We start from the raw sequence: 57,083 nt of genomic DNA on the forward strand, positions 1-57,083 counted from the left end.
CATGGTTTTCAGAATTGTTACAGTTAACGTCTTTATGTAGAAAGATCTGTATTTTGTTTACCATCGTAAACACGGCTACAGAAATGCACGTGTTCAATGTAGAAAATTGTAACACGTAACATAACGTTGGCGTACATACTGTATGTTATTAATTTATTCTTCAATATTGCGGTTCTAATGTTGTATACCAGCAAATGCTTCTTAGATAGGATTACTTCTCTACTTCCCCTCTTCAAAACACTACACCAATAAAAGAAAAGGGCAAAATTTACTTAAGCGTCAAACCACGTTTTGTCTCCACGTAAAATATACAAACGAACCGTAGAGAACTCTTATGTAAAGCAAAATATTTAGTACTGTTTAATGAATGAAAGTAGTCCGTGTGATGTTGACCGCAGAGGCCTCTAGTGTCCAGGCCTAAAACGCCACGGACTTTCCTGTGCCGTGCGGCGCCCTGAAGCTGCGCCATTTTCGGGCACAGGTGCGGAATACCGTCGGGTCACCAGTACATCTAGGGGTGTTTACAAATACCCGCTGTCAAGAAGTTAATCCTGACTAAAAATTACGTTTCACGTGATAAAACCACAATTTAAGACTATGTTTTGATCGTTCGCCCCATTAGCAGTGCTGGATTGGCGCTACATTTCAAATCTTTCATTAGTCTCTTTCTGTTGTAGCAGGACAAGCTAACTTAGCTTAGCATGCTACAGCTAAAAGAGAAGCGTGTGTTAGCTGTTTGGCTACCGGTCGCTAACAGTCACGCTACTAGAATACACTAGAATATAATCAAGATTAGATTAATAATATAGTAACGTCGAAACCATATTTGGAGAGAATCTTCCCAATTAGCTTGATATTTATTTGTTTAGCCAGTTATCTCGCATGCTAAGCTAAACGAGCAGCCTTACTCAATTTGAGTTTGATTTTTATGGGACATTCTGCTTTGAATTTAGCTGGCTCGTCTAAAGCAACCAAAACAAACCGTTATACCAATGAACTCGTGGGTTTTGTTCTATTATCGGCGCTTGCGGTTGAATTTGGGCTGCTTTCGGTGTAATACTGTCTGATCATCACGCTGTTGTTGACTCCCGCACTGCGCTTCTGTGAATCCGCCGCTCAGTTTGTTTTCATTAGCCCTTAAAGCTGCCAAACACAACATCGCGAACCGTATACAAACATCTACCAATGAATACCCAGCCAGGATGGGTTTCTCAGCCAGGTCCATCTCGTCGTTCGCACAAGAGTAATCCCGTTGAAGGTGTTTTTCTGTGTTATTACCTGTCTGCCCTGCGCCGCTTTGGGTTCTTTCTGCTGATAGCCGCTGTCGCTCGGGAACTCCACGAAAACACACTTAGACTTTATTCTGACAGATGGGTTTCCAAGTTTACCCCTCCACGGTCGAAAGTGCCTTGGGTTTAGACGCTAGGCAGTGTTTTGTATTCCATGTGCCGGGAAACAGATGGGATAGCAGGCATATTTCAGCTGTAAATCCTACACCAGCCGGTCTCCGCCATGACGCGCTCGCGCACACAGAGAGAGCGAAACCCTGGGCCGTGACGTCACCGCTCTCCCGCGCAACGGCGCGAGCGCTGTGTGGATTAGGAGAAGAGCGTGGTCGTTGCCTCATAACTGTTTTCTTTCTAATAAAGTCCACTTTAGAACACCGCATACAATATATATCCCGTTAACTCAACCGTTTTCAACTGTTGATATTCCTAGTACCTCCACATTTTGTTGCAACGAAGACGGAACCTTTAAAACAGGCATTCTTTTCTTGTGAATGTGTTTCGAAGGTTTTAGCTCGACTTGTATTTTCATTTAAACAACCCCCATATCTTTCACAATTTTTAGCTCGAAAGATAGCCTATTTGTTATTAGTTTGATTTCACATACAAATCTAAGGATTTACTATTTTTAAATTTTTATGTTTGGCAATTTTTTTCATCCATAAACAAAAATAGCAATGCTGAATAGCAATATAAAATGTGTCAGGTTTTTGCAACTATGAAAAATTAATTAAGTTTACACAACTTTTCTTCATTGCTGTTTTATTTTAAATACTGTTACTACTATATTTCTTTCCCTTTATGAATGTCTTCCTGAAGATAATTGTGTATTTTCATCCTTTTTCTTTTTTTTTTTTTTTTTTTGATTAGGAGGGATCAGCTGTAGTTTTGCCATAAATTAGTTTTAAATTATGTATTATTTAAAGCAAACAAAGCTTTAATACAATAAGCCCAACTGATGGCAACGACGGAGTACGATATGTTAATTTCTTACTCTTAAAATCTTGCTCTGTATGCATTTGTTGATTTGGTTGGTTGTTTTTTAATTATTAAGTTATTTGATTACAGCAAATGTGTGTTATGTTTGTTGCATTTTCCAGTTCAGCAGTAAAAATGTAGCAGTTTTTCTGTATTTGTGTCTCTGTTACAAGTCTGTTACTACAGCCCATGTTTGTGATAAGACGGACGGTGCCTTACTCTTATGTAAAATATTTTTATTTTTTTTTTTTTTGCAACAGTTAAAATCTGTTGACATTTTAAATGGTGAAAAACAATTTAGCAGCACTATTTGTCATTTACTTAAAAACACTGTCATCTGTTTAGATGTAAAAAAGTGTGAATTATTACCATTTAAATCTACATATACCTAATGCTCAAAACATATTTTACATGTGTTTTACTATCTTTTATCACTTTATTGCATGCATGAGAAAAGTGTTTGTTAAACATGCGTCTTTAAGTTGTAAAATATTTTGTATACATTTGAAAGGATGAAATAATTTACTTTTGATAGTAAAATTTTATATCAGTTTACAGTGAGCAGACATAGTCAATGAACCTTAAATTAAGGTCAATTTTATTTATAATATTAATAATCCTTGAGCATAACTTTCAGCATTAAGGTCCGAACTGTCCAGGCTATAAATTATTTTACTGTTTAAGGTCCAAATCATTTCTAAAAGCCAAGTATTAAAATGTAAAGATCAATGTACTGTTTTTACTAATGTTACTAATAAAACAATCAAACTGTATGAAAAAAAAAATATCAAGTTTTGTTTAATCAGAAAAGTGCTCAACATTATTTTCCATGTGTTTGTCCTTTTGCTTTCAGTTTATTGAGTTTCAAATTTAGGAAAATATCAGGAAAATTGCTGATATTGCAAGACTAATATGAAGTTTGAGTAAAATCGTGAAAAAAGATGAAAAACAATCAGTGACTGTTGGGCCTCAGCACACTATTATTGTCAGAAGTGTTGCATATCTTGAAAAATGATGAGTGAAAACCAATTATGTCTAAGTTTTATTTCTCACATTCTACACATATGACTAATTATTTACTTACAAGAGGATTGACACTGAAAAAAATATGCATAAATAGTGGAAATAAGTATAATTTAACGAGTTACAATTATAAAATGCAAAACATGCATAATTGCATGAAATAACGTAGTACTGTTTATGTAGCATACAGTGGTATTTACATAGCTATTTAGAAGACATGCTCTTTTTATTGTTTTTTTTATTGTTATTTTGTTTTTTATTGTGAACTTCTTTGTGTTAATACAAAAAAAATATAATCCTAAAATAATCAAAACAGAAAAGCATAAAAGATAAAATGAACAATAAAATAAATAAGTACAAATCAGCAAAAAAGCCAAATGGAAACCATCCTGTTTAATAATACCATAACGAAGGATTGCAGAATAAACATTTTAACATTAATGGAGCTATACATTTTGTGGATGGAAAATCATTAGAGGGTTTTTTTTCTTTTTACAAATAAATAGATGATGTGGTGATCAAGAAACATGTTTTGCCAGTGACAAAAGGCACTGATAAAAATACTTCAGCTAAAGTAAAATGTTTTTAATAATATCAAAGATAACACTTGTTTAAAATGCACACACACACACACACACACACACACACACACACACATATACACATATATATATATATATATATATATATATATTTAATAAATACACTTGTGACCCGAGTTAAGACATGGTTTTAAGCATCTGCATCTAACCATGTTATGTCAACAAATGGAGAATTATCATTATTCATTATCAGGTCAGTTATTGTCCTTTAGCCCAGCAGCAGACCGCATACTTTCAGATAATTAAAGTAATTGTTTTGACATTTTACCTTTAGATAAATTGACACTTTTGCCCCCCTGCCTTGCTGAGGCCCTCTTGTGGCCTTTCCGAAAACACACTTAGCCAATTCTTTAATGAACGCATATTGGAGGGCATTCGCGCACGGTTTTAACAAGAACGCAGAAAAGCCCGTGTTTCAGATGCTTACTGCATTAACACAACACTGTTTCTCCAAAGCGACTTTAGATCGCATTTAAGATACGCAACATTCATTCATTCACTCACTCACTCGCCACTCATTTCCTGGCAACACGACGCAAGAAATACACAATGCAAAGAACAGTGTTTTATTAATATCAAATGAAACTCAAACTCCGACAAAAACAAAAGTTAAACTTTGACACTGCAGTGGGTAAAAGAAGCATTAAAAATGCCGAGAACGGAGGATAACCGAACAATATTACATGTGCATTCAAGTATTCTAAAATGAACTAAGACATGCCTTCTGAATGTACGTCTTACCGAAGGCACTGCAGCCAGTACTGGTTTCTAACGCATTTTTATTCATTAAGAGATTAAAATGAGGTCGTATCCTTCTAGGCAGGAGTTTTTAAACGACGACTATCATCATGATGAATAGAGTATACAACGGTTTCAGCGCGCGACAGGTCTTCAAGCTTTTACGTTTTACCCTTATTAGCTCTGAAATATCGCGGTATATCTCACGGCCAGAATTTAGCTATTTCACGACGATGTAAAAAAAAAATACAACAAAACAAAACCCGTCCCTAAAACTCGGTTAATGGCATAGATAGCCCAAACACGAGAAGTAGCAACTCCTTACAGCTTTTATTCCAAACTCGTTCGATTCAGGACAGCAAACCGGCTTGCTTTTTGCTCATTTGGACTTGACTGAACGTGCCTTTAGATGAAATGGCCGACGGTCGTCTGACCAGTGAGCCGATTCCTCGATGCTTGAGGACTGTTCGTTCATTTCTGAATACACTTGATCTCATTCGCTTCGGGTTTAAGCGTTGTATTCATCGCTGTGAAGATAAATAATAAATCACACCGTTTCAATAACGTTACTAGTTGTTCCTTTAAAAGTGGTCCGACGAATTTCTAACCACGTGAACGTGAAGACTGTGTAGTTAGGAAATGAAATTAAAAATCCAATATTAAAAACTTTGGAAATACTGTAATAAAACATCACCAACACTTCACAATTAATAAATATGTCAAACGAATGAACCTAAGGTGCTTTTTAGAGCATATGCCTATATGGTATTTTAATGTTTCAGTCACCTAATCATCGGCGGTTGAACATTAAAATAACACGGAAGTTCGACAAGATTAGATTAGATTAGATTAGAAACAAAATGATGAAGTCGGTTATAGTAAGGGTGAAATCTAACAATTCATTTTCAAAATTACGGGAGGAAGATATAGAAGGGAAAAAAAAGATGCACGAGGGGTTCAACTAAACAGTTATAAAAAGGAGTTTTGAAAAGCATGAAATATAAGAGGAACATCTACGAAGATCTCAAAGAGTCACGATGGCAAAGGGTTAGAACAAATATCTTCAATGATGATGGAACGCTGTCACATATTAAATAAAGACAAATAAAATCCCATAAACGGTCATTAGTGCTTATCGCGTAAAACCGTGAAAGATTGTCTGCTGTTCAAAAATGATTCATCAAGTTCCCCTGGACTTTGGTTTTTATAGCAGTGTTGTCAACTGTGTGCACTGTGAAGGGGGATGGACAAAGCAAACGCCACAACCTTTCATTAACGTAAAGATTTCATCCAGAAAATGCTTCAACGTAAATTTAAAACGACCCGGCGAGCCTCCTGTAAAACGTCGATTAGAGAAATGAAAAGGCCATTAATGGTTTCTCTACGCTAACGTTAGTTCGGGTTCTCGGAGATAAGCCTCTCCCGCAAAAAAAAGCCTATCGGGGTCTGCGTCAAACATCATCCGGATTGCGTAACAGTCGAGATCCTCACCTGACACGAGTTACTAAAGTTATAACACAAGCGCGTGATCGGATGTTAGGGGAGAACAGGAGATTAAATGCAGCGCAGCCGTTGAAGTGTTTTGCACACGCTCACCAACTCACAAATAACAGTAGGAATTCAGCTATTAAGCCACGCCATTTATTGCTAATCCTGAAAAACCTCACGGTGAACGAATCCCCTGTAACGTACACTTTCACAATGACTTGTTGTGTGGATAAAGGTATAGCAATCACGTCATTATTTACTCACCCTCAGGTTCTCGCAAACTGAAAAAGAAGAATTTTGAACGTTTCTCGATGCAGTCTTTTTCATACGGTCAGTTTCCAATAAGTTCATAAAGTGAATTCAATTACTGGTGCTTTTACTCTTAAATCTGCTTTTAATCTCAGGATCAAAGTTAAGAGATGCTTAAGTCTCGACGGACTGAAAATAAAGTTACATTTTAGATGATCATCCGCAACAATTTTTAGCCAGTTCCTGCTAAGTTCCATGGCTTCCGCAAGCTTTAGACCAGATTTATGCCAAAGCAAACCTTCTTTTGGCACACCTAATGGCAGGATAAAGTAAAGATACCCAGAAAAGGCATGGACTAAATTAGTTTGGTGGCTGACCTTACCGCATATGCATTCGTAGGAGTTTCCCCTTTCGGACGCAATATTTATAAGTATTTTAATAAACAGACTGCAGTTGTCGATTCACAAGAGAGCACGTCTTGAGCCATTTGCCCTTGGCGTGGCTGTAAGGTTTGCTCCTCTGAGCTGCTCTTGACGGACTGCATTGCTCATTGTGAAAATTAGTCGTGGCTGTGTTTTTTAACGTGCGCTTTGTCAGCAGATCAACCACAGAAACTTCCGCTCCCGTCTGTGCTTTTACGGGATGACAACCATCTAGCGGTAATTCGCCCTGTTTAGTAAATCAAGAGCTGCGAAACGTTTCTCCAAAATTCAAAAAGTCAGGAACAAACACGAGGGTGAGTGACGAATGACAGAATTTGTCTTTTTGAACAAACTACTACTTAAGTTTCCTCTAACTGGACCTCATGGCGCTTTGTCACACCTTGAGATCAGTGGTCTATGGATGCCTAAAGCCCAAAGTGTACTTTACTTTTGTATGTGTGCATGTACAGCGTGAGGCGCAGCTTTTTCAAAGTGTACTCCATTTGATAGTGCGCCATCTTTCCTTGTGGAACAACTGATTAGTGCAAAACTTAATCAGTGCGTATGCACGACTTGCACCTGCAAAGAAAAATATGGCGGTTGGCATACAGTACGGGGGGTACTATTCTGGTGAAGTATACTTTGGGCTTTAGCTATGGTGACCATATGTGCCATTTTTCTTGAATACGTCCAGGGTAGGATTTCTATATTGCCTACAATATTTAGGTTTTGGCTTTGTTTGCATGTGCAGACCAATTAGTACAAGACATTAAACGACCATAAATGCTTTCGAACCACTAGAGGTACTTTATTGTCAAAACTGATCGGTCTGAGCAGCAATCCCTTTAAGTCAAACTCACGTAATATCGGCGTATTTGCATCACTTTGATTGTTCTCTGTAGATTTCATCTTTTTGCGCACGTCACGATTGGTCCAGTACATGCAATGCTTCCGTGGTATTGGTCAAACTACTTTTTGATCATTACCTTCAGCAAGTACGAACAATGCCAATAAAAAAAATCTGGGCCAGGACCGTCCAGGAAAAATGGCACGTACGGTCACCCTGTATTAGTAGCGAACTGCCTATAATCGGAGTGGTAAAAACCGAGGCCCTACATCACAGACAGACGACTGTGGGCAGGTGGACATTTCTGAGAACTCATGTCTTGTTGCGGGTGAACATGCGCTCGCCCCTCAGATTGAGATGCTGTAGCTGGTACTGCAGCACTTCAGTGTCCGCCGGCTCCCTGAGGCTCATCTTGTCCAGGTTGAGGTAGTCCAGGGATTTGGAGTACACTCGTTTGCCCTTCAACAGGCAGAGGGGCAGGGGCCCGTGTAAGGCCTTGCTGGGCTCCCCGCTCACCATCGACTTCAAGCAGCCGTCACCGGAGCTGGGCATGCGCCTCCTCCGGCGTCCGTTGATGGCTGGGATGTCGTACGGTTGGTAGTAACGGCTTTTGGCTTTGTAAATCCGCGAGGCTCGGTGCAGGCTTAAATCCACAGGCTTTTTGATAGGGCTGGGCAAGGCCTCTGTGTTGCTGTTGTCAGGGCTGGACCATTTCTGGGCTAATTTGAGAAGCTCCTCACCGGTGGTGAAGCCCACGAGATAGTTGGAGTTCATGTGGAGGATCTGGTATCCTGAGACAGTACTTTTAATGGGGGAGCAGGGAGTGCTGGAGCACCGGGGTTTATCGGCTTCTGGCTTCAGGGTGGCTTTGACCTCAGCAGCAGGCAGAACGGATATGGGCGCCCTGGACACTCCACTGGCATCCATTTCCATCTTTAATGACATGACCTGGCTGAAACACACAAACAAAATGTTACAGCCTATATTTTATCATCATTTACTTTCTTAATCCTTGTCAAATCTGCTTTTCACAATGCAGATTGTTTTAAAGCAGCTTCATGCATTATGCTCTCTATGTCTATTATGTCTTTGCACTTTACCGTACATAGCAAGGCTATTGTATTATTATGGCTGGATAATATGACGATTTAAATCAGTGCAAATGATCCTTCAGGTTATGTGACCCTGTACCACAAAACAAGTCTTAAGTCGCATGGGTCTACTTGTAGCAATAGACAAAATCTCGCCCATTGTATGGGTGAAAATTATCTTTTAGGCTAAAAATCATTATGATATTAGGTAAAGACCATGTTTCATGCAGATACTTTGTAACTTTCCTACAGTAAATATATTACAACTAAATATTTGATTAGTATCATGCCTTGCTAAGAACTTCATTTGGACAACTTTAAAGGTGATTTTTAGATTTTTATTTTTTTTTGGCTCAGCTATATCTCAAATATTATCTATATCTCCCAAATATAGCCCTATGCTAACAAACCATTTAACAATGGATTAAAAAGATTATTTATTCAGCTTTCTGATGATTATTCTGATGCCTGGCACATGCTAAATCGTCACAGCAAAATTTGAGGATGGAAAAACAGGAATCATCTAGTAAATTATCCAGGAATTTTAACATGATTATTAAATTATATAACTATTATGCTTTTGCAACTGTGTATACATCACATTCCATGAAATTGTTTTTGTTTTGTTTGTAAATTATTATGACAATGTTTATTTTATCTTCTTTTTTGTATTACAATATGATGTATATTTTATCTCCTTCTATCTTTATCTTCTTCTTGGATTTTAACAGCGGCTGGTAATAATAGGTGCTTTTCCACCACCTACAAAAAGCCACATATACATAGTTTATTTTTATTGGTTAATGGTTATTACGGTATTCAAATCTGGTTACACAAAACTTTATCTGGAATTAAATGAAATATTATTGAATGAATAGTATTTAGATTTAACTAGTATCAGAACAATAAATTGGTAAATAATTAAAGATTATTAAATATACTTTGAAGCAGAACTATTTTAAAACCCGCTGTATTTTAATAAATAAAATTTAAACACATTATATATATATATATTATTGTGCCCCCAGATATTTAATGCAATCCTAAATCAAACAAAATCAAGCATATGTGCTTATCCTTGGTAAAAAAAAAAAAAAAAGCTGTCAAAATGCTGAACAACAAAATACACAAAAACTGTGTATAATTCCTTAATTGCAGTTATTTAATCATTTCTGGGGTAATTTTGTCAATTAGAAGCAGTTGCATCTGTCCTCCTGTAGAACACGCAGATGTAAAATCTATAGACGGCTGAGAAAGGCTTAGGAGGCTCAGCTCAACTTCAGTGAGAATGGACCTTAAAATCAAAACACTGAAAGATCATTCCAAATGCTGACTCATTTTGACAGATAAAATAACAAAAAAAAAAAAAAACATTCAGGAGGTATAAAACGGAACTCAAATCTGGCATTTGGATTACGCTGACTATGATGCTGTGCCAGTGACGTGAGAAAGATGTCTAACAAAATTCTAGCAACCATTAAGATCCTACAAATCGAAGGAGAATTTCAGTGTCCAAAGACAGGTGGAAGGAAGAATAAATCGGTTCATTTCTCACATTATCAGGTTATTATATTATTTTATCCAGTTTTTATAATCAATTTTAATAATCTTTGTGCATATTATGCAAACTGAGTATAAATTTAACTGTATCAGCCGTTATTGCTTGGTTTTTTATTGTCTTTTAAAGGGTTACTCCATCCCAAAATTGACTGTCCCATTGACTGCCAAGTAAAAACCACTATCAACGTCCAGAAAATATGAAAAACATCGTTCGGATTTTTCATCTGCCACCAGTGGTTCAACCCTAACATTATGAAGAAATGGGAATTTTTTTTTGTTTGGAATGATTCAACAAATTTGGCACCGTAGCTTTGCCGTAGCACCTTTTTGGAGAGCGCTGCTGCAGGAAAATTGCATACGCTCTTCTGTGTCAGCAACACAAGGATATGTCATCTACGTACATTTTATTTGAATGAAACAGTGCATCTCATTCTTTGTACTCTTAATACACATCACTGTATTCAAAATACCAAAAAACGCTTTGTAAGGCATGTACAAAACATTTCTTTTTGCGTTGTAGTGCTGATTAAATAATAATAACAATAATTAACTATTATTGTTATATGATTTTATTAATTCTTTGAATATTGCCATTTTGTATTGAGCATTTTGTACTGCATTTAAAGCACAACGCAACACTTTTATTCATATTAAAGTGGGCTTATGAGGAACAAATTAATTGATCATATACTGTTCTTGATATTCTAATCTACACGAGTGCTTAGACTGCTAAAGGTTCTTAGCAACGATGCCATAGAATTTTTGGTTCCGCAAAGAACCATCTCTTTTTATAATCTGAAGAACCTTCTTGTGAAACAGAACGGTTCTTCAGGAGTCCTTTATAGAACCATTTAGACGAAAAGGTTCTTCTACGGCATTGTGAAGCACCTTTATTTTTAAGAGCGTAGAAAACATTAGGATTTGTGTGTGCTTTCAAGTCTATTTTCACTTGACATGAAAGAATGAACAAACCAACTAACAAATGACCCAATAAACTTAAGATCATTATTTTACACACTTATCGATCATCAGCGTATTAACACATGAACCACATCATATTTTGCACATTTCAAAAGAAGTGTGGTAGTTAAGGGCTATAATTACACGATTGCATTGCCAGGATCAGCGCATTAGAATAAAACAAGAACCATCTGTGTTCTGTCAGACTGTTTGGAGCGCCATTTGTACAAATATTTTAGATAGATGGATAGATAGACAGAACTATACATGTAAATGTATTCTGGCTTCAATTATTTCTCACTGCATTCCTAAATTTTGGTTTAAAAACTAATAGGTATACATGCATTATTCACTCATTAATCAAAACGTCCCACACTGATCTCATACAGCACGGTTGTGGTTTGCACAGTGTAGTTGCTGGATGTAACCGACCACTATTCATATGGAAATGTGTTTCATCCCAGACAAGGATATGAGGGATAAACCCTGCGAAACCAGGCCAGTGCTTTACTGTAAACGAACCAAAGATCACTGTAGCGTTTGAGCAGAAATCAAACGCGCATTTCAGCACTTTATAAATTGTGAATGACGCAAAAGCATGATTAACATTGATAATAAACGATCGTTTTTAGGGTTTAGTGAGAGCTAGGCGAGGAACCTGCCAGTTCCATCCTGATGATGATGATGATGATGATGCTCGACATTAGGGACTGAAATACTGTGCCGAGAAACCGTATGTACCATACAAACGCGTTCATTAACAGCTTCGTCGTCAAATACGAGTAATAGTAATTATTCATTAAACAGGCAAGCGTCCTCCAAACGCTGCCTTTATTCTGGGCTGTGTCACTGCCACCATTTCGCGATTTACAGCAGCGGAGAGGGGATTTAACATCACAACCGCGGCGAGCTCGCTGACAGCGCTTTGATCGCTGCGGAGCGACCGTAATATAACGAAGAAAATAGCGTAAAATCAAACCTGTTCAGAAAGACTGCACACCTGGGCTTGAGAAAACCATAGACGAGATCCTGTCAGAGGAGTCTGCCGTCGACGCCAGTCACGTGACGCGAGCCGCGGACGCCTCGGATGCAGTCACGTGACGCGACGAGGGTCGGATGCTCTTATGTAAAGCAGCGCTTCTCAAACAAGGGGCCACTAGGGGACTCAGAGGATTTCTAAGGCGCTACAAAAAGACTTGAAGCCAGTGCCTGAACCGAGGTACCCGGGATTTTGCCGAGTTCGACGTTTTTTTTGTTGACTCTGGAACGACATTGTGATTAACCAATCAAATTTGAAGAACCAGTTTATAGTTTTTGTGAACTTTAGGCTTACAGTCAGTGTTTGGTGCTTGTACATCCATCTATAATTTCCTCAGATTTTAGCCGTTACTCATAGGTAAGGTTAGAGAGGTGTAGAGATATGCTCAAAATGACATTTTTGGATAAAACATTTTCCTTGGTCAACAAAACATGTCGAGCAACCACTGCTTTGTGCCTAGGGATAATTAGTAAAAACATATTTATTGTAACCAACGTTGACCGGCTGTTTCTTGTTTTGTTTATTTAGTACTTATTTAATTTAATCTTTAATAAACCAGGAAACGAGGGAGTTAATAGATAGCGTTCTCTACTAGTCCCGCCTCCCGTACCCACGTCACTAATAGACTGCGAGGCAGTGGTAGATAAGTTTGGTTGTGCGAGGCGGTAAAGCTTAAACTGTAACAAGCGAATGAGAGATCAAACGTTAATTCAGGAACAGTGCAGTTATATGATTGCTCACTTTTTAAAAATGCTTGTAAATCAACCAGACAATGTTTCTATTTAAACATAGTCTTTTAGACAGGTAACAGTTGTGACAATTGTAAAAACAACACTTAGCCACGTTTTTCCATTTATTTTTAAAGATATTTCAATGTTTTTATAGCACTTTATACATTTGTAATTTCTATTGTTGGTAGCAACTGGTAGCAAATGGAGATGTGAGAGGTGAGGTTTGATTTCACATGTATTTGAATTTTTTGAACGGATAGCCCTTTGAGATGTTACATGATATTTTAGGAATAGCTGTTGCACATTTCCATATAGAGGGGACAGAACAAGTTGACAAGGACAAATGAAATAAATCAGAGCACTAGATAACAAATTAAGCTTCCAAGCCATCAGTGTCAGGGATCTGTCCTGACACTGTGTTTCTTGTGTTTTGTTGTCAGCCTGCGGCTCTGTTTTTGTCAGCCTTGTGTTTTCCTAGCCCCTCCTCCTTGTTTCCTCTTGACCACACCCTATTGCTCTCACCTGTTCCTTGTGTGCTTTCCTCTCTATTTATAATGCCCCTTGCCCTATCGTCTTTGCTGGTTTGTTGTCATTCTCATCCATTCTGTCACTGTCTTTGTCTCTGTTTTTGTGTCCCTGCCAGGTTGGCCTTGCTCCCTGTTTGGTTTGTTTTTGCTTTTAGTTTAGTATTTTAATTCTCTTGTCCTAATCCTTTGTTTGCATATTCTGCAAGTAAATTATGTTGGTTAAATTGGTAAAAAAAAAAAATGTTACTGTTAAAAAAAAGCTATGGCCCTCTGGCAAGCAATTAAAGGGAGCAGGGCCCGTATTTATCAGCCTCTGAGGATTACTTAAAACACTGCTAAGGCTGAATCCCAATTCTATTTTATACCCCTTCCCCTACCCTTTTCCCTTGAAAGAGTGTCAAGGGGTAGGAGTGAAAATAATTTGGACACCACTACTACGACGTCTCACGTCTTCATATGTCGTCTAGCTCCCACAACTTCAGGAAAGCCCACAATCCTCTTAAAAGTGGCTTATTTTTGCAATATGGTTTAGCTTGAAAGTCACAGTAGTGGCCAAAATTGATGTCTGAGCCAAACATTCAAAATATTGCAACAAACATATTGCATAATTGCTTAGAGTAAGTTGTTTTATTTGTGACGATAATGCCACGAAACATGCAAAATAGTGTGCTTGTAATATTTGGCCTTGCTGTCATTAATTTGCAACCGAGTACACTGTTGGGATTAGTAGAATAACTTGACATATACTTGCAAAGTTTCTGACAGCCAGTATGTTGTAGGCCCATGGAAATTATACTCTAATGACTGCTAGATGACATGTAGTTGCAAAGGTTCTTGCTATTAGTAGAATGTCTAAAGACATATCTAAGACCCTGCTTTACGGTGTCATTGTTGGTGTATTGCCGCAGTTTTCTCAAATTGAATTACTTTCATTTCTGCAATTAGAGCATTGACATGTTGAGTGGAAAAGGCTATTAAATGTCTTTGTCAGAAAAAAACTTTGTTCTTGAAGTTTGTAATGTTTTATTACCTCCATATTATCATTTAAATCCAATATGTCTTATATTCGCTGGAAAGTGTTTGTAGTCTCCTCTTTGCTGCCATCTTGTTACTCCTATAAAATATTTGCATCTGCCATGTAAACAGACATATTTCTTAATATATTGCTCCGCCAGTGGCAGTTGTATGTCTTAAAAAAAGCAACTGACGTCAGTTCGGGTTGGTGCTTTTCTAGGTAATGTTGCCAAGTCTATGGTTCTCCTTGCGAAACTGGGCTACTTTTACACTCTTCCTGTAAGTTGACTTGTAGTCTGTGGGTTAAAGCGATGGAGTAATTTTAATGCAATGGGACCCGATGAAGGGCATCACAGAAAAAAGTGATTTGGTTGGTTTTGTTTGGCAGACCTGGCAACCTGGTACATCTACTTTGGGTTGTTTTCATAAGGTGTTGTAAGTGTAAGGTGTAAATTCAGATAATGGTTATTTATCACTACTAAAGGATGACGTAAGCTTGTGGTTATATTTTGGATATCAGGGCCCATATTCATTAAAAAAAAAAAAAAAAAGAGTTACTCCTAGTAACAGTTGTTGTAAATGTGGGTGTTTCCTCTTAACATTAAAGGATCCTTGTAAAGAAGATTTTAGAAAACATCTTAACCCTTAAAAAGCACAGTTAAGGTTTGGGTTAAACTGTTGTTGTTGTTGTGTTAATGAATATAAAAATGCCAACAGTCAAAGTTAATTCCCAATTTACACAACATTCATGTTTAATTTTAGTTTGATGGAAAAGTACTTGTTAACATAAGGCAGATGTCAGCTGCAGTGGAGGGAAAGAAGTGCACAGTCCGATTGTGATCAAATCTACGCATTAAAAATATGATTCTAAACAAGAAAATATCACTGTGGACCTTGTTTGGTGAGGCCCCAGAAAGTGCTGCATTCATTAAATATTCCAAAAGAATTAAAAGCAGCTGCAGCAGCATGTCATACTATGACAAGTAATTCTACGCGAGCTTTTACATTTTAACATTCAAATATACAAGATAAACGTAACATTCTTCTGAACCATTCAAGGTGAATGGAAAAGCTATGTAAGCCTACGATATGATTGTAATTACAACAATACGCTATCTTTTGGTGGACTGTGTTTTGGTATCAAACATGAGACATGTTTTTGCCATTGTTGGGTGTCATGTGTGAAAGCCTGACACAGTTTTTGTAACACTCTTGTTTTCTAGAGCGGGTGTTTCATGTGTTGCCGTGCCACTGGATCGTTGCTGGGTTTTAACAGCAGAGTCATGAGATTCAGGCGGCAGAAGGATGGGAATGTTGGGAGCAGGCTTGGGCTGTTTGGTCTCCGAGCTCGGCCTTGAGGTTTTCCCGCTACTCGCGCCATGCTCCGAAATATCTGCCGAAACGCCTCTGGGTTTCCTTGCTGGAAAATGAACTTGATCTGAAAGTGAAAAATATATATTGAGTAAACAAATCAAGTTTCTGTGTAAAATGACACTCTCAAGTTTTTCAATGATGACTGCGGGAACCCTAATAAATCAGACGTGACATAATTTGTTCCAATATTTCGCCATCAATATTTGCATTTAATGCAACATGCCTGAGGCACTCTTCTCTGGTGAGTACGCCTTCTTTCCAAGAGACTGTGTAAACGGACAGGGCAAGACCTTTGCTGGAGTGTAAGTGTTCAAAGGAGCCTTCTTTGCCGTCACAGCTAAGGATGGACAAACAGAAAGCGGTTAAGAAATGTACAGTAAACAGTAAATGTACATGTCCACAGATTATATACAGTGGCAGTCGGTGTGTGTGTGATGTCTTGATTATACCTGGGGAGGATGCAGATATTTCCAGTACTGGATCGTGAGATATGGCTATGGAGGCAAGGAAGTCATCCACTTGTTTGAGAGACAGGGAATTATGGAGGGTCTCCAAGGGACAGATGGAAGGAACCATGGAGTACAACTCAAAACCTTCAATGAAATGTACCACAATATCAGACTGTGAAAAAGAAAGACTATAAAACATCTTCAGCTGGAATGATCGTTTAGCAAGAACTAGAACTTAAGATCTTGGACACACGGCGTTCCATTTCCAAGCAACAACACCGTCAAACGTGAGTTTGAGGTGGTTAGGATGGAGGCGGATGGGTCACACAAAGAACAGCTCACAATACCTTCAATCTACCAAAAACATCACTTGGCCAAGATGAATTTATGAAGCGGATATGATAACTGACCTACCTTGTATACTTTTTTTTTTTTTCTCTCAGATGAAACAACATGATTATGATTGGATATATTCACATCATGCAATTTGGCACAAGATGTCTGAATAGAAGTCTTCAGGAATCGTACTAATAAAAGCAATAAGCAACGAGAGGCCGTGCATTACAGCGATCATTCCAACTGTAACTCACGGACTCTCATGATTTATTGTATTAATTCACACCAAACTAATACATAACCAACAGCTATATAATATAAAAGACACCAACAGTTAGAAATGGTTGCATTTATCAAAATAACCAATTGTTCTAAGTTCATTAGCCTAACCATGTTAACGGTTGTCAAGGAGCAGTTCATTTAAATAATGCACTTTGAAGAGCGCATAAAAAAATAAATATAATCGTTAATATTGTACGACAAGTGTGGATTTACTACAGTGGACTGAAATAACAGATGGAACTGGTTACATTTAGATCATTTCTACTTATTATTTAAATGCTATACTACTTAACAGCCATGTTGATTTGCTAAGGTTGTTAAAAAAAAATCTATATTCATCAATAATAAAGGAAGAGGCATCTTAAGAAGTAAAAATCTTAAGATCTATTCACAACAATGTAAGCCAACCGGTATTAGGCAATGTTCAAATTAATAGGTTTGGTGATTTAGTTAAAACGGATCTTAAATGTGAAAACTGTCGTTGTTATTATTTAAAATAAATGTAAATACATCAAAAATATAAATGTGAATTACTTTTCCTTCTGCAAATGCAAGGAATAAACTAAAACGCACAAGGCTCAGAGGATAGTTTTCTTGTGGAAACATTAAGTGAAAAAAAAAAAGGACTTTTTATTTAATAGGTAGGATCACTGTGGACTTTGGTAAGGGTCAAAATGGGATTAAAGACAAGATCTAAATACTTACTAAACAAGTTTGGGAATCAGAGCCAAAATCAAATAAAAAAAACACTAATTAGACAGGATAGAACGAGTATATTAAGCATGATTAACACTTACCACTGAACATACTGGAAAACACTGACCCATTTAGAAAAGCAGATTAAAAGAAAAAAACAAAAAAAACAAACAAACAATAAAAATGATATGCTAAAAAATTTCCAAAAACATCATCTTAGATTTTACCCACCTTTTAAACGCTACAACCATATTATAAATATTCAGGAATACAACCGTTTTAAAATAATGCTTTATATGACATTTATTCCTTGATTTCTTCTTTAATGCATGTGACTCCGCCAGGTGAAAATGTTATATTTCTTACAGAATTTGAAACCGAAAATACAGAAATCACGTGAAGTGTTGGGAAATGCTAAAATGCGCAAATAAACATACAGGGGTAAAATAAAAAGGTGTTATTTTAAATGCATATCCTTTAAATAGCCCTAAGAGCAGCAAATACCGATCACCAGATAATTCAACATATTTCATCAGGGTTTAAGAACTAGCTCATTCAGCCACAAATAAACGAGTAAACATTAGCTAACAACAAAATACGCCAAATTCCCTTTTTAACAGACGGAACAAAACTGACAGCAATCTTTGAAATTCATGTAAAGAGACCACCGTGCAAAGGAGACATAAAATATCATTTTCTGGTGTGTTGAAATTGCATTTTCAGTCCTCTAAAAATGAATAACTCGCATTCCCTGTTCTGTGGTCGATGGAGGAACTCTATATCCAGAAGAACAACAAAAAAAAAAAAAAACTGAATGTGAGGGGAAGATAGTACTAGGAGTTAACAAAAGCAAACATACCATTGGTTGGGTGTCGCGCAAATGAGATAGAAAACCTTTTTACAGCAGAACCACGTGTAGCCTCTGAGAAAGAGAAAAACAGGTACCTGAAATGTATAACAGCTAACAGAAAGAGGGTTAAAAGAAGGGCTAAAGAAGGCAAGAGTCATGCAGGAAAGACGCAGAAGAAAAGCAGAGGAGTGCTTGTGTTAAGTGTTCGGACAGCCATAGGGGTAGTGATTAAAAAAAAAACTTTTCTTTAGGTTAAAAAAAACCAACCAACCAACCAACACAAAAAAAACACACCATATTAACCTTGGAATGCATAATGGGGGTTAAATTGTTACGACATAGTAGTAGCTATCAGTTGTGCTCCTGGAGCCTCAATATATCTCACACCTGATCTTGCTTAATTGACCACAGGTTTCTCCAATGCTGTGGGTCACCAGGACTAAGATTAAAAACCACTTGATTTTTTTTTTTTTTTAAATGTAAATGTCAAAGTCAACTGTAGATAGGCCTACTTCACATTGAAATAGTATAGTATACTACTATGACTACTAGATTTACACTTACATGATTACTAAAAAGTTAGTTTTTTCATATTTCACCTCGGTCAACAGTTTGGATGGATCTTAGTAAATGCTGAAGGAACAGACACATTCAAACTTGTGACTGGTACTGGTAACATGTCAAAAAGCAAAAATCTTTGTGCAAGATGTTGAGGCAAACAGCATCACATTAAACCTAAAATTTTACGGCACCTGACCATTGTGTATAATCACATTTTTAAACGATGCTGTAGTCTTGCCCTGACTTAGAAGTATATTGGAAATCATTGACGTGGTCGCTCGCATGAATGTGCCTAGATAGCCTTGGCTCCTTGAATCCTCAGAGATTTGTTAGGCTAGCCCTCCTAGCAGCCATCCTTTAAATACTGGGCTAGCTTCCTCTCTTATCTGGGCATAACAGGATAGAATGTCTAGATATTATCTAATATTCTGTTTTCTTGTTTAACACTATTTATGGTTCATTTGTGGCACTGAGTTGGAAGTCTTGCAAACGTTACAGGGCAGTGTATATGGGAATTTTCTATTTAGATTACTCAGTATTTTGTAGGTTAGAAAAACTCAAACAAAATGTGAAAAAATATATTAAGAAAATGATTTAATTACACAAAGAAAAAAAAACACTTCCACTATCCAAAACAGATCATTTCGCCTCCATTATGCATTCATGTAGGTTTTTTTTATGATCTTGCGTTCTAAACTTACAATAATAGAAATGTTAAAAAGTAATAATTGTCGCTATGCTTTCTTTTCTCGTCCACAAATAAGCCATGAAATCTCCGATTTCCACAAAATCATTTGCAGGTATCAAAAAAATGCTGCAGGTGTGGTGCTGAAAAATGGAAATAAAGCAAACCCAGAACGCTATTGTAGTGTACTTAAATAATGAATGTGATTTAAAATTTGAGTTTCTGCTGTTGGTCTCTAATTTTAGCCAGTAATTTGGAATAGCAACAACATGACACTAAACTGCCTAAAAAAAAAAAAAAAAAAAAAAAAAGTGCCAAAATTCAAAACTGTAAAATTTTAGTTAAACGAAATGGTCATTTATTTGGTCAAGATATTGAACTGGATTGAACTGCTTGTTTAATTTGGACTGCATTTAACATGTTTTAATGCACATTTTCAATAAAGTTTTGCTTGCATGGACTATTAAAATGAAGATGATCAATGGTTTAGAACGGCATGAGGAAATTAGTTTTAGTAAATTTAGTTACATTTTAAATTACACAATATATTTAAATAGATAGATAGATAGATAGATAGATAGATAGATAGATAGATAGATAGATAGATAGATAGATAGATAGATAGATAGATAGATAGATAGATAGATAGATAGATAGATAGATAGATAGATAGATAGCTTTTTGGTGAACCCAAATGAAATCTTTGTTATTAAGTTACACCAAAAACACAAGTGCTCAAAATGTCACTTCTTAAAATTTTAAATGCAAAATATTTAAAGTGTACCTAAAGCATACTTTTAATAGTTCAACTTCAGCACAGTCAAATATACTAAACTGGTCTTCAGCACCTCTTCCACACAATTAAAGTACAAAATTAGTTCAGCCAACGTGAAGTATACCAGTTTAGTAGACTAAACGTACAAATCGCAGGGCATTTTATTAAGTGCATGTATTTGTACTAAGATATAATAATAATAATAATTTAAAAAAATGGAATAAACAGTGTTATTTTTTGTTACACAAGGACGGGAAAAGAATGAAATAAAGAACTAGTATAGTTTTTTTGTGGGATAATAGATTATGTAATAATAGGATTATAAACAGCTTATTGTCTTATTATTCATATTCATGAAACATATACTTCGTAGTATAATATTCTTTTAAAAGCATATGAGGTGCAGAATCCCAAAAAAAGATCCTGATGTTGTTTTAATGTAGCATAAATACATTGCTCAGGGCAAAACCACAAAAAGATTATTTATTTCAATGCAACCAGTTAAGAACAACCCGAGCTCCGGTGCTTCACACTGAAAACACAAATAAGACTCCAGGGATTTCCTTAAAAACGGGGACGGGGATTCACCATTAGAAGGTGTGTGTGCGTGTCTGCACATACCATCTAAGAAGCCAGAGGAGGTCAGCTTTTTACGGTGTGCGTGAGCGTAATCTTGTAGGTTAGGTGCACTGGAGGAGCCGCCCAGCACCATGGTGCTAAACAAGCCAGCACAATGAGACCCTGATGGGAGTTAGAGAAGATACATACAGCAATCGGGTGTTCCCAGAGACACACCACGCAATGCATGCAGCATGCATTTCTACAAGATTCTTGCCACAGAATGAGTAGTGCAGCCTCACTGAAAGCATCCCATAATGACAGTAATGTCTTTTGTCATAGCAAACCTAGTAAGGCAAACTAATCTTCAGTGCTTCTCACTTTTAGAAAGTACTCATTGAACATTAGACGATAGGGTCGCATGTCAAGTATTACTGACTAAATACACTACTTTTGCTGTTAATTACCAGAATGTATGGTCATTAACAGCTGATAACAACAACAACAACAACATAAATGCTGTAAAGGTTACAAGTTTAAGTACATTTCCACCACTTTTTAGTGTCGCTATTGTTTTAAATAGTAAAATTGAAAAAATCTTTGATGTCCACACATCACAAAGCAAAAGCAACTCAAGCTCTTAGTTGTTTAAAAGATGATCACTGACAAACTTTTCCCAAATAATCCAAATTTTAATTTTAAGTGTATATGAATATATAAATCAAAAAGCGCTTTCTAGATCCAGTAAATGGTCACCGTATTTAGTTCATCCCTTTTTAAACTGTCCTGCAGTATGACAAAAATGTTTTTTTACAGTGAATACAAAAATACAATACATTTCTATTATGAGCCATAAAAGAATAGACGAAAATGCACGTCGAGTAGGGCTGAGCGATAAATCACTAATGGTTATTTTTTACAATATAAAAACAAAACAAAAATATTATGCACCAAAGGTGGAGCAAAACAGTGAAAGTTTCTTTTTTTGTGATTAAGATATAGCATTTGAGCGTTCATACCGCATTTACATTTAGCAAAATTGCAGTTGCCTTTTTTGTAAAGTGGCTTACAAATGTGGACAATGGAAGCGATCCGAAAAAAATAAATAATAAATAAACAAAAGAGCACTGATATACAAGTGCTATGACAAGTCTCAGTTGGTTTAGTGCAGTACAAGCTATTTTCTTTTTTTTTGTTTTAAAAATATTATAAATACGAAGCAAAAAGAGCGAGCTGGTGTATAACGTATAAAAAGAATTCAGAACACAAAAAGATTAGAAAAGCTAGTGTTAGTTTAGCGGTGAATGTCCAAATCTAAAATGAAACGGAATAGAATTAGAATAGATAGTGTTAGTTCTATAGTTAAATGATCAAATAAAGATGAAAGATGTTCTAAGGACTCGTGATTCGTGACAGGTTATTCCACCAACAGGGAATATTTACTTTACTGTGAAAGTGATTTTATGCCTCTTTGAAATTGACAATACAGTGACGTTCACAATGTTCAATGCAAGCTTCTAGAGGCACATAAATCTAAAGTAATGAATTTAGGTAAAGGGGTGATGAGCCAGTGGTGGTTTTGTTTGTAGGCAAACATCAATGCCTTGAATTTGATGTGAGCAGCTATTTGTGGACAGGGCAAACTGATAAAATTGAGAGGTGTGGCATGCATTCTTTTTGGCTCATTAAAAACTAATCTTGCTGCCACGTTCTGAATTTATTGTAAAAGGTGTGACAGAACTGTCCGGAAGACCTGTAATAGTCCAATATGGACAGAACAAGACCTTGAACAAGGAGTTATGAAGCATTTTCTGAAAGAAAGGGCCTGGTCTTCCTGATGTTGAATAAAGCACATTTGCAGGACTGGAAAGTTTTAGCGGTGCGGTCTGAGAAATCAAATCACAAATCCGATTGAAGGAGCTGGTTGATGTGCCTAACTGGATGGTGAAATTGTGATGAAACGACGGGTATGATGGAACCACAAGCTGAGATGTGAGCAGCTATCATATACGAAAATCCATGTTTCTGAATGACAGAACCTAGTGACGCCACGTAGACAGAGAAGAGAAGCGTTCCGAGAACTGAGCCCTGAGGCACCCCAGTAGTTAGATGTTGCACTTGGACACCTCACCTCTACAAGACGGCTTAAAGAAGGATCTGGCGGTTGACCGTGTCAAAAGCTGCAGATGGATTCCGCAAAATAAGTATTGAAGATTGGGAATCCGCTCTTGTCACCAGAGTAAAAAGTAGGGTAGAACTATAAATTGTCACTAGTGAGCAAAAATCTGCCTATAAACTCAAAAGAAATAAAACCATGCCAATTATCGATATCAACCGATATGGAAAAAATGATGTCCATATCGCCCAGCCCTGATGTAGAGTGTAGCATGTCACACCGCAGGACATTCAATAGTATTTCATGTTACCTGTCCTTCTACAAATATGTATAATTACACAGCAAGGCAAATTTATATGCTGCAAACCATGAGTGTTTGTGTATACAGGCCTGCAAACACGCAAAGGACATTACAAGCATATATGAGAGTCAGCACTGTATTAGTCAGCTGTGTGGCAAAAATCTTAGAACAGTGTGTTTCAGAGTAAAGGTCACTAACAGAATTACACATTCAGTTCAAAATAAGACCCAAATTAATTGGTCATTAGGTTTAAAAGAATCAAGAGAGAGCAGCCACACCAACATCACACACAACAGCGATTAGAAATGGAACGGCAAAACATTATTTGGACATGTACGACCAGGACAGTGAGTCAAGAGTTCCTCTGTAATGAACATTTAGGATATCATAAAATGTGTCTGTGCAGTTGGTAGATCAACATTGTGAGTGTGAAGTGACGTCTTACCTATTCCAGGGGTGAGCTTGTGATCCGGGTGCAGTCTGCTGGGTCTGCTGTGGCTGTTGTTCTCTGACAGAACCTGAAAAGAACACAAGCACACGACGGTAACTACTTAACAAAACATCAAGCCATCTACCAGGCACGTTCCAGATGTTAATAAGCAGCACCATAAATGTGAGTTCACAGGTCTATACACCAAAAACGAACAAAAACCCAGCATGAAGAAACAAAAATGGACCATGCGTTTAGCATTGCCACAGACTCCATTCCATATCAGAAACAGGAAATGAGATCAGGAATGCGGAAGGGTATGAGGACAAACATGGCAACAGTTTATAGAGTACAAATCATATTTCATATGCGTTTGCATTCACGTAAAACCCAACAGAGCAGGGAACAGCCCGGTTATTTTTCCACTGTTAAAAATATTCGATATTCATGCAAAACCAAAAGAAACTTATCGAAATGACGAAATCTACTTTGGGAGGGGGAAAAAAAGAAGTTATCCTTGGCACAGAGTCCTCTTGCTTTACCTGAGGCCTAGAGCAATCTTGATTTCCTGACAGTTCAAAGTCACGGATTCAGCCTAGTTCTCAACTAAAAGGATTGTCAATGGAGCCCGTGGAAATAAAAACACACACGGGCACACAAAATCTGTCTTTACGTTGTACGCTGCTGTTCAAATGTTTGGGATCAGTAAGTTTTTTAAATGTAATCTATTATGCTCATCAAGGCTGCATTTATTGAAGTATTTGCAAAAATACAGAAAAAAACAACAACAGTATAATTGTGAAATATGACAATATATGAAATCTGAATCCTCTGCGTCATTATTCCAGTCTTCAGTGTCACGTGTAGTAAATGCTGCTCCATGTGAAAGCACGCATGTGATAGAAATTTACAGCCGATTACTGGTTTTACAGACAAGATGCGCATTAAATATCGCATGTGATTTAATGTGCAGCCCTACAAGGCACTCCTGAAACCAGACGGTTGCGGTCAAGGGAAAAAAAATACTATATAAAATATTACAAATATTTATGTATAAATACTATATAAATAGAATGTATAATACTAATACTATTATATAAATAGTCTGTATAAATAATAAATGTGTTTTGACAACTGTTTTCCATAGAAATACCTAGAAACTGATTATTTTACTATGGAATTGAGGAAAATGTGTGGTTTTCAACTGCAGTTGTGTGACCTAAATCTATGCTAGTATGAAAGACCATAAAATCTAATAAAACAGTTCAATTTCAGTTGGATCCTTCAGAAATTTTAATATGCTGATAATATCTGTGATACCCATGATACCCTTATGGAAAAAACCTTGAATGGAGTCGCGACGTCGCCCGGTATGGCGCAGCCGGGGCCCCGCCATGGAGCCAGGCCTGGGGCCGGCATGCGAGCGCCTGGTGGCCGGGTCTTGCCCCACGGGACCCGGCCAGGCTCAGCCCGAAACAGCGGCGTGGGGCCATCCCCGTGGGCCCATCCCCGTGGGCCCATCCCCCCGTGGGCCCACCACCTGCAGGAGGGACCCTAAGGGGCCAGTGCCTTGTGGTTTAGGGGTAGCAGTCGAAGGCGGGGACCTCGACAACCCAACTCCTGGACTCAGAATCTAGTTTTAGGGACATGGAACGTCACCTCTCTGGGGGGGAAGGAGCCTGAGTTGTTGCGTGAGGTTGAGAGATACCGGCTAGAGATAGTCGGGCTCACCTCCACGCACTGCTTGGACTCTGGAACCCATCTTCGCGAAAGGGGCTTGACTCTTCACTACTCTGGTGTTGCCCGCAGTGAGAGGCGGCAGGCTGGTGTGGGCTTGCTCATAGCTCCCCAGCTTAGCCGCCATGTGTTGGAGTTTAACCCGGTGGACAAGAGGGTCGCCTCCCTGCGACTTCGGGTTGGGGAGGACTCTCACTGTCATTTGTGCCTACGGGCCGAATGGCAGTGTAGAGTACCCGGCCTTCTTGGAGTCCTTGGGAGGGGTGCTGGAAAGTGCTCCAACCGGGGACTCTATCGTCCTGCTGGGGGACTTCAACGCTCACGTTGGTGATGCTAGTGACACCTGGAGGGGCGTGATTGGGAGGATCGGCCCCCCCGATCTAAACCTGAGTGGTGTTCTGTTGTTGGAATTCTGTGCTAGGCACGGTCTGTCAATAACGAACACCATGTTCAAGCATAAGGGTGTCCACCAGTACACCTGGCATCAGGACACCCTAGGGCAGAGGTCGATGATCGACTTTGTGGTTGTATCATCTGATCTCCGCCGCATGTCTTGAGCTGTCAACTGATCACACCTGGTGGGGTGAAGAGAGGGGCGGAGCTGTCAACGCACCGTGAGGGTCTGTTGGGAACGTTTGGCAGAGGCCCCTGTCAGGGAGATCTTCAACTCCCGCCTCCGGCAGAACTTTGACCGGATCCCGAGGGAGGCTGGAGACATTGAGTCCGAGTGGACTATGTTCTCTACCTCTTTGGTCAACGCAACCGTCCGGAGCTGTGGCTGTAAAGTCTCTGGTGCGTGTCGTGGCGGCAACCCCCGAACCCGATGGTGGACACCGGAAGTAAGGGATGCCGTCAAGCTGAAGAAGGAGTCCTATCGGGCATGGTTGGCCCGAGGGACCCCTGAGGCAGCTGACAGGTACTGGTGGGCCAAGCGGACTGCTGCCCGGGTGGTTGTGCAGGCAAAAACTCGGGTCTGGGAGGAGTTCGGGGAGGCCATGGAAAATGACTGGCAAACCGTCCGACGCCTCAGAAAGGGGAAGCAGTGCCCTGCCAACACCGTATACAGTGCTGATGGGAACCTGCTAACCTCGACTGGGGATATTGTCGGGCGGTGGAAGGAATACTTTGAGGACCTCCTCAATCCCGTCAACACGTCTTCCACTGAGGGAGCAGAGGCCAGGGATCCGGGGGGGGACTCGACCATTACCCTGGCTGAGGTCACTGAGGTGGTTGAGAAGCTCCTCGGTGGCAAGGCACCAGGGGTGGACGAGATCCGCCCGGAATACCTCAGGTCTCTGGATGTTGTGGGGCTGTCTTGGCTGACACGCCTCTGGAGCATCGCGTGGACCCGGTGGTTCCTCTTTTTAAGAAGGGGACCGGAGGGTGTGCTCCAACTATAGGGGATCACACTTCTCAGCCTCCTGGGAAAGTCTATGCCAGGGTACTGGAGAGGAGAATCCGCCCGATAGTTGAACCTCGGCTTCAAGAGGAACAATGCGGGGTTTCGTCCTGGACGTGGAACACTGGACCAGCTCTATACCCTCTCCAGGATGCTGGAGGGTTCCTGGGAGTTTGCCCAACCAGTCTACATGTGTTTTGTGGATTTGGAGAAGGCATTTGACCGGGTTCCTCGTGGTGTCCTGTGGGGGTGCTCTGGGAATATGGGGTAAGGGGCCCTTTGCTAAGGGCTGTCCGATCCTGTATGATCAGAGCAGGAGCTTGGTTCGCATTGCCGGCATTAAGTCAGACTTGTTTCCAGTGCATGTTGGACTCCGACAGGGCTGCCCTTTGTCACCGGTCCTGTTCATTATTTTTATGGACAGGATTTCTAGGCGCAGTCAGGGGCCGGAGGGGGTCTGGTTTGGTGACCACAGGATAGCTTCTCTGCTTTTTGCTGATGATGTTTTTCTGTTGGCTGCATCTGGCCAAGACCTACAGTGTGTGCTGGGGCGGTTTGCAGCTGAGTGTGAAGCGGCAGGGATGAAAATCAGCACCTCCAAGTCTGAGGCCTTGGTCCTCAGTCGGACAAGGGTGGCTTGCCCCCTTCAGGTTGGTGGGGAGCTCCTGCCCCAGGTGGAGGAGTTTAAGAATCTTGGGGTCTCGTTCACGAGTGAGGGAAGGATGGAGCGAGAGATTGACAGGCGGATCGGTGCAGCTTCTGCAGTAATGCGGTCGCTGTACTGGTCTGTCATGGTGAAGAAAGAGCTGAGCCGCAGGCGCTAAGCTCTCGATTATCGGTCGATCTTCGTTCCTACTCTCACCTATGGTCATGAGCTTTGGGTCATGACCGAAAGAATGAGATCCCGGATACAAGCGGTCGAAATGAGTTTCCTTCGTAGGGTGGCTGGGCGCTCCCTTAGAGATAGGGTGAGGAGTTCAGTCACTCGGGAGGAGCTCGGAGTAGACCCGCTGCTCCTCCACATCGAGAGAGGCCAGCTGAGGTGGCTCGGGCATCTGTTCCGGATGCCTCCCGGACGCCTCCCAAGGGAGGTGTTCCGGGCATGTCCCACCGGGAAGAGGCCCCGGGGAAGACCTAGGACACGTCTCTCGGCTGGCCTGGGAGCGCCTCGGTGTCCCCCCGGAAGAGCTGGAGGAAGTGTCTGGGGAGAGGGAAGTCTGGGCGTCCCTGCTTAGACTGTTGCCCCCGCGACCCGGCCCCGGATAAGCGGAAGAAAAAGAATAAGATAATATCTGTTGAAACTGTTATGCTGCTAATATATACGTTTTAGAATGTGTGACACGTTTTTATTCTTCGATGAATAAAAAGGCGAAAAAGCAGCATTTATTCAGACAGACAAATCTTTTCTAACAATGCAAGTCTTTACTGTGACTTTCAAATATTTTTTTTTTTAAAGAAATCTGAAAAAAAGGTCCCAAAAATATTAGGCACCACGACTGTGTCAACATGAATTATTTCTGAAGGATCACGTACTGAAAAATTAATGCTGTGTCACAGGAATGAACTATATTTACATTAAAATATGTTTGTTTTTTTTCATTAAATAGATGCAACCTCGATAAGCACTCAAGGAAACGTATTACTGATGCCAAACTTTATCAAAGCAACTTTAATCTATATAAAAGATATTGTTTACAAGGTAACACACTTTCCAAAAAGCATTAGAAATAAAGATCAAGCATGTCTATGTCTGATGAACTATATCAACAGTTAGTCTCCTAAGACTCCAGTGTTTTTTCCTTATATAACAATGATATTTTTAAGTGTGCCTAAAATGTCTAAATTGTTTTATGGACAACATTATTTAGTCGATCTGTGCCACCATCTTACACACGTGTTAAGCGCCTCACCGATGTTCCCACTTTGTTATAATGTTGTGTGCAAATGACAGGAATACTGACATGGAACAACCTTACCAAGCAATAATATATTGCAAAACAAAGACTCAAGCATAATTATAACATGTGGGTTATAATTATTTTAAAACGTAAAAAGATAGTGATGCGTTTATACTCTCACTAAGAGCTTCCTTATGAACTGTAAAAACAAGAAATGAAGATCTGGCTGAGGACAGGGACCAATGAATATTAAAATAGAGCCAAAGCGGAGACAAACGTCTGTCCTGGAAGAGATGAGTGACAAGCATAATTCACCCTATACAAACATGATATCAGTAACACATATCCCACACAGCAGCCCAGAGGTCAAATTAAAGTTTTATCATTGTTGAAATGGAGCAGGATGCGAAGGACAGCTAATGGCACAGCAGATGAATGAAAAGAGTTGAGAGTACCCAGGCAAAACATGGATAAAGACAGTAGATTGGTGAAGCGAGAACAATAAAAAGTTGTGACATTTTTAGTTTATGGTCTGAAAAAGCAGCAAAGGTCTAAAGTATCTTTTCACATAACAAAAATGCGTACAGACCTACTTTTACTTTCTACATGGTATGGCATTAAAGTCAGTCTCATAAAAAAAATAAGGATGACAAGAATGATGACAATAACATTAATATGCATAATTAAAGCAGAATTTAAAGTCAACCTGAAATGGCATTTGACATTTCTTTAAATTATGTATTTCTGAGGACATTCAATAAAAAAAATAAAAAGTGAGGGGCAAGACAACGAAAGAAGCAAAAGAAAATAAAAAATATATAATAATTCTCCTCTGATAGCATAAATGCGCAGATGAATAATACACAGGTGAAGAATACGCATCAAGAGATGCACTTTTTTTTGCAAATCTTCATTCCATGTTGACTTTAAAACACTGTTCTTTAATTGTCCATATAATGAACAGCAAAATGTAGTACAACTCAGAGTCAGGAAATAAGTTTTACTGTATGTTTAGAACAAAACCATGGTCTATATGGGCACGCAAAGAAAATAAAATAATTTTTAAAGACACTTTTTATTAGACCGAACTTAGTAAAACTAACTGAAATGCTGATATTCCAGAACACAAACCAGTGCATTACATTTCAACAAAAGACATAACTAATGATAATATAATAGTGCTCTCTAAAAAAAAAAAAAATAGTGCTCTCTTTTAATTCATCTGCTTATTAGTTGTCCTTGCTGACCGCCGCCAAGATCTTGAGTGTGAATGAACAATACGTTAGTGGTTGGTGTGAAGAATGAATTAAATTGGTAAAAACCTGTTGCCATGAGCCAAAAATACTGGATGTGAAAGCCAGTGATTTGGGGGAGACTGGGGAGGAAGTTATTTGGTCCCCTGATCTGCGTCTTCGACGCCCAGTACCAACACCACAGGTGTAATGAATCCAGGTACCTATAGAGTCAGGGCTAGACACACTCAGGGGGCTCTCTTCCTGGAAGTGAGACAGGGGGCAGAAACAGCACAGTCATGCAACGTTAACAACAGTCCGGCTACGATTCCACAAACATTCACTACCAAGGCCTTTCGCTCAACAGCAGACAAACACAGCTAAGAGTGCTCATACTTTGCCAGTAGGCGTCTTGATAAAGTCTTTCTGCAATGGGGACTAAAAAAAAAGAAATCAAATAAGAGACGGTGGCAGTTTTCAAAAGAATACACATTTGTGGTGAAACTTTGAATTGCAATATGAAAGACATGCTTTTGCACCCATGGTATCATATACACGCTACAAGGCTGCTAAGCGACTTGAATGATAACTTGATGCTCGAAACAATATCACACGATATTAACATAGCAGGATGTTATAATTTTCAAGTGATTGTGTACAATAATTCTGTAGAGTAGTATGAGAATAACATGACCGCGAGTAAATGACAATTTTCGATTTTGGGTGAACCGTTCCTTTTATCCACACTTTTTTGGATTTTTTTTGAAAATCTTTCTTCTTTTGTGTTTTATAAATGGAAAAAAAAAAGAAATGTACTGGTTTGAAACGACATGAAAGAATGACTACAGAATTTTCTTTTTTTGGGTAAACTGGCTTAGTTTCTTAGCTCTGATCGACCAATACGTAGCATTGCAACTTCTTAACGTAACTTCGAACTTTAACGTAGCTCCTGAATGCTTCTGTATGCGTGCATATACTTCACTGACCTCTGTGAGTTAATTTAGATCAGTAATTAAACTGACTGGAACTACTTGTGCATTGCACTGCTTTAACGCACACATCTTAATGAGTATTCATTAACCACATATCATGGTTAAAATAAAAGTTTCTCATATAAAAGAAGCATGGGGGCTGTGGTTATTTGGTTATTTAGTGTAATAAATTATGGGTAGATTAGTAGGAAAAATGTAGCAGAAACATACAGTTGATGAATTTTCATTTGGGCTAAACTAACGATCTAATAAATGGGCTGAACCAAAGCAACATTCTAATTATGAATGATACAAAGCTTGAAAAATACATGAAAGTTACAGTTATGTCTATGTTTGATGACAAAATTCTCACTATAACACAATACGTTATATACAGCAGTAGACCCAGAAAAACAACAATATACTATTTTGGTCCCAAATCTGAGAAAATGTACATACTTTAAAATTACATACATGAAAAAAAACAAAGATGACAAAGTCTAAAAACATCAATCTGATATTAAACTGAAAGTGAAAGTGAAAAAGAGGTTTCAGCACGTTAAAAGTTAAGGACGTATGTAAAAGCATCCTGTCATTAAGAGATTGTTGAAATTGATGAAAATCGCAAGCACTTGTCCATATCCCTGCATGATGTGAATGCCACAGCAAATGGAAAAATTCTAGCTACGCACAGCACATTCAGCAAAACATTAGACAGTCTGCATCTATGTCTTGTAATTTTAAAAACCTTTCAATTCAAAAGCGTATGCTTGAAATCTGAATTTGTATTAACTAGAGACAGAGCGACATGCATCATAATCTGAAAACCACTCCAGTATATAAACCAGTATATAAATAAAAGTGAATGATTGATTTTTTTATATATATATATATATATATATATATATATATATATATATATATATATATATATATATATATATATATATATATATATATATATATATATATATATAATCTCATTTAATTATTTGGGGTGCAACGGTTCAACTTGATTTGGTTTGTATCCCAGTTTTGGTAAGGTTAATTTCAGTACAGTCTGGTATGTGCTCTTTAGGAGAAAAACTATATTATAAATAAAGAAAATAAGATTAATCAAAGTTACAAAAGCTATTTAAATAGAGCAGTGAGTGATTTCCTTGCTGTTGCCGTTTGATTAATATTAAGAAAATCACTTCAATTACTTGTCACTTTAAGACATCTAGCGCACTAATACTGTACTTTCAGTCGGTTATCTGCTTGGGTACTCACCGAGATGAGAATTTTGGCAATTTTTGTGTGAATTTGTCCATTCAAGCACAGTACTTCAAAAAGAGCTTAATATTTGCATATTTTCAAAGTCAAAGATTTGCACCACGGTCCTAGTGTCATATCTGTGTGTGGAACAGTAAGTTTTTTAACAGAAATCCTTTGCACCCCTAAAATGTATATATATCTATATATGTGTGTGTGTGTGTGTGTGTGTGTGTGTGTGTGTGTGCAAGGGAAGAATAGTTATTAGCCCCTCTAACGCAGTCATATCAGACTTTACTGGTAAATTCAAAAATGCACAGGCAGCACAGGCAACAACATCTTTTTACCGATAAAGCACCATTCACACAGAAATGACCTTTAAAATGCATGATGTTGTTTGTATACATGGTCAGTGTTTTTGTTGAGGTTTTCAGTTTCAAAATGCTCAAATTCATGCAGCTTTTGACCCAAACTGACTTGAATCTGAACTACCCAGTGTGAAGTAAAATGTGTGTTGCTGTTAATGAATACTATGATTGGTCCAGAGCTGTTTGAGTTTCAATCCTCTGGATTGGCCCAGTGTAGACCGCTGCATCCCAATTTGCCTAAGTATTTTATGTCCTAAAAGTACATGCTTTTTTTTTTTTTTTAAATGAAGAAAAAAATACATACTTTTGAGTATGTTACAGAATAGTAGGCAAGCTTTGGGGCGCATTACCATAGATATATATGCGTAGATACCTCATTAGAGACTATAGGCTGTTATACGTAAGCCGTCTACCATATTGTAGAGCTCTTGCTTAGATGTCCTTCACCATAGTAATCGCTGAATATTCCAAAGTTGCCACAATCCTGTGCAGTCGATCATCTGCAAACCCACAGTATGGTCTTGTGGAAAATATTAGACAATAAAATGAACATCGACCTGCACTTCTAATTTTAAACTCAAGTAGTAGACCATCCATACTCTTTTTAAAATGCTATTATTGGGAAATACTATCTATTTTGAATTACTATTTAGGAAGGATAATATGCAAATTGGGATGCGATGTTATAACTGCTTATACCAGTAAACTGCTTGAATGAATTTACTGGTACTTTTAAAAAAAATAAATTTACCTATAATTTCCTGTGTGTGTGAAAGGTGCTTATTGACTGTAAATTTAGTTCATTTAAAAGTTTTGAGACCCTTTATGACGACATAATGTATAATAACTTACTTCCACAGAGCCGATCTTTTTGGAGCGGGGAAGAGGGGACTTCCTGTGGATGTAGATGGGATCTGACACCATGGGACGGAACATCATGAGAGCTCTATCCGGCTCATCACGTTTAACACCACCAGCCTCCTCATCACTATCATTGTGGGATTTCTTCTTAGAGCCTTCATTCTGAGACACATTCAACATTTAAGTGCATGAGAATTTCAGATTTACATAAAAAAAAAAAAAAAATTAATAATAATAATATATATATATATATATATATATATATATATATATATATATATATATATATATATATATATATATATATATATATATATATATTAAAACTAATTTAATTTAACACATTCAGAAAATAGCAAATAGCAATTCTTAATTGAGAGAATCTGTCACTTCCTCACAAACGATTAAGCGGAAATTAAAAACGCTAAATAAATTACAGAAAACACACACAAATGTCAGTGCAAACCTCTCTGGATGCTGGTCTATATCCAAATCCAGATGGCAGGTTTTTATCTTCTTCACAGCCTTTAGCTCCTGGACTGAAATGAAGCTCTACATGGAAACGATCCTCTGATGAAGGATCCTATAAAAATTCAAAAGTCCACTTTTACACACTGTCTGTCCTCAAACATGCATATAAAAATACTGTCTTTTTCTCACATAGGCAAACCAGTTGTTAAGTGGCTTGCAATAAATCGTTTATTGAAGATGGTAAGCTAGACTGATCCTTTGATTGACAGACCATGGTAAATGCACACAAAGTCTAAAACATTTAGATAAGAAGCAACATAGAACTACAGAAGCTAAATGTTTTAAACATGCCTGATATTGAGTTTGGAACAAAACAGGATATTAGTCTTAGAAATTGTTGTGTTTGATGCTATTGATCAAACATACTATCAGCAGAGAAAACAGCCCATGAGTCTTCTTGATTTGAATGGTTTCAAATCATATTGAAAGTGTAGTTTGTTATAAACTCCAGGCATATTTTCAGTAGGCTATTGTTATAAAAAAAAAAAAGAGTTAATCCATATCTAGGATTGGGGAATACAAACTCTATTCAAATTCTGGAATAAGATGTGAATAAGATAAGCACAGGGCTCCACCCCAGCATTCTCCAGCAGTACTTTTCCTTTGTCTTTTCATTTTTTCTGCACTTTTGAACTTTTGGTGAAAAATAAAATGTAGCAAAGCTGAATACTTTTGTTTTATGCTACTCAAATAAAAGTAAAAGTACCACAATTTAATCATACTCAATGCAGAAAAAAATAAAATAAAAATAAAAATAAAAAATGTACTCAAGTACTGTACCGAAAATATTTATTTTCCACCTCTGTTTAAAATTACTGCATGCGTGCTGACATGCTGGTACCTTGTTTGGGTCTTCATAAAGCATGATGACTATCTGCGTCATGTAGTTCAGCTCGCTGACTATTTTGAGGTAGTCCATGGCTCTCTTCCACTGCTCATCTCTGGCCTCCTGAGGATACAGCCAAAAGTATAATTCGGTTTTGCCCAGAACAGCAAAAACGACAGACAGAATATGTACTTTAAAAAGCTTTAAAAATAAAAAGGCATACATCACAGAGGGCTCCATAACGCAAGATAGACAGCAGAGAGTGAACGTGACTCTCACTGGTGAAGTAAAGTCTGGTCCGCACATGCCGTTCTGGAGACATGACTCCTCTGGAATATCTGCGGACAGAACAATCAACCCAAAAAGCCTTTTGATTTCACCCAAAACCTAAAATATTTACAAATCAAATTATAATCATTTTTCAATGCTAATACATTACAAATAATGGTAACATCTGACCATTTTGCACCATGTCTTTGACCATATGAATGAAAGGCTAGGTTTTGATTCTATTTCTAAAAAAAGAGACATGGATTAAACTGCTAGGTACATATGGTCTGCTTTGTACAAACTTTGTACTTTGTACAAATGTTTTTATTTTTGAAAAGTCGCGTGGACACGGATGGAAAATATATTTTAAATATCAGATAAGTTTGAAGTTACATTAGGGTCTGTAAACGATGATGCATTTTCATGTCTAGGTGAACAAATTTTTAAGTTTTTACGTAACATAAATATTATAAGATCAAGAAAAAAGTTATTCCTCGGGTCATGTTCTTTGTGGTACCTTAAAATGATTAATTGCATCAAAAATAAACATTTTTGTTTACATAATATGTGTGTGTACTGTGTGCATTTATTATGTATATATAATTACACTATATCTATATCTATCGATATCTATATTTTTTTATAATAATACTATATATGCATGTACATTCACAGAATTTATGTCATTTATAAATATTCAAAATAAATCAAATATTAAAAAAAAAAAAATCTCTTAATATATACACGTATGTGTGTATTTATGAATACCTAATAAATATACACATTATGTAAACAAATGCAATTAATCACGACAGCACTAATTTCTTTAGTTTTTGAACCATGCACTGGCTAGATTTTTTTTTTATTGTTGATATTTAGTCCAACAGATGATGCCTTACACTGGGTGCAGTTTATTAACGGTGTCATCGTCTTGTGTCCTTTGTAGATCAGAGCGAATCTTGCGAATTAGAGGCGTACAGTAACCTTTGGCTATGTCCAGTTTCTCTGCTTGGGAAATACCATATTCCTAACAAGAGCAGATAAGGACAGTTACCAAAATATATCTCAATATTATAAATATGTATACATTTCTACATGCTCTAATAATTATTTGAACTGATATTCAACCAAAAGCAAATGGAAAAACTAAAATAACCTGTGGGATGACGATGTCGGCCAGTGCTTTAGAAAGCCGGTAAATTTCCATGGTGTTGTCCAGCTTCAACGAGCTGTTGTGCTGCACGTCATATTTGATGCAGTCATAGATATCGGGTATCTTGCTGATGTTGTACCGGCCATTCTTCATCTTGAAATCCTTCTCGAGTTTAGACCACCGACGCAGCATCAGTTCTAGAGTCTCACTGTGGTACAGCTGGATATCTGAAGAACGTGTCATTGAATCAGAAGCAACCAACCAAAACTGGCCCTCTAAATATGTCAGCCAACCTGACGTTAGCATAAGGCTCTGAATTCAAACTAATATCTGAATTACATTTTTATGTCAAACTGCAACAAAATAGATGCAACATTTCTTTATATACGCAATTAAAATAGGTACAGGTATTAACATCAGGTCTACCTGCCGATTTGGGGTCTTCCATTCTCTGGCGGATTTGCAGTGTCAGGTTCTGGATGAGCGAGTACACCTTATCACACGTCTTCACAGGGTTTTTAATCATCTGCATGGACTTTACCAGGGATGTGCTGGAGGTGGGCGCCAGCTAGTCCAAAAATAAAGCATTACTTCCAAAATTAGATAAACCGAGGGGACATTTCTGAGACTTAACTTGACGGGTAAATTTACAGTTGCAATAATTTTTATGAACTTTGTGGTCTAATGAGAAATGATAGTTCCCAAATGCCCAATTGAGCAACATACGGACCAATCCAAAAACGTATCTGCCATCTTTAATCTATTTAGCAATCAGATTTAATAATTCCGCATTGTCCCGGACCTTTTCGTAGTCTTCTGGCGTGAAGTCTCTGTCCTTCTGCAGAATGTCATGAAGTCGTGCTTTGACTTTCTGCTGGCAGCTGCTTAAGGAGTCACTGTCACTGTCCAGCAGCCCATTCATATTTGCACTCTTTACCATCTGCACCAGGATCGGCGTCAGCTCGCCCTCTAATGCCAGCAAGCCCTGAATGAACAGCAGACATATTACATATTGCATATTACTAATCAAAAATTAAGTTTTGATATTTATAGTTATGAAATATATATACTAAATATCTATATATATCTCTCTATCTAAATACATATACACACATACATACAAATAGTATTTAAACGCTATAATAATAATAATTATTATTTGTTAGAGACTAGGGTTGTCAAAATAAGCATTAATGCATGCAATAAAAATGGAAATTTAAATATAACGGTTTATGCTTTTAACATTAACACAATAAAACTTTAATTCTGCAAACACTGCCAAACAATTTGTTTCATTGATAAAAGAACATTAACTACATAAAACAAATTGAGATCATTCACATTTTAAACATGTGAAAAACTGAGGCAGAAGACACAATTGTATTCTGTAGAGCAGCATTTATAGCTGAATCAAATTGGTTTAATAATTGTCGAATTTTACAGCATGGACACTGTTACTGAACTGAATCAACACTGAATAAACATGACGTCAACAGAAAATTGCCATTTATAGCTTTTATCATGTGCCTTTCGAGTAGCTTTATATTTGAATTTGTCTTCATATTTCATAAAGTTGGTATAAATGAATCTGTTACTCCCTGAAGCTGTTTTAAAACAACCTGTATTGTAGAGCTTAAAACCACGATTTTAATAAATTACTCTAATGACACGATGACATGATACTTTATAGTTACAACCCAAAGGAGAAAATAAGGGGGGAGTCATGTTACTTTAGCAAATGCTGCAGCAGTCATCTGAACGCGTCCTTCATCAGAGGCATATATCTTCAGGTCATGTCGGTATGTGCTGTGCAGACGGAGAAGGCCACAGCCGGGAAAGCCAGCGTAATCACCTGAGACCAAGAAAAACAACAAAAGAGAAGAATAATAAGGAGCGTCCTAGTGAAAAATAAATACACTAAAATGTATTTGAAATACATTATTAATAATAATAATATAAAAAAACATTAATATTAAGAAATGTGCATTACGCACAAGTATTATTCCAAATAAAACTTAAATATAATTTTTATATCAGTTAGCCTCAAGTGATACTTTTTTACTAGGAAAGACATGCCAAAGACAATAATGAGCGCAGTGAGAGTAAAGTACCTTGTCCTCCAGGGTACATACACCTGAAGGCTCGGCCAAGTTCTTCCGCCTGTACCCTGCCAGCTGGAGTCAGCTCTCCACCCCACTTCAAAACCAGCAAGAGTGACGGGTCATCCCTCCGCACATCTGGAAAAAACAAAAACCACACATACACACCCCTATCAAACACATCAGCCTTTGACGCTGCAACCATGAACATTTCTCTAACCATCTGATATTTCACAAACAAAAAAAAATACAGAAAATTTACCCCTTTACTCCCTGGGTCCCATTTTACAATGCCCATACTTTTTCCAAATCTGAGGTGTGAATGAGCAAAGCTTAAATGTGACATTGGACCACAAAACCAGGCATAAGTCAGGTCAGTTTTTTTTTTTTAAACTGAGATTTATGCGTCATGAATAAATAAGCTTTCCCTTGAGTTATGGTTTGTTGTTGTTATCTGGCTGAGATACAACTCTTTGAAAATCTAGAATCTGATGAAAAAAAAATTAAAAAAAAAAATCTAAATATTTAGAAAATTGCCTTCCAATGAAGTTCTTATGTTTAAAAAAAATATGTTTACATATATTACGGTAGGAGTTTTACAAATTATCCTCATGTTTTTTGGAATAAAACAAAAATCTAGCATTTCGACATATACAATTTATTGTTGGCTATCACTACAAATATATCTGTGCTGGTTATGGCAGGTTTCGTGCTTCAGGGTCACAAATATGATCGGGGGTGACTTTTGTGAGAGGGTTTTGCCAGAAAACAAATCAAACAAAACTGCACTAAAATCTCTTTAATTTACTGGAACATTGTCTCTGGCTTCACAGTCAGTCGCCAACATGTATATATATATATATATATATATATATTATGTTCTAAAGTTATTAAAGTTTTTAATGAAATGTAACTCATCTCACGCTTACATAAAACCCACATAAACAAATAGAAAGCCAAAAGACACATGCAAGACCATCCTTACCTTCCTCTTCGCTGGATGTTTTAGGGCAGCCATGTGGCAGATATGTTAACTGAACCTTGCGATTAATGCCAGAGAAATGACCGTACCTGAACATACAAAACGAGACTGAAATACGGCTTTATATTTGAGTATAACCTGGCCTATAAGCATATAACCAAAAGTGGCAATAATTTGAAATTCATATAGCATGGCAGACTGAACCAAAAGTTTATATTCGGTCATCTGCTTGGCCCCTATTAATAAATTTACTGGTCAAACTTACATTTCAAGGACGGTTTTTAGCTGTTCAAGCTTTGCTTTGCTCTCTTCAATTTCCGAATCATTATTTTGTCCAAGTTCTACCAAAAGCTGCCTGGCAATGTCCAAAACCTCCTGTCCAATTCAAACAAACGACAAAAGCACTGATCAAAGCAGCTAATATTCAGATGGATGCTTTAGGCATGCATGACAAGTAATATTCACTCAAGTAAAGATGCAAAATATGTCTTTTGTTATTAGTTATTAAAACAACATTTCTTTACTTGGAGTTGCTTTGGTTTTTTCAATTTCAGTTTTCCACTTTTGTAACCTTCGCATTTTTCAAAGAGGTCAAAAAACCTGAAAAACACGACATGAGAAATACAACAGTGGTTTAAGTCGAGCAGTGCCTTTTTAGTTGAGCGGCGTCAATTTTTTTTGTGGAATTAGTTAAAGATTATGATGAATATAGATCAGCATCATAGAAAAGGTAAAAGTCCGTACCGCTGATGTCGAACTTCCATTTTCATCTTCTGTTTGGGAGTTCTGTCGCCATGTCGAATCACAGCAATCACACACCTCAACTCCATCCTGAAAGTTATAGAGTGGATATTTATTTTGAGCTAATACAGAAATAAAAAGATCTAAATCAGCACGTCAACAATAAATGAAAACAGTCATCATTTATTCACCATCGTTTCAAACCAACATAACATGCTTTCTTTTGCTCAAGCAATAACTAAAAGAAAATCCAGGTGGGTGAAATAAATGCGGTGGCAGCACATTGTGACACACTCTTTAACACTAAATGGGTTCACTTTAGTGAAGTACATAAGAGAGGCAGCAAAAACATCCTGCTAACAATTTGTGGTTTTGGTGAAAATAAAAGAAAGTCATATGAATGAGACAAAAGGCTGAGTTAATGATTATTTCATTTTCGTATGGTTTAAAACAGTGTTTGTCATTGCTTGTAAGGACATACATAGTTCCAGAGGTTGTAGGAACTATGGGAATGTCCTCTGCTTCTAAAGGGATTGACCACGGGATCTGAAACTGTGGAGCCAGTTCTCTCATGATGATATTTCTGTAGGGCACAAGAAAAACAAAAATCTTTATAAATGAGTGCGTGCTGTACAATCATTAAATCATTAATGCTCTTAGTATAATCATCTGTTTCTATTTATAACACACAAGCACACAAATAAATAAACAGTCACTGGATATTTAGGATTTGCGTGATGTACTGACCCCAGGATTTTTGCACAGTCATCATAGTATTTCATGGAGTTCTTGACAAAGCTGAAGCCATTGACGTCACAGACGTATGACTGGCCATTGGCACGAAGCAGATCGAACCCACACACAGTTTGCTATAAATAACATTTTATGACAAACAATCAGATATAAAGCTCCAACTATTAAAAGAAGCAGCCTCAGAGTCGTTTGTCAATATCTTCATTTACCTTGAAAGCCAGACAGACTTTCCAAGCGATGAGTTTCTCTCTGGCATTGAGAATGACTGGATAACGGACCTCTTTCCCCTCGCTGTCTCGTTCCACCTTACCATCCAGAGCGGGAGACTTACGAGCCTCTGCATGGGCATAGTCTGGACCTACAGTGTACACCTGATGTGAACAAACACAAGAAAGCAAATGAAACAGTGGTGTTTAATTTATGAAAACTTTAATGTAGAAGAAGTTGGCTATTGCTGCAATTATACCCATGCTACTCATGAATGGTTTTGTGCTTTAAGGTCACATATTGTAAACACAAGCCAAACACAAGTGTCAAATCTTTTCACTAAATAATAAAACTCTTGATTTTAAACTCCGTTTTCAATTAAATAGTAAATTACACCTCTCTAGCTGACAGCAATAATGAAATAACTTGTCAGCTAGAGAAAAAAAAAAAAAAACTAAACTAAACTAAAAAGTCAGACTTGACTCAAGAGTTTTCACATACAGTATGTCTCACAGTAAGACGTTTTATGAAGAACAGAATGAACAGAAACAAAGAGAAAGAAAAAAAAATATTCCTTTTAAAAAAACTACAATATTTTAATCACTTACTATCACTAATATGAAAACGGAGTGAGCTTTTTTGCTCTGCTGCAGATAAACAATTGCGATACCTTCACATCAGTTCCATCTGTAGGCATGAACTCCTCGTATATGTAGGATCCAGTCTTCCTGACGTTACTCTCAGGAGAATAGACGCTACTTCTGCTGCCAATCTTAAACAAACGTAATGTGATCAGAAACCGTAAGACACACATCTGATCAACACAACAGTTAGGATGAGTTTGGATTATTTAATACAACGAAACAAACAGTGTATTGCAGTGATTTAAAAACTTTTAGTACTAACATAAACCTTCCAAGTATACCATGTCATATTATGATTCTATCATCTTGTTTTTAAATAATAAATGCTTACTTGCACCACAATACACTCCGAATCATCAAAAATATCAGGAGTTATACAAGCTGCTAAGCAGCTCAGCTACTCTCTCCTAAAAAGCATTGCATGTTATGTAACTCTGTCCCAGTATAAATGAAAACCATGAACTCTGAATATATAGTTGGTTTAATATAACAAATCATTCTCATGTTTTGGGTAGCTCATTCCCTTTTTTGTCCTCTATTTTTCAGTTTTGGTCATACAAATACATGATTAATCTATGTACAAAAAAATAAAAATTTCAGGCTTTCTTTCTCATGTAATTTTGTTCATTTTAGTGACTCAATACATAATATTAATTAGTGTTAACTATGTACTTAAATTATTTAGTACAATATAATAACACATAGTTACACTTGACTCATCCTTAAACTGTAATACCAGCAAAACTGTCCCTGACCTTACCCCATCCCACCTCAATAGTAGCAGTAGTGCTTTGAAATACAACATGAATAGAATATAAGTATACTGTACTTATTGTATGGCGCAAGTACACAGTGATTTCAGCTACTTAATATAAAAATGTAAGTATTTAGCTTAAAATACCTTGATGTAATTAATGTGGTGTGTATTTTTGTGTGGAAGGGATTTATTGTAGTCACACCTTGCGGAAGAGCCTCTGACTTCCCCCTCCTGCGGATGTGGGGTAATAGATGTAGACATTGTGGTCCTCGGCACTCACTGGCTTCTCTACAAAAGGCTTCTGGAAAATCTCCCCGTTCACCTCCACATGGTCCTCTCCCTCCACCAGATTACACTCTACAAAAACATCACACAAATAAAAGAGCAACCTCCTGAAGAAGCCATAAAAATGATTTAGAAACAGGATATTTGGGTAGTTAAATGCACACGGTCAGGTTCTCAATGAGAGATCGACGGCGCGATCAACCAAATCAAATTCACTCTACACAAGCTATGCAAAGAGAAGCACTGTTTTATACAAGGAAAATAGGCAAAGAAAATTCATTCACAGGGTCTTGATTTGATTAGAGTAAGATTTCAGTGAATTCAGTTGAAAAGTACAAAAATGCTCTCAACAAATCTATTAATCTACAAAGGGAACCTGCGACCATATTAATCATTCACAAACCCATTGTAAAACAGAGAAATCGGCTTAAAAAAAAATAGATAAAAGTTAAGTATCAAACCATCTGAGAACACACCACTGTGACGCAGATGATCTAAACTGTTCACTGGTGACACAGGCTTATTTTATGTAGTCCAAACTAGGTCAGTGTGAGATTTAAGGGAGTTAACAAACCTTCTGGCCTGGCAGGATCCCGGTTCAGAACCGCAAAGCGGGGAAGCTGTATTCCCTCAGCCTTCAGTATCCGATACACCTCTCTCCTAAACATGAAAATATTGCATAAGCATTAGGATTTTGAGGGATAAAAGGTCAATTGTTAAAAAGAAACCATCGATTTTATTTAAATGTTCTTCGAGAAAACCAAATGTTTGAACTGTGTTTAAAAAGCCTTTTTAATCTTCTATCAATAGGTCTACGTATCTGACAGCTTAACTTAATTATGCAAAAACAAAAAGTCCCATCTGTCATTCGCTCACCCAAAACAAAACCAACAAAATGTTTTTGTGTCACAGTGTCACAGCAATACCTCTCCCGCATGGCACTTTCGGGGAGTGGTAAACTCTTTGTTCTAATTTCCATGTGCTTTCCAGTACTGGAAAATCTGCCATCAACAAGCAGTTCTGAATTTAAGAACAGCTGAGATTTAGGTGTAAGCACCAGGTCACAGTCCACTTGCCATTGATATTCAGACCTTTAGGAGATTCTGTGGGTCACTGACCACTTCAGTAATGGGGAGCATTCTTTCCTCACTGCTCAGTCTGAGTTTGAACATCTATTTTATTTTTTATGATATCCAATAGGTAGAATGCAATGGTTTTCAAGTATTTTTTGTCTGTGTGCATGTACTCAATTAACTAAACCATTTATTTGTCATAAAAACAACAAAAATACAATACAGAGGAAATTATAAAAAACAAAATCAATTCTAGGGCTAAATATTACCCCTTAACGGATGATTACTATGATGACAATAGCAATTTTTGTGACTGCTTGTGAACAAACTCGGAGGCAACGGTTTCATTTTAATCAGCAATTACAATACCTGGGAGAACTCATCTATTTATCTAATATACATAATGAGCAAAGGGTTTTCCTGTTTTTAAAAGCATATAGAACAGCTGGCAATATCTTCTCTTTTAGAGCATCATTTGTGCTTAATAAACAATGCAATTCACGGAGCTCACCTGTCCTGAATAAAATACTGAAGGTCCAGATCATTGATGACAAATGGATTCCTCAGCTTCTTATAAGCTACAGCTTTATCTAGCGGGAATCCTTAAAAAAAAAAAAAAAAAAAAAAAAAAAAGACAATAATTAATGAACAAATTCACAAAAACAGGTTCATATCACGAAGAAAAGTACCTTTCTGTTCTTGCTCTCAGTAACACACACTGTCCAGCCAATCAGAATAGAGCATTCAAACCATGGAATACATTTCTACACAAACTTCACATAATTTGTAATGTTTGCAAATTATCATTAACCAAAATGTTATTAATTAAAAATGGGCATTTGTGGAATCCTTATACTGTGTTTTTATTGTTTGTAAATGTTTACATTAATGCAATTTTGTATTTATTACGCTATAATAAAATGTGACTTACGCACCATGCAACCTTTTTTTCCCTCTCAATATAAATTTGACCTGGTGTAGCTTATAGGTTAGGTGTGACTTATTTATCAAAATATACAGCAAAGAAATTTTTTTTGTAATCTGTTACAATGAACACAGACACTACGAACCTTTGGAATGGAAAGAGATGAGACAATCGCAGAGTGGCCAGTTTTCCACCGGCTCATTCAAAATGACTTCCTCTTCAAACGTAACCACAGTGATGTATTTAAACAGACAAAGTCTCTCCAGGATCTCCTTCATAGGTTTGGACTTTGACTTCTTAGACATGGCACAGATACCCACCACAATCTGTCTCTCGGGAGGCTGCAGATAACAACATGCGTCTCAAATTAAAATCATTTGAGCCACACTACAAGAAACTAAAATGCTTAGCTGCTAATAAATTGTTGCGTCATGGATCAAATTTGGATATTTCTTGCAATGTAAAAAAAAAAAAACCTCCCTCACTGACAGCTGCAACAGTACACCTGTCACCCATAATTCAAAGCGACAAACTAGTGGTTACGGAGCACTGGCTTTTTGCATCGTCTCCAGGAAAGTGCAGCTCTCGGTGCATTTTTCCAGGTTCATGTATTGTAATCCATCTATACTGTGCTCTAAATCATTAATGCAATATACAGGCATGCGTCTTGTCTTGTGTAATATAACTTTATTTTATTTATAGATGTCCTGACTTGAATTACTTTGAATATTCAAATATTTTCTCATGACGCTGTACTGTTTGTTTACGGGCAGGTTATAAGGAATCCTTTTTCAGCTTTTAGAAACGCAGCAGAACACAACTGATGAATAAGACAGCCGATTTGACAACCATACCGAATCATATTCGGCGTCATCTCTGTCTTCATCCTCCTCTTCCACATGTTCGTACAGGCAGTCATAACCGAGCACTCTGCCTGGATCCAGCAGCTCGTCTCCCTCGCCATCATCAGCTCCCACAAAAAAGCGCGGGTGATCCAAGTCCTCGTGCACAGACATATTCACCCGAGACAGCTGTCAGTGGTTCAGCAGAGGTTCATATGAAGATTAGAGCTGGTAACAACCAGCCTTACAGGCTTCTTCCTGCTCGTCGCAGCCACTCATCTTTACGTCTCTGTTAAACACAGCACAAATAACAACAGCTGACTTAGGGGCAGTTTCTACTGTTTTCTTATGCTCATCCAGCCTGCTTTTATTTGATCAAATAGACAGTAATTTCAAACATTCTTATTATTTAATAAATAAATGTAAAAAAAAAAAAAAAAAAAAAAAAATATATATATATATATATATATATATATATATATATATATATATATATATATATATATATATATATTTATATATATATATATATATATATATATATATTTTTATATATATATATATATATATATATATATTTTTTTTTTTTTTTTTTACACACACACACACATATATATATATATATATATATTTTTTTTTTTTTTTACACACATATATATATATATATATATATATATATATATATATATATATATATATATATATATATATATATATATATATATATATATGAACTGGTTTCATACATAGTCACCTATTTAAAATTATACTACATCTTTCACAAACATTTTTCACAGGCTTTTCACATCATTCACATGCCTTTAGCTATATAGTATATTTAGATATTAAAACAGCTTTAATAGGTTTATCAACCTTGGCACATAGTTATGTGGGTTTGGTCTTCTCAATAATATAATTTTCTGTTTAAAGTATTTTGGACAACCAACTGGTTCGGCTGTAACTTTGTTAGTTGCACCATGTGACTGATTTGGCCCACAAACATTAAGAAGTACAGTAATGTGTGTTGATATTCTTTTCTAGGGAATACTAATAAAACATTACGCAAAATGTTTAAGGTTTAAATTTTGTATTAGGCAATTAATTTTTTTAACTGCCATCAGGACATTTTGTCACCTTGGAATTATAAGCTTCTATCTGACATTTTTGTCAAAATTGAGTTATTCAAATAATCTCATTCTATGACATCTTATTATATTATGTGATATTTTTTGAGAAGCTCTGTACATATATACAAAAGCTTTGAAGCTCAATATCTCAAAACTGCTCAGAAAGCAGATGGATACTTATAAGTTGACGATTTGTATTAAACTTATATTTTTGACTGCTCTCCCCTTTAATTTTTTTTTACCATGTTCAGAATTATTACAAAACCATGTTCAGAAAAAATGCATTCAAGTTATTGTATCGTATGAACTGCACTGTTATTTTTGAACATGATCAACCCGTGAACTATTTTCTGTTGAATGTTTAATGGATTTACCTTTCAGATGTGTCAGAATAATCCCTAGACGACCACAAATTCAGAGATCCTATTATCCTGCAAAACAACAAAAGATAAAAAAAAATGGTCCAGTTTTTGAAATCAGAGTTTTAAATTAAAAAATAGCTTAAAAGCTGTGAAAGTGGGTTACAGTAAAAAAAAAGAAAGAAGAAAAAGACAGAACTGGGTTATTTCATGCTATGTGCTCATTTTCAAAGATGGAACTTCTCTAAAGATAAACACTGATAATTTGAACAGTACAACATGCACTCAATAAGATAAGGCAAATATTTGACCTTCTTTCCGGCACCCAAAACAAAACTGAACGATGCACCCAAAACTACTGGAACATCTAATATCTAATATTTCAGATCAGTCAATGCAATTGATGAAAAAAAACAATCTATTAAATATGTAGTTGACAATTGTAATCGTTAACATTTTATAATTTAATTATAAATTTTAAATAACTTTTTTTTTAACTTCAGTTACATAATTCTGTAAAATGTAACTAGTCACTTCCCAACACTGCCTATTATTGAAGTTTATTATGTTGACATGGTTAAACAATATGTATAAATGTTGCTTTGCAATACCAAAAATGGTAATCGCTTAAACTCTGCAACTGATTTTACTTCTGTATAGTGATGTACATCCATTCAACAGAATATTGAATGAGGAAAACAGAGGGTGTGTCTTGTTTTTTTTCTACTGAAAATTGATTGGATCTAGTAAAGTGGATGTTTCATTCAAAAATGAACAATAGCAGTTGGAGGGGCGTGGTTAATAATGTTATGCTCAAGACCAAGCTGTCAAACTGAGGTCATCAGAAAAGGCCTGCGAGTACACGATCTGTTCCTGCGCATGCGTGTAATAACGTAGTAGAAAACTTTGCGGTTACCCTACAGTATATTGGTATCACGCATGCAACGAAACAGTTGACGACCAGGCGTCAAAAAGTTTTTGTCCCAATAAAAATGGCATTCATCTAATAAACTTTATAGGATTTTTATTGAATATTATTTTATAATGTACTACAGTACTGAATTATATGCCACCTAACTACTATTTACACATCTATAGCTAAAGAAAATGCTATTTTAGTGTAAATAGAATGCTTTTTAGTGTAAATAGAATGAGGGGAGGAGCATTTTCAGATTTGTATTTAAGAATAAGGCGCCAATTTTTTTTATGGACTAGGACGGATGAATTGTTCAGTACAATCTTGATTTCACATAGACTTTAAAATCTTTTTAAAATATAAAATAATCAACTTTACAATTTCAGCACTTTACAGTAAAACATTGATGTTGAACAAAAGATAAGTAAATAAATGTATATATATATATATATATGTGAATTAATAAATCATCTCCATGCTATCTGTTGTCAACCCAAAGGAAATGCTAAGAAGAACCATGTCTCACTGCCTGAGAACATAAACGGAGCACTGCCATAATCCTAGGACATCTGTCACTGACAGCACCTGTCTGACAATACACACACACACACACACACACACACACACACACACATCACTCTCTCTCTCTCTCACTCACACAACAAAACACAACATACCGCAACACATCACTCACTCACTCACCACACACACACACACACACACACACAACAGAGAGAACGGAAATGATGATTACTTATTCGTCAAACAACACTAAACAAATAACGCAGGTGTCAAGTAACAGCACCAAAGTCACATTAACACCATAATCTACTTGAAGTTAATTAACTGTAAAAGAACGAATATTATCGAACTTTCACTAGACTGCTCCGAAGATTTTACGTACGTTTTTTTAGTTCACTTTGTCGAATACCTGCTTGCTAAAAGTCATATGAGCACGGCAATTTAAAAGCCAGTGGTATTTGTCTGACAGCATATGTATACGCAGCACAGAATGATTATCGGTTCAAATGAATTAGTAATGCAGGAAAAGTCAAGGCAGGAGGTCAGTCATGTGCAGTTTGATGTCTCACTTTTAGCAGCTAAAGAATCTTCCTGCACAACACGTGCAAGACGCTAGAGCTGATAAACAGCGAAGACTTTACATTCTTACCTGCTTTGAAAGAGCCGGAAGTGAAGTAGAGAGCCGTGGGCTGCTATGTTAGCTGTTCACAAACACAGAAATACTGAATGAGGAGAGCTAACGTTAGCACATATGCTAAAAGCACCAACAGCAAAAATCATCATCATCCTCCTTCAGCTAACGGGCACAAACACGAATAATCTCATTCTGATCTTCTGCAGGCCTCTGCGATTTTCCACCAATGGTGTATTACATCCATCTGTATGACTCCTGCACGAACGTACTCAAGTTCAGGCTTTAAAAATAAAAAAAAAAACACCAGTCAAAGCGGCGTGGCGTCAGGCGTGACGTCACCGCTAGGGCGGTAGATGCAGTGAAGGTGTTTTCCAATCAGTGGCTGTTTTCAAAGTAGACTGGCCGCTTTAAAGCTAAAATATTCTGCGTTAGATTAAAAACAGGAAAAGGTAATATTCAGGTTAGCAAACATTTATTTTCTACATTGTGCAACCCGAAAAAAATTCAAATGCACCGTATATCTATGTCATTTATACACAAAGAAATAACTAGACTCAAAAAATAAAGGTGAGGTGAAGTGCAGCAAATTAGTTTTATTTACACAAACTTAGAACTGGAAAGGTGAACAGAACAGCAAGGTTAAACGGAAAAAAAAACGTTGATAGTGAACAGAAACACAGGCACTATTTCACCCAAAAAAATTCAATTCTCAGCAGATTGCTTATTACGATAAGCTGGATTTCAAAAGTATGTTAAGTTTATGGTATAGAGTCTTGACGACCGAAGTCTATCCTCAAATCAATGATTTATTGGTTGCACTCCAGTTTGTTATTGTAGAGACATCGACTTTGGCCAGTGAAAGCTGCTGAGTCCGGACCTTCTGCTGCAGTCTTTGCGAGACTTAGGGTGGTTGACCAAGATGGTATTGCTTGGTTGAGTGTTCAGCCCATAATGAGACCACTACAGTTCAGTTAAGATTATGGATTCAAACTTATATGCACATAGCTAACACAGCCAAATGTATTGTTTTTCCTTATTAAAAGGCTATATTTGAAAATAAATATTTCCCTGGACAGTGCTTTGGCTCTTTGTCTTTGGATTCGCCCCTTTGCTCACACCCCAGGTCTGACACAAATAAATGAATTAAATAAGCTGCTGAACTTCTGAAGTCTTGGTACTGAGCATAATGAGCATAATCAGGAGCGTGAAATATTTTAGGCAAGACTATAGAGCAGGGGTCATGGAGGGCTGTTGCCCTGCAGAATACAGCTCTAACTTTCCTCAACACACCTGCCTGGAAGTTTCAAGCACACCTAGTAAGAAAGTAGTTTCAGGTGTGTTTGATTAGGTTTGGAGCTAATCTCTGCTGGACACTGGGCCTCCAGGACTGAATTTGGTGACCCTTGCTGTAGAGCATGCTGGCCCTCACAGAGTTTAAACTGAACTCAACCGACTTTAACTTTCTACTTTGACTGCTGTCATATTTACTCTGTAACAAGGTATAAGAACTTCACTCTTAAATGAATAGTTCACTCAAAATTAAAACAGCCTGTTTACAAACTTTCTTTAAAATATTCTTTCTTTGTGTTCGGCAGAACAAAGAAGTTCGTCCAGATTTGGAACACGAGAATGAGAAAAAGATGGCAGAATTTTAATTTTTGTGTGAACTATTCCTGTAACAATACCAGATCATACCAGAATGTAGGTATGCATGAATGTAATATAAATATTAATATTAATATTACTGACACTCTTTATAGTTATCCTAATTTAACATAAACTATTTTTCCTCTGTCAGAGAAATTGTGCAGACATGGAAAATGTATGAAATACATTAAAATAACTCTCGATTTCTGTACGCATTCTTGAATGACCTAAACATCTTGTGAAACATCATGAAGTGTGTAAATGTCTCTCCTCAACAAAAACATTATGTCATATCGTGGTTCGTCACCAAAGTAATTCAAACCTCTCCAAATATGACAGAATTAATGGCAGTCTTTGGAGGAGAAAACAGACTGGCTCTTTTAATGTAAACTATTAAATTCAGTTTGTGTAACGCTTTTCATTATGCAAATCCTTGTGAACCAGCTTTACAGGAAATTAAAAGTTTCTACATTATATTTATTAGTAGCTTATCAGTGGTGACTATCTCAAGTTGATGTCCATAATGGCAGAAATGTTCAGCAAAAATCATGAACAGGTTAGAATATCATCACAAAGTTGATTTATTTCACTAATTACAGTCAAAAAGTGAAACTTGTATGTTATATTCATTCATTACACACAGACCAATATATTCCAAATGTTTATATCTTTTAATTTTGATGATTATAACTGACAAATAATGAAAATCCCAAATTCAGTATCTTGGCCAACTGAAAAGTATGAACATGAAAAGAATGAGCATGTACAGCACTCAATACTTAGTTGGGGCTCCTTTTGTCTAAATTACTGCACCAATGCGGCATGGCATAGAGTCAATCAGTCTGTTGCACTGGTCAGGTGTTATGAGAGCCCAGGCTGCTATGGTAGTGGCCTTCAGCTCTTCTCCATTGTTTGGTCTGGCATATCGCATCTTCCTCTTCACAATGCCCCATAGATTTTCTATGGGGTTAAGGTCAGGTGAGTTTGCTGGCCATTTATGCACATGGATACCATGGTCCTTAAACCAGGTAATGGTAGTTTTGACACTGTGTGCAGGTGCCAAGTCCTGTTGGAAAATGAAATCTTCATCTCCATAAAGTTGGTCAGCAGAAGGAAGCATGAAGTGCTCAAAAAAAACTTCCTGGTATATGGCTGCGTTGACCTTGGACCTCAGATAACACAGTGTAACAACACCAGCAGATGACATGGCACCCCAAACTATCACTGACTGAGGAAACTCAGCAATATGGATTCTGTGCCTCTCCTCTCTTCCTCCAGACTCTAAGACCCTGATTTCCAAAGGAAATGCAAAATTTACTTTCATCAGAGAACATAACTTTGGACCACTCAGCAGCAGTCCAGCCCTTTTTGTCTTTAGCCCAGGTGAGACGCTTCTGACGCTGTCTGTTGTTCAAGAGTGGCTTGAAGAATGCAACAGCTGAAACCCATGTCTTGCATACGTCTGTGAGTAGTGGTTATTGAAGCACTGACTCCCGCTGCAGTCCACTCTTTGTGAATCTCCCCCGTATTTTTGAATCGGGTTTGTTTTACAATCCTCTACAGGGTGCGGTTATCCTATTACTTGTACACTTTTTTCTACATCTTTTCCTTCCCTTCGCCTCTCTATTAATGTGCTTGGACACATAGCTCTGTAAACAGCCAGCCTCTTTTGCAATTACCTTTTGTGTCTTGCTTTCCTTGTGCAAGGTGTCAATGGTCGTCTTTTAGACAACTGTCAAATCTGTAACCTACTAGTCTGAGAGACCATTTAAAGACCTTTGCAGGTGTTTTGAGTTAATTAGCTGATTAGAGTGTGGCACCAGGTGTCTTCAGTATTGAACCTTTTCACAATATTCAAATTTTCTAAGATACTGAATTTGGGGTTTTCATTAGTTGTCAGTTATAATCTTTAAAATTAAAAGAAATAAACATTTGAAATATATCACAGTGTTTGTAATGAATGAATATAATATACAAGTTTCACTTTTTGAATGGTATTTAAATGATATTCTAATTATATGACCAGCACCTGTAGTTAGTCAAAGCCATGTAATCAAACAGATACTATTAACTCCAATGTTTATATAGCACAATATGGTAGTTTTGTATCTTATGTGAGGATGAGGTCCTGAAAAAATAATGTTTTACTGAATCTTGCATCTTCATGCAAGAACTTTACAAAAGAAATCCCATATTTATTAAACAGGACTTCTTGTTGGTAAAATGCACATCAATCTTCTAGGGGAGTGCTTGGAGAGACAGTCACAGGAGTCACAACACACATATTGTGTTTAACCACCATATACTAAACCTTATTTAGCAAACACTGAGATGTAAGTACATAAAAAACAAAAGAACAACTGTCACAGGTGTGGGTGTAAGGGCAGTCAAGGACTTAAGTACAGGGTTAGACGGGTTTCACTGAAAGTCTAAAAATAAAAATAACAAACAACAATAACACAGCAGAGAAGAGTACATAGCCAGGAACCATGTGCTCAGATGCAAAAACATAGAAGTGTGCTCTACAAAACACGTTCTGGTTGTTGCCCAGCTGTGGAAATTCCCGGTACAAAACGCATTTCCACCTCGGGAAGGGGAATCTTCCTATGCTTGCTAAAATATCCTTTACCCCTAAGTACCCATGGTTTTATTGTAGTAAAAGTGGTAAAACATGTTTTTGGCATATTGATTAACATAACTACAGTATTACTACAACCATGTTTAATTTGCAACCATGCAGGTTGGCCAAGCCTGGCTTTCCTGGGAGGAGAGAGAACATCAATGGACTAGAGAATTGTGTATGTACTGTAGTGCTTTGGGTAACTTCTTGGCTGAAAACGTTTAGTTTTTATTGACTGACTCTCTAATGGTTTTGGTTGTGTTGGGCTTACCCGACAAAATCCCAGAGTTGGAGCAAGGAGTGTGTAATGCATCTTATCTTATGTCTGCCTGTTCCCCTGTGTCTTGTGCTTTGTTACAGGATGAAACGTTGAACGTATCAAATATGGCAGAGGAGTACTTCGACTTGAAGGAATTGTTCACTAAGTCCAGGGCTGCTTCTCTTCCTCCTCATTGTCCCTATGACTGTGCCTTAGATTTAGTACCAGTTATGTCTCCACATGAGGACAGGTTATACTCTCTTTCGAGTCCCGAGATGGAAGCCATAGAGAAATATATTTTTGATTCTCTATCAGCTTGGATCATTTGCCCCTCTTCTTCTCCATCAGGGGCAGGATTTTTCTTTGTCGCAAAGAAGGATGGCTCTTTGTGACCTTGCATTGACTACTGGGACTTGAACAACATCACGGTAAAGAATACTTATCCTTTGCCATTGATGTCTTCAGCATTTGAGCGGTTGCAGGGCCTTCTTCATTAATCAGACTTGTGCAATGCTTATCATTTGGTTCACGTAAGGGAGGGGGGTAAATGGAAAACTGCATTTAAAACCCCAAGGGGGCATTTTGAATATCTGCTTATGCCGTTTGGGTTATCCAACTTCCTAGCAGTTTTCCAGGCACCCGTTAATGATGTGCTGAGAGATATGGTTGATCAGTTCATATATGTCTACCTGGAGGATTTATTGATTTTTGCTTCGTGTGCAGCACATCAGGCGAGTGATCCAAAGGATGCTGGAGAATGGGCTTTTTGTCAAGGTGGAGAAGTGCGCATTTCATGCACAGTCTGTTCCCTTTTTAGGCTAGATCGTTTCAGAAAGAGTCCAAGGGATTACACATGGACCCTGATAAGGTTAAGGCTGTGATGGATTGGCCAACCCAGATTCCCGTAAGGCCCTGTAGAGGTTTCTGGGGTCCACCAATTTTTACCAATGTTTTCATTCGTAATTTCAGACAGCTAGCCACCCCTCCATCTAGACGGCGTTCAGGTAGTCCAGTGCAGCTGAAGCTGCATTTGCCACACTGAAGCGTCGCTTTGTTTCGTCTCCCATTCTTATTGCCCCTGACACTACACACCAGTTTGTTTTGGAGGTCGACCAGATCAGAGGTGGGGGTAGGTGAGGTTTTGTCCCAGCTGGCTTCCACGGATGATTAGATGCATCCCTTCACATTGTATTCACATCAATTACATAAACTACATAACTACGATATTGGTAACAGAGAGTTGTTTGCAGTTAAGTTAGCTTTAGAAGAGTGGCATCACTGGTTAGAAGAGGTACAGGGCTACCTTTTGTCATCTGGACCAACAATAAGAATCTAGAGTACATCAGATCCGCTAAATGCCCTAAATCTAGGCAGGCTCGGTGGGCACTATTTTTCAGTCATTTCGATTTTTCCCTGTTGTACCACCCGGGTTCCAAGAGCATCAAACCTGATGTCTCACATTTTCAATCAAACCAAATTGCCATTCAGGAATTGGTTGCACTTGGATTTTAGTTTAGCAATGATTCTTCCAATCGATCCCAGAGGGGTTACTGCAACTGTCATCTGTCCCTTTGAGGTGTTGCAGTGTGTGGTAGCGCAGAATCCCGCTCAAGAGACTCAGGCTGATCGCCACTGGTCAATGCCTCTGGTATACGACATTGGTCAAACAGTGTGGCATTCCGCTCCATCTCTAATAAACTTGCTTTTAAAATTCCACTGGACTAAGCTTACTTTCCTAAAATTCCCTCCAGCGTACAGGAGAATTCATCACGTGTTTGATGTTTTCGAATTACAGCCTATTTTTTTATTTTTTTCATTTTCCTATTAATTTGCCTATCCCAGTTCCCCCACTGCCATGTCCTGTAGATGCAGAACCAATGTATTTGGTCAATCGTATTCTGGACTCCAGACAGAGGGGACTTGCATTCCAGTTTGTTGGTAGACTGGAAAGGTTACCGTTTGAAAGAGAGAAGTTGGGTTCCTGCCAGGGACATTCTGGATCACTCCCTTATTGATGATTACAATCAATGGGTAAGGTTGGCTGGGAGGGGGGGTTGGTCTGTCTCTTGCTGTGTGAGAGGCTGTATCTCAGCTTGTGATTACAAGCTGATAAGTCCCAACTGTGGCTCATTACTGGGGCTTTATTAGATTATCAGATCCTCTGTGTTACTTTGTGTTCCTGTTCAGTGGTCTCCTGCTCTGTCTCCTGGGGATTCTGCCTGCCGCTGTCTTCACCCGGTTTTGGACTTCGGTTTTGGACTTTGGCTGCCCATTGGTTCCTGCAGCCTGTTGGAGAAAACATTAGGCTTTACAAATTTTCCTCCGACTTCTTGCACTTGAGTGTGGGAAAGTGAGCTATATGGCAATCTGACAAAATAGTACACTAACTTCAGTCCTGGAGCGCCACTGTCCTGCAGAATTTAGCTCTAAACCTAATCAAACACCATCACACCAAAGGATGTTCCAATAAAAAGTAAATATGTTTGTGGATTGGTGTGAGATCTCAAAAGAGGATAGATATTTTCACTATAGTGAAATAATAAAAATTATTATGTTGGTCTTTTTGGCTAGAAATTCCAATTTAAATGTCTTAATAATGCCATCCATTTCCATCCATTTTCTACCGTTTATCCAGGGCTGGGTCGCGGCGGCAACAGTCTAAGCAGGGAAGCAGATTTCCCTCTCCCCAGACACTTCCTTCAGCTCTTCCGGGGGAACACCGAGGTGCTCCCAGGCCAGCCAAGAGACATATTCCCTAATGAAGATCGACTGGTAAATTGAGAGCTTCACCTTGCGGCTCAGCTCCTTCTTGTCTCCTTACCATGACAGACTGCACCAATCCGTCTGTCGACCTCTCATTCCATCCTCCCCTCACTCGTGAACCCCAAGACCCCAAGATACTGAAAATCCTCCACCTGAGGCAGGAACTCCCCACCAACCTGAACAGGGCAAGCCACCCTTGTCCGACTGAGAACCATGACCTCAGACTTAGAGGTTCTGATTATCATCCCAGCCGCTTCACACTTAGCTGTAAACTGCCCCAGTGCACCATGTATGTCCTGGCCTGATGCAGCCATTAGGACAACATCATCCGCAAAAAGCAGAGACGTTATCCTGTGGTCACCAAACCAGACCCCCTCCAGCCCCCTGCTGCACCTGGAAATCCTGTTGATAAAAATAATGAAAAGGACCGGTGACAAAGGGCAGCCCTGTTGGAGTCCAA

The 57,083-nt window shown here is 37.7% G+C and overlaps 3 protein-coding genes across 19 annotated transcripts in view; all 3 read right to left on the minus strand.

Moving 5' to 3' along the window:
* chd1 (chromodomain helicase DNA binding protein 1) overlaps window positions 1–1,545 on the minus strand; it is a 21,547-nt gene extending 20,002 nt beyond the window's left edge. Inside the window, exon 1 of the mRNA XM_043250373.1 lies at window positions 1,279–1,545. The gene's annotated coding sequence lies outside the window, so the exon portion shown is untranslated. The remainder of the gene's footprint in view (window positions 1–1,278) is intronic.
* Window positions 1,546–3,660: 2,115 nt separating this feature from the next.
* macir (macrophage immunometabolism regulator) lies at window positions 3,661–12,371 on the minus strand. 2 transcript variants are annotated; one of them, XM_043250428.1, is made up of 2 exons: window positions 12,224–12,371; window positions 3,661–8,585 (listed from the first exon to the last, which is right to left on the minus strand). In XM_043250428.1, the coding sequence occupies exon 2, from the start codon at window positions 8,576–8,578 to the stop codon at window positions 7,946–7,948; it is 633 nt and encodes a 210-aa protein (XP_043106363.1). In that variant the 5' UTR covers window positions 8,579–8,585; window positions 12,224–12,371; the 3' UTR covers window positions 3,661–7,945. The 2 variants fall into 2 exon arrangements, with proteins under 2 accessions (XP_043106363.1, XP_043106364.1); XM_043250429.1 differs by having other exon boundaries at window positions 12,245–12,352.
* A 2,907-nt stretch (window positions 12,372–15,278) lies between these two features.
* Window positions 15,279–49,645, minus strand: ppip5k2 (diphosphoinositol pentakisphosphate kinase 2). 16 transcript variants are annotated; one of them, XM_043250376.1, is made up of 33 exons: window positions 49,350–49,644; window positions 47,278–47,334; window positions 45,789–46,065; window positions 45,080–45,275; window positions 44,521–44,611; window positions 43,511–43,596; window positions 42,854–43,008; window positions 41,921–42,022; window positions 41,253–41,414; window positions 41,038–41,159; window positions 40,772–40,873; window positions 40,294–40,380; window positions 40,074–40,149; window positions 39,815–39,924; window positions 39,553–39,638; window positions 38,580–38,705; window positions 38,199–38,320; window positions 37,271–37,453; window positions 36,895–37,036; window positions 36,472–36,695; window positions 36,215–36,342; window positions 35,269–35,383; window positions 35,061–35,165; window positions 34,155–34,271; window positions 33,680–33,850; window positions 30,325–30,498; window positions 23,984–24,056; window positions 21,185–21,304; window positions 18,552–18,614; window positions 17,794–17,814; window positions 16,379–16,522; window positions 16,153–16,266; window positions 15,279–15,993 (listed from the first exon to the last, which is right to left on the minus strand). In XM_043250376.1, exons 3-33 carry the CDS (start codon window positions 45,948–45,950, stop codon window positions 15,731–15,733), a joined length of 3,942 nt encoding a protein of 1,313 aa, XP_043106311.1. In that variant the 5' UTR covers window positions 45,951–46,065; window positions 47,278–47,334; window positions 49,350–49,644; the 3' UTR covers window positions 15,279–15,730. The 16 variants fall into 16 exon arrangements, with proteins under 16 accessions (XP_043106311.1, XP_043106309.1, XP_043106315.1 ...); XM_043250374.1 differs by having other exon boundaries at window positions 35,061–35,168; window positions 49,350–49,643; XM_043250380.1 differs by lacking the exon at window positions 30,325–30,498 and adding an exon at window positions 30,631–30,672 and having other exon boundaries at window positions 35,061–35,168; window positions 49,350–49,643.
* Between the last annotated feature and the right edge of the window lie 7,438 nt (window positions 49,646–57,083).

The sequence above is a fragment of the Puntigrus tetrazona genome, chromosome 10 (genome assembly GCF_018831695.1).
Source record: "Puntigrus tetrazona isolate hp1 chromosome 10, ASM1883169v1, whole genome shotgun sequence".
Lineage (NCBI taxonomy): Eukaryota > Metazoa > Chordata > Actinopteri > Cypriniformes > Cyprinidae > Puntigrus > Puntigrus tetrazona.

Excerpts from the sequence above, each read along its gene's own strand:
- ppip5k2 (XM_043250374.1), bottom strand. The coding sequence starts at position 45,950 with ATGTCTGTGCACGAGGACTTGGATCACCCGCGCTTTTTTGTGGGAGCT. Across the intron at positions 44,612-45,079 it reads CATCTCTTTCCATTCCAAAG|GATTCCCGCTAGATAAAGCT; the intron begins GTTCGTAGTGTC and ends TTTTTTTTTAAG. Across the intron at positions 40,150-40,293 it reads ATGGAAGTTCGACATCAGCG|GTTTTTTGACCTCTTTGAAA; the intron begins GTACGGACTTTT and ends CGTGTTTTTCAG.
- macir (XM_043250428.1), bottom strand. The coding sequence starts at position 8,578 with ATGTCATTAAAGATGGAAATGGATGCCAGTGGAGTGTCCAGGGCGCCC.